Genomic DNA, 72089 nt, shown 5'->3' on the forward strand with positions numbered 1-72089 from the left:
CCGCTAAAGCGGAAACGCAAGGTATGACAACGATAACGGTTTCAATGCAAAAGATAAAGATACATCACCATAGCAGTATTTAAAAGTTTACAACCCATAGCTTCAAAAGAAACAAAATACAAGTTTTTCAAAATAACATTGTTCAAAATATAGCTTCATAATAGCTTCAACACGATGCAGCATGCTCTATGATGATGAATCTTTACATCCACTTACTAATTACTTCCTGAAAAAGCATGTAAAACGAGCGTCAACTATGAAAATAGTTGGTGAGTATCACAAGTTTATAAAAATCGAGCGTACAATAAGGCTTTTCGTAAATACAAGTACATTGCTTCAATGATAAACAAGTTGATTGCTATTAATGAATACAAGTTTATTGCTATAACGAGAAACGAGTTTGTATGTGTATGAGCAAACAATGAGTCTCAACCAAACCTATGACTGAAGCCCTATCGAGATCTATGCTTATCGTTCCATAGATGAATATGGTATCATGCACTCCAGCGATTCGGGCGAGTGAGGAGTTGTCAATTCCTAATAGCGCTATCCATAACGACCATTGGCTCAAAGAGTTAATGGTTAGAGATAAGGGAAAGGCCTTAGTACGATAAGTTCTCATGTTCCGTGTTGCATAGACATACATAAAGAAACATAGCAATACAATAACAATCATGTTTGATACAATTCAATTTAAATACAACATGCAAACAGTAGTTTTTCTGGACATGCTTTTCCACCCCAAAACATAAAAACCGAAAATAGGGGAGTGCGTGAATACTCACGATGTTTTGTGTAGACACGAGCGGTACTTCGGGATGCACCAACGTCTTACTACCGGGATCCTACGACATCAAACACACGCACTAGTGAGTTTCCATGTCGATATCTAATGCTAATATACTAAACTCTACATATAGGGAAAAGCCAATTTATGTTTTAGTATTGGATTTTATATCAATTAGTTACACTTTTTCTGAAGTAATGAAATTCTATATATCGGGCGATTAATTACAACCTTGCAATATAAACTTTCCAAATTTTTAAGTCCTTATTACAACATAAATTCACGAAAATAGCATTCGAGGGATAAAAATTCTCAAACTTTTTATTTAACTGTTATTACACAATACTAAGCTGGGAAAATTATAAAAATGGATTTCCAAGCTGTTTAATTATATTTTATGATTTTTGAGCATTTATTTCAATAAAAATTGAAATAAATAGAAAACAGTTTCCAAAATTACCCAAACTTTTTATTTAATTGTTATTATACATAAATAGGCTGGGAAAAATATAAACGATATTTTTCAGTGGGTATTTCTATTTTTCCTTGCTTTATTCCTTTAAATAGTCATTAATTAAAGAAATAATATTAAACAGTTAAAATAAATCACCATAAATTTTTGTAACATCATTTACAGTATAAATATCCTGGGAAAAATATCAAAAGTGGTTTTCATAATGTATAAACTGGTTTTGGGTATTTATGTATATTTAAGTGTATTTTAGTGCAATTAACTTTAGAAAATAAGAGAAAAATAGTTTACAGTAGAGAAAAATATTCAAAATTTTTATGTAACCTCCTACTCTATAATATTATATCCTGGTAAATGTTCATGAATTTTGGATAATCAGAACTATTTCTCCCAGTTTTAGACCATTATAATTACCAAAAATTGGGAAAAATAGTAAAACATGATGGAAAATCTTGAAGTTATTTTCTGGAGTCACCCATCACAGGTAAGGTATGCGAAAATTGTTAGATACAATTTTCACATCCTATAAAGTAGTTTTGTAATTTATCATGTCCTAAATAAAAGAAAATTAGAAATCATATGAAACAGTAACAAAAATTGCTGAAATTTGGTGAGGGGTCATTATTCCCCATAAGGATCATCCATGAATTTATTTAGGATTTATTGACCTCTGGAAGTATTTTATATGATTTATGCCCTTGGTTTTAGCATAATTCTAATAAATCAAAGAAATAACAAAAGCTCTTGAAATTTTCCAGATTATCTCATGCATGCAAGGGCTTTCAAAAGGAAAAATGTAAAAAAATGTATTCAGAAGAGAAATGAGGGTAATGATTTCAAACAATTTAAGAAAAGTTGCATGCAATAATGCATGAAGTGTAATATGGCTGAAGTTCATGAATTTGTGTAGCCCATTCAGTGAGGTTTTAAGCCACGAAATTTCAACCATAATTCACTAGATATGTTAAGTTTCTAAGGTATTTTTCCTCAGATTTATGGTTGGGTTTAAGGCCATTGTTTAAGCAAGATAAAAATAGTGATCACAGAAAAAGAGCTGTATGCGCAACCTTTTTGTAAAATCTGCTAAAAATCGGACATTTAATATTTTACGGTGAGACCAGTTGGGTTTGAAAGTTAACTCGTGGAGCTAACTAATACAAAAAGAATATCATGATTTGGTTAAGAAATGACGTTATGACTGTTCAAAGTCGAACAAAGTAATCTGGCAGATTGCATGTTTGCTTGTGTGCATTATTAGGGTATTTCAACAAGAACATCATGCATGTATTTGGTAAGGCCCGATTTCTAACACATGCATGGAATGAATGAGCATCCAAGATGTACTAGAAATGGTTTAAATGCTTTTGTTCATGCATGAACATAAAAGAAATGGAGAAGAACATGAAATATTAGGTTTTGATGTCACATGATCATATGTGCATCTTTTCCACTCCTTGCATGGGTTTGATCCTGGATTTTCACCATCTCTAACACATGCATTGTGTTATGGTGAGAATCTACAAACCACAAGGGGAGAATAAAGATTTCTAGCCATGGAAAGGCATAGAATCCGAAAAGTAGAGAAGACTAAGAAGAAAAAGAGGTTTAACCATGAAACTATGGAAGAAGATGTTGTTGTTTACCTTGGTTTTGACCTTGAGAGAAGTAAGAACACTTCAAGGGCTTCACAATCTCGAAATTTTTCAGAGAAATGAGAGGATTTTCGTGAGTTTAGAGAGAGGGAAGAAGAGAGTGAAGTGTGTGAAGAGAGTGAAGTGAGAGAGTGAAGAGGGAAGAGGTGGAGTAAGGGTTTAAGCTTAATGATTGTGTTTTGGGGAAGAGAAAGGGCATGGGGAGAGGTGATGGCTGGTTTTTGCATGCATTTTGGCATCATGTCTCCTAAATTTTAAACTTTATAAACTTCCCTCCTATATTTTATATAAAAACATTCATTTTTATAAAATGTTTATTAAGCAATTTGATTTATTTAAAAATCTTGTTTTCAACAAATAATTTATGATTAATACTTGTAATTTATATTTCTAGTTCATTGGTATAATCCATAATTTGATTAATAAAATTTGATATTAGGAAGTTTATAGCCAAATTTTATAAAGTTTTTAAGCTTTATAATTTATAACTTTGGATTTTTGGCTCTTTAGGGTTTTTGGAATATTGTTTGATATTCAACAACATGTTGAAGTATAATTAGAATGTTTTAATTTATTTTTAGAGTTTTATACCCTATTTCAATTATAACAAAGCTTGAAGCTTTATTCTAATTATAGTATTGGCATTTCCTATTGTAGCTAAGCAACTTACTAGAATTGTAAGTATCAAGTATATTAGTCCTAGACCTTAGTTGGATCCTAGTTTATGCAAGATTTTTGACCTAATTTATACTACTAGGTCATGGCATGTTGTGCATGAATGGTTATTATAAAGATGCATGAGTCCAAGAATGACCTGAATTGGCAGTTGTCACATCTTCTATTTTCATAACCTATGAGACTTAATGACACTTTAAAAGGAAAAACTCTTCACTTTCCATAACTTGATGACAAGTATGGAGTTCATAAAAACCATTAAGATCAAATATTCCAATTAACACAATAATCAAATAATTTTTCTATGATCTAGATTAAACTCATAAGTAAAGATAATTCACATCAACAGTTTTCAAGAAATTAGATAATCTTATAAACAAATACAAATCTTGAAACTTTGACAATTATCCTTTGAAGACTCTTGGACTTCATAACCTAAAGAGTTAATAAATGAGACATTTAACATCCATAACTTATGGAAGTTTCAAAACTCTTAAGATCATAACTTTAAAAAAAAACTTTTGAGTTCCAAAATTTTATGACAAAATTTGTAACTCCTTAAAACCACTTAGATCAAACTTTTAAAGAGAATAAAATAATCATATCATTCTATCTTTTAATAAATTGACCTAATTCAACTCTTGAAGTAAAGTGACTCAAATTTTACAAATAATTAGTTTTTCATAAAATCAAGTAATTATCATAAAATTTGACAAACTTCATGTTTTTTTTTCTTTTTTCTTTTTTCATCAACTTGGAAAAAAAATACATTTGCATCAAATATAGTAGAAAACAACCCATGGCTCTGATACCACTGTTGGGTTATGGTATAATACAACATCCTATGGTGCACATACAACCCTAAATACCTTGGATCTATGTTTTCACTAATTATACATGCAAATGGTTTCCAAGGCATTTAACCTATAACTAGCATGCATTTGACATAAAACATATAATATACTAGTTAGGGAAACATACCTTTTATGTGGCTTGAAGTCTCGATGTATTTGGCCTTAAGAGCTTAGCACGAATAGTATGAAATGCCTCAAATGGAATCACAACACACCTAGGACAAAGGTGGCTCTTGAGAGATAATTCCATGCACCAAAACACCTCCATATTTCTCTAAGAAAAGAAGTGGTGATTTTGGCTATGGAGTAACCTATTTATATATAGGATTCGAAGGGTCATGGGTATCACCCATAATCCATACCCATGGGTTTTATGATCCATGGTTCATGTGGCCTAACTCTTTATGTATCCATACATAAACTTGGTCCAACATGGATCATAAGCCCAACACATATAAATATAAATAATTATCATAATTAGTCCCCATAGATTTAATTAGTCTCTTTTGATCACTAAATTAATTCCAAATTAATTCTTGATCGATACTAATGAAAACATATGATTTCATATTAATATATTATAACTTATAATATATTAATAAACCATAAATAACCTTCTCTCAAAAGTCCATCCTAACAAATTGTCCAGATGATATGCAACCCAAATGGACAATGCTACTCTCGGGTCAAGTACATACCAATAATAGTTATGGGCTTAGACATCTAATCCAACAACAACATCATCCATTGCATTAATAATGTAACTTGATACAAGTGTGTTTTGTGTATAGTTTATAAGACACCAAAAATGAATGCTCAACATAAAGATGAGTCTTGAAAGCTCCGTCTTCTCAAAGCCTGGCATTGGTACCTGTCTACTGATGACTTGAGAATACAAGTTATTTTGAAAGAGAGGATCAACATTTAAGCTGGTGAGTTCATAAGCATTTTAGTGTCATTGTTTGTGTGAATATGTTTGATGTAAAAGTTTGTAAATGTTTGTAGTAAATGTTTGTATCTCCTAGAAAATCCTATATTTTCTACTAAAAAGTAGCCTTCTACCACGACCCAAATGTCCTGAGTGTTTGTTTCTTGTAAAAGTGTGTATTTTTCCCAAGTGTGGCTATCATTAACAAAATATAGTTTTTACATTACCGATTATGTGAGAAGATCACAATGTGAATGCAATAGGAAAATAATAAAGTACTGTAGTGTTGTATATAGTAACTACGGTTGTACTAACTACCTTAAACCAATTGTTAATTAAGGTATAATGTAATATGATTGTAACCATACTTGATCAAATAGAAAAATACGATGCTTGAAGACATCGAAATGGTATGACATTCATCACCCGTAGACCTGCAGGTCCTACTGTAGCTAGCATCAAGGTGTAGGACGGTCAGTCCCGTATAGATCTATACACAATTCACGCTCTCCCTTAGGAGACTTTGGTTACAAAACAAGACACAACAGTGATGTCATGCCCCGAAGTAGTGGCTCACATTTATGTTATAGTATTATTTTATATGTATAGTATGCTCTGTCTGTATAGTGTATAGTATGTTCTCTTTGTATAGTGTATAGTATGTTCTCTTAGTTTCTCATCATAGTATGTTCTTTCTGTTTCTCATAATAGTAAGTTCTTTCTATTTCTCATAATAGTATGTTTGTATTGACTCATGAATGAACTGACTGTTGTATGTTTCATTTTACTAGAAATAGTGAGTTGTAATCTCCTACATTATACCTATTATAGTTTACTAGTAATGTTGTTTGAATGACTGGGTGTGATTTATACACCTTTGCTACACAATGGTGTTGAACTTGAGGTAAAATCTTTTATATCTATATACATATACACAATATATAAATAAGGTTCAAACGACATTCGGACAAACAACCTGATACTCTAAGTCCACAACCAAACAAGGAACATGAAATAAAGCGAGTTATCAGTACTAAGTCCTTTCAATCTTACTTATATAACTCTATATATATAGACATGTTTCTGACAACATATAAGTTAAAAGTGTTTGATAAATAGTGTTAACACAAAAGAGTTTGATAAAGATGTTTTGAAATAGATGTTTGATAACACAGTTTGAAAGTATAAGAAATCTATCTGTTTGTTCTAGTTATTAGTCACATGCGATTGATATAATAACTACAATGATTCAACTTGTATTCCCCCCATAAAATCATTTAAAATAATTTAAAAGGTAGATTAAGGGGTATGAACTCACCTGTAGTGAGTGATACGCAAGTGTGTTCAGTATAGGATGCGAAGTGTCAGGTGAAGCCTTGAGCACAAATGGATCCTATTAAGTATATAATGATATGTATATGTACATAATTAGTGTATAAACAACTAATCATGAAAGGTAACACCCTTTTAGACTAGGAAACCCTAAGATTGAAGTGCTACAATCACATATGATTGCATACTAAGGGTGTACGGCCACACTAAGGAGTTTACGGCTAAAATGGTATGTCCAAGGGAGTTCACGGCCCTAACTGTTTACGGCCGTAAAACTCATGCTATTTTGTGGATATGGGTGTTTTAAAGCTCTTTCAAGCATTGAGGAAGGATTCTAGGTTCCGTGAAGGTCACAAATGCACCCTTATCAAGGGTTTACGGCCAAGGGAGATGCTCTTGGCCATAAACTCTTGTTGTTCTTTGGAAAAGCTTGTTTTCAAGGTGTAAATCAAGAGTCTCAACTAGAGAGCAAGTATATAAGAGGATACTTACGATTTTGAAGCTTAGAAGAATTGATTTCGACCCAAAGAACTAATGTGTTCTTGATGTTCTTGAGGATCTTAAAGATCTAGACCCAAAAGATGAAATGCATGGATGAATTCAAAGCTAATTCAAGAATAAGAGATGTATTAACACATAGAAGGAAGAAATCACCTACATTTTTGAGGATTTGAAGTAGGATCCTATGATACTTGAGAGATATTTCGAGTTTCTAGACTTGAAAAGGTAAGAATAAGGGAAAAGTGAAGGAATACCACTCATAAAGCCAAGAGTTTACGGCCACCATGAGTTTACAGCCATAAACTCATGTGCCTTGGCTGTAAATTCCCTATAAATGGGTTTATGGCTTGATGGTTGGCTTTGAACTTCAGCAGAACCTTTGTAACACTCATTCCTTGGATGTACTAGGTTTAGAATGCTCAAAAAAAACTCTAAATAGTGCTAAAAGTTAGCAGAAACAATTCTGAATTCGACTGAATTGAATGGTTATACAACATAGAAAGTTCAGGTTGTCACAAGTTCGGAAGGCTGTTTTGGGAACATCTTCCTCTAACACTCGCAACTGGTGGTACCAGGATCTCAGATCAATTTTTGAAAAGTAGCTCGCTCCTTGGAGTTGGTCGAACAAGTCATCTATGTGAGGCAGAGTGTAGCGATTTTTGACAGTAAGCTTGTTCAGTTCTCTGTAGCCGATACACATACGGAACGATCTGTCTTTCTTCTTCATGAACAAGACTGATGCTACCCATGGTGAGAAGCTTGGCCTAATAAAGCCCTTGCTGAGAAGTTCGATAAGTTGACTGGATAGCTCCTTCTTCTCAGCTTGTGCTAGGCGATATGGCGATTTGGCTACTGGGGTAGCCCCTGGAACTAAGTCTATTATGACTTGACTTGACGTTGAGGTGGCAATCCTGGTAGTTCTTCTGGAAAGATGTTGGGAAAGTCACGTACTACTGGAATGTCCTTTATGTCTTTCATCTCTAGGCTCACATCAACTATATGAGCAAGGAATGCATGATATTCCTTTCGTAGATAATTCTACGCTTGCATACTTGAGATGATACGAAGGGTCGCACCTGGTTTGTCATTGTATATTAGTAGGGTTACACTACTCGGTAGATTTAGACGGACGAATTTCTCCAAACACAGAATATCGGCATAATGGAGACTCAACCAATCCATGCCAACAATAACGTCAAAACTCTTGATTGACACACGCATGAGGTGGATTGGAAATGAATAGTTATCTAGCATGAGGGTACAACCTAGGTAAATCTCGTTAGAGGTCTTAATCTTTCCATTAGCCATTTTTATGATGAATGTTTCTTTTAGTTGTTGTGGTGCTTGATTAAGTAAGTGTTTAAATTTTTGGTTCACGAAACGCCTCTCCGCTCCACTATCAAATAGGATGCATGCATATGAGTTATCGAGGAGAAACATACCCGTGACCACCGTAGGGTCTGCCATGGCTTCATTGTCACACCCCAAAACCGAGAACGGCAGAAATGTTCTGGGGCGGAGGACGTCATGTACAGTATCACAACACTGAAAAGTAGTAAACAAGCAAAAACATCATCCATTGCATTAATAATATAATTATTATACAAGTGTTCTGTCAAATTCTGATAAACACTAAAGCATAAATCAAAATGAAAGATGAGTCTTGAACGAGCTCCATCTTCCTTTCTCCTTGCATCGGTACCTGTCTATAATGACCTGAGGATACAAGTAATTTTGAAAGAGAGTATCAGCTTTAAAGCTGGTGAGATCATAAGTATTTAGTGTCTTAATTTGTACGTAAGTATTTGTATCTAAGAATTTGTATATTAACTGTAAGTATGAAGAGGTTTGTAAAACAACTGTAAACGTTTGAAAACCCTAGAAATCCCTATGATTCCTATTAGTAACAAAATGAGTCTTCTACCAAGACTTAACTGTTCTCATGTAGTCTTCTACCAAGACCTAACTGTTCTGAATGTAGTCTTCTACCAAGACCTAACTGTTCTGAATGTAGTCTTCTACCAAGACCTAACTGTTCAGAATGTAGTCTTATACCAAGACCTAACTGTTATGAATGTAGTCTTCTACCAAGACCTAACTATTCTGAATGTAGTCTTCTACCAAGACCTAACTGTTCTGAATGTAGTCTTCTACCAAGACCTAACTGTAATAGTATCACCCTTTGGTACTAGGGAAAATAACAATGTTAACTGAAGACATCCGTAGATGTACATTTACCTCTGTTGCTAACAACTGGGTATAGGAATAGTCAGTCCCCAAAAGTATACCTGTAATGGTATCAACCGTTGACATCTGTGGATGTGCTTTTACCTTTGTAGCTAGCAGAGATTTTAGGAATGGTCAGTCCCGCAATGTATCCTTGGGTACTAGGATATTAAATCCAATCTATGTCGTCGATTATGTGATTCAATCACAAGGTAAAGATAAGAATGAGGATTATATAACAGAATCTATATATATAAAATGTACTAGTAATTCCTGTAAGTGTATTCATGTACATGTGATCATGTGACCATATCTATGTAATAGTATGGTAAGGTACTGTAATGTTCTAGCTGTAGTGTACGTACTCTCTATCTAGCAAGTATAGTAATATACTATAATGTTCTAGCTGTAGTGTACGTGCTCTCTATCTAGTAAGTATAGTAATGTACTGTAATGTTATAGCTGTAGTGTACGTTCTCTCTATCTAGCAAGTATAGTAATGTACTGTAATGTTCTAGAAAGTAAGACTCATGAATGAACTGACTCATTGTATAGTATTGTGTTCTAGTAATAGTTCTAGTATCTTCCTAAACTACCCATATGGTAGCTTACTAGTAATATAACTGGTACGTATAAACATGGATGTATACCCTTGCTACCCAAGGGCATTGGATGAACTGGAAGGGCCTTTATGACTATATATGTACATATGATATATAACTAATATTTAAATGATCTTCGGACGGATACCCGATATCCCACCAGACCACATCTCAAGCGCGAAAAGGAAATAGGGTGGATAGCCTTCCTAAGTCTTTTAAACATTTCTCATATAACTGTACATATATAGGCATGCAATTTATAATATAAAAGCATAAAGTAAGTTTTGTAAAACCTTTTAACATAATTATTATCGTAAGAAAAGATCGACTTGATGTCAATCTATAAAACAATTTGAAGTAAAAACAGTTTGAAGTAAGACAGTTTGAAGTAAAAGCAGTTTGAAATAAAACATTTTGATAACAGCTTGGAGTAAAACAGATCGGAGTAAAATGGTTTGAAATAGGATCTTACAGTGTGTACCGAACCGACTGAGGAGGTTTGAATAATATGTTATACCAAACAAAATTATTCTGGAAGTCGAAACATGCAAAAGAAATATAGTAAACGATTGACAAGAGATAGCAACACTTTACTCATAAATAAAACACCTTTTATTCATCATCTAATGTCAATTACACTTTACAAATTTTGAGGTTATCTTACTACTAAATCTAATATCATCCTTCAGCCCTATACTCCGAGCATGCTGGAGATGCTTAACCCGAGTCAGTCCCTTCGTGAGGGGATCTGCTAGGTTCTCATCCGATGATACCCTCTTTGCCACGAGGAGTCATTCTTCTATTCAATGTCTAATAAAATGGTATTTTCTGTCGATGTGTCTAGATCTCCTGTGATCCCTTGGTTCCTTGGCTAAGGCAACAGCGCTTTCACTATCACATAAATTTCCATTGGCTCTTTAATAGCTGGTACAACTCCAAGGTCTCCGATGAAGTTCTTTAGCCATATAGCCTCTTTTGCCGCCTCGCTCGCTGCAATATACTCTGATTCGTAAGTTGAATCAGCCACTGTCTCTTGCTTGAAACTCTTCCAAGAAATTGCTCCTCCGTTTAGGGTAAAGACCCAACCCGACTGAGAGCAGAAATTATTCCTATCAGTCTGGAAGCTAGCATCACTATACCCTACAACTCTCAAGTCATCACTCCCACCGAGGGTAAGGACCCAGTCCTTAGTCCTTCGTAGGTACTTGAGAATATTCTTTACCGCAGTCCAGTGTGCCTTGCCAAGGTTCCCCTGAAACCTGCTAACCATGCTCAGGGCAAAGGCTACATCAGGTCGAGTACACGTCATAGCATACATGATCGATCCTATAGCCAAAGCATAAGGTATTCGACTCATTTCTGCTATCTCAGCCTTAGTGCTAGGGCTTTGTGTCTTACTCAATTTGGCGTTACTCTGGATGGGTAACTCTCCTTTCTTGGAGTCCTGCATGATGAATCTCTTTAGCACCTTATCCAAGTAGGTACTCTGACTAAGTCCAATTAGTCTTTTACTCCGATCTCTCAAGATCCTTATCCCTAAAATATAGGCAGCTTCAACAAGGTCCTTCATAGCGAAACACTTCCCAAGCCAGGACTTTACTTCTTGCAGGGTTGGAATGTCGTTTCATATGAGTAGTATCTCATCCACATACAATACCATAAAGGTAACTATACTCCCACTAGCCTTGACATACACACAAGATTCATCTTCACTCCTAGGAAAGCCAAATTCCTTGACCTTTTCATCAAAGCAAAGATTCCATCTGCGAGGTGCTTGCTTTAATCCATAGATGGATTTCTCAAGCTTACACACTCTATTAGGGTACTCGTTGCTGACAAAACCTTCTGGCTAACTCATGTAAACATCTTCAGCCAACTTTCCATTAAGGAAAGCAGTTTTGACATCCATTTGCCAAATTTCATAGTCATGAAATGCGGTTATGGCTAACATAACCCAAATAGACTTAATCTTGGCTACCGGAGAAAAGGTCTCATCATAATCCACTCCAGGAATTTGAGAGAAGCCCTTTGCGACCAATCGAGCCTTATAAGTGTGTACATTACCATCCATGTCGGTCTTCTTCTTGAAGATCCATTTGCACCCTACTGTCTTACGACCTGGTACATTCTCAACCAAGTTCCAAACTTGATTGTCATACATGGATTGTATCTCGCTATCCATAGCCTCTTTCCATTTAGCAGACTCGGGGCCTGCCATGGCTTCCTCGTAGCTGTTAGGGTGATCTTGACTTACTAGTTTCCTATCACTAATGAGGGTCTCACCTTCTGCAGTAATATGGAATCCATAGTAATGCTCAGGTGCACTCCTAACTCTCGTGGAACGCCTCAGAGGTACAGATTCGTCAATTGGCTCAACAGGAGTTTCCTCCTCAAGTTGAGGGCTAGAGTTTGAAGTTCCTTCACCACTTGACTCTTGAATTTCTTCAAGATCAATTTGCCTCCCACTATCTCCTTGGCTTATAAACTCTCTTTCTCGAAAGACTACTCTTCTTGCTACAAAGACCACATTATCACTAGGTCTGTAGAAGAGGTAACCAAAGGATTGTTGTGGGTAGCCGATGAAAACACACCTCTCGCTTCGAGGTTCGAGCTTATCATGAGTCTCGCGTCTCACGAAAGCCTCGCAACCCCAAATCTTGATGTGGTCTAGTTTGGGTACTTTACCAGTCCACATCTCGTGAGGAGTTTTGGCAACTTTCTTTGTAGGGACTAGATTAAGGATATGGGAGGTAGTCTCTAAGGCATACCCCCAGAATGAAATTGGTAGCGAAGCTCGACTCATCATGGAACGAACCATGTCTAACAAGGTTCGATTACGCCTCTCAGCCACACCATTCAACTACGGTGTCCTGGGAGGTGTCAACTGTGAGACAATCCCACATTCCCTTAGATAGTCGAGGAACTCTGAACTAAGATACTCACCACCTCGATCGTATCGAAGCATATTAATGTTCCTGTCCAATTGATTCTCGACTTCCTGCTTAAATTCCTTAAACCTTCGAAAGTGTCTGACTTATGCTTGATTAAGTAGACATATCCATATCTACTGTAATCATCAGTAAAAGTCAAATAATAACGATTAGCATCCCTTGTGGCATGTTTGAATGGTCCACACACATCCGTGTGTACAAGGTCCAACAAACCTTCACCCCTCTCACACGAGCCTATGAAGGGTGACTTCGTCATTTTTCCAAGTAAGCATGATTCGCAACTATCATTTGACTTTAGGTCAAACGACTCCAAGACTCCATCCTTTTGGAGTTGGCCTATGCGTTTCTTGCTTATATGTCCAAGACGACAATGCCATAATGATGCTTTATCCAAGTTATTATTCTTAAGAGAATCAATACACAAAACATAATTTCCTAAGTTATCTACAACAGATACAGATTCGTACACACCAGCACAAGGTAATGCTTTAAAATAAAGAACATTATTAAAGAAAGCATTAATCGAACCAACTTCATTATCAAATGAAAAGGTGAAACCTTGTTTATACAATGCATGAAAGGAAATAATATTTCTTGCCATTTCTAGCGAATAACAACATTTATTCAAATCTAAATATAAACTCCAATCTTGGTGATAGGTGTAACTTTCCTATTCCCCATGATTAAGTTTATTCTTCCTTGCTCCACATTCTCACTTCTTCTTAGTCCCTGCAAGTCACAACAAATGTGAATACCACAACCGGTATCAAGGACCCAAGATTTAGAATGGGGTGAGTTATTAGAAATGATAGTGTAAATACCTGCATGGTTGGGTTTAACTTTCCCATCCTTCACATCTTGCTTGTATTTTGGGCGGTTCCGCTTCCAATGTGATTTTTCATGGCAATAGAAGCATTCATCCTCTTTTGGGTCAGAAGAAGGAGTGACGAAACCTTTCTTGGTTCCACTTGAAGAAGATCCATCAAGGGTCCTAACCTTGGTACCCTTCGAAGAACTGTTTCTCTTCTTCCGTCAACTTTTCCCGATTGACAAAACCGGAGTGGAGTTTGGAGTAGGAGTGTTAGCAACCAACTTCCCCTTAAGACCTGATTCTGCGGTCTTGAGAAGTCCTTGAAGTTTGCTGAGTGTGACCTCTTCCTTATTCCTGTGATATGTCATGCGGAATTGATCATAGCACGATGGTAAGGAGTGCAAAATTATATCTATTGCTAGCTCCTCAGAGAAGTTCACATTAAGCTTCAGCAATCGATCCACATACCTTTGCATTTTCTGCATGTGGCTCATAACAGAATCCCCGTGCTTCATCATGGTTGTTATCATGGAGCAGATGATTTCGTACCTCTCTTGTTGTGCACTTTGATGGTATCTTTCCATCAAATCTTGGTGCATTTCATAAGGGTAGAAATCCTCATAGGACTTTTGGAGTTCCGCTGTCATCGTGACCATCATGATGCATGCTACTTTCGTAGCATCCCTTTCATGTGCCTGAAAGTCAGCGATCTCCTGAGGAGTTGCAGTGGTCTCATCAATCTCCTTAAGCTCCTTGTCAAGGACATATTCTTTGTCCTCGTAGCGGGTAATCATCCTGATGTTTCTGATCCACTCATTGAAGTTGGATCCATCAAAAGTGACTTTCCCACACAAGTTCATAAGGGTAAAGGAGCCATTAGGATTAGATCCAGAAGCAGCATTGTTTGAAGACATCTGAAGGAAGAGGACAAGATTAGTTTAGATATTAAGAGAGTCCTTAATAAAACACCCAAATGTAATATTAAGGCTAGGATCCAATCACAATATATTATAACTTAGAAGAGGTATGCCGTAATCCAAGCTATAACACATTTGAAAGGTAGGTGAATGACGATTCACCAATTTCCACCACGAAAACCGAAATATTAGATATTAGGTTTTTGATTGGTTTTTAGAAATTCCTAGATTCTTTGAGATTCAATGAACTTTTCAAAGGCATGTTTCAATCTCGAGTGTGCCCTCCAAGTTTTGTGACTGGGATACCAAGGATCACAAAACGAGGTGTGAAGTAACCATGCAAATCACTTGGTACCCTTAAAGTTTATTACTCAATCGATGTGCCGGTAAACCACACACGCTCCACCGATACTATAATAAACCTTAAGTCACCCTTTACCTACCTTGTCAAGTCCAAGTTAGTGTGCGGTTAACCACACACGCTCCACCAACGACTTAGACAAAGTGTAAAGTGTAATTTCATGGATTAGCACCTTATTCACATTTTCCTAAAGTAACTAAGATTGGGAATTTAATAAAACATTTAGTTACTTTACAATATTCATCATACTTTTAATGAGAATTTATAAGTCCTTGTCCTACCCGTTCGGCTAACGACCCTCCACCAGTCAAGCGAGCGGTGGATGAGAATGGACACACATTAAGTTGCCATTTTATAGGCAATAACCTTTTACCCACCTTATAGACCGGCTTCAGGAATGAGGCGTACTAGCGGTAAGACGACTTTGTTCTTATACATACATATATATATATATATATATATATATATATATATATATATATATATATATATATAGATATATATATATATATATACATATACATATATATATATATATATATACATATATATATATATATAATTATTAAATTATAATAATATAAGTATAAGGGTTGAATTTGAACTTTTATAATTCTAAGGGTTGGAACTAAAGTTTTAATAAGACTTTACTTGTTCCAAAACATGAGGGAAAGTTTTGTAACTTTCAAAACTTTTCATTTCTTGTAACTTATGAGTTTAATAGAGTAATAAAATGAAGACTCTTCATTTTTCTAACTCTTGTGTTCTTTTAATGGTTTTAATTTAAGTGTGACTCTTGGTTTTCTATAACTTGAGGACAAGTTATGGACTCCACTAAAACACATTATGATCAAGAATTAATCTACCACATATGTTACAAATAATTCCTATGATCATCTAAAACATCATAAGAACAAGAACATGAATATGATCACATTCATAAATCAAAATTACACTTAAAACTTTGTAATTTTGATAACTAGTTGTTGTAAATGAATTAGCAAAGACATTACACCATCTAAAACAAGTTTGCAAGTACCAAAACAGTTTAGGGTAATGTTTCTAATCCATTTCCAGTAACTAAAGTCGAAAACCTGCACTCTGTCGACCCTACTCGCCGAGTTCATTAACCTACTCGATGAGTAGGTTGAAGATACAAGTGAACTCGATGAGACCCCCATGGACTCGACGAGTCCAGCAGTCAGACAACAACTTTTTCGACTTTCTTCAACTTTTTAGCATAAATAACAAACAAACAAACCTGGCTCTGATACCACTGTTGGGTTTTTGAGCATTCTAACACTTCCTAAGTGTACATGCAACCCTAATAACCTTGGATCTATGTTTGTCTAATTATCATGCAAAGTTGAATTCCAAGGCTATATTCCTATCTAGCATACATGGGGAACAATTTAAACTTGAATGATAGATAGAATAACTTACCTTGTTGTTGCTTATGTTCCTTGAAACCTTATGAGCCTAGCACCCCAAGTGTGATGCCTCAAATGCTTCACACAACACCAAATGCTCTTGGAAAGACTTTTGAGAGAATACACACTTCTTGAAATCGGCCTAGCCCTCTTGTTTCCTTAGTGTAACCGATTTTGGTGGAGAATATGATTCTTATATAGTGTTGACACATCTAGGGTTACACCATGTAAACCCTAATGTGTCATGACTCTTCATTTCTATAACCCATGGGTTTGTAACTCCCATGGAGAATCCATGGAGCATCCTATGGGTGGAACCCAACTTGATAATCCATGGAGCCTCTTAGCCCACTATACAAGATAGGGATGATTTACATAATCAATCCATATATTTAATTAGTTATCTTTTGATCACTTAATTAATTCTTGATCAAACTAATCAAATAATATTATTAATATATTAGAACTTATAATATATTAATAATCTCCAAGTGTTATTTCTCTCATTTAGTCTATCCAATTGCATGGTGCCATGCAACCCAAATGGACCATTCCGGGTCGGGTCAAGTACATACCAGAAATAGTTATGGACTTAGACACCTTATCCAACACTAATAACATATAAGGATATATGTATATACTCAATTAGTCTTTAAACAACTAATAAACAAAGTTAAAACACTCTAAGACATGCTAAACACTTTATACAAATGTTAAAAGTCTCAAGGGTCGCATCTAAGTGTTGTAGGGAAAGGCTAGTGTGTTTGGGGTTCAAGGGTAACTCTTAAAATGAGTTTACTCCCTAAGGATCAACACCCCTTGAGTTTACGGTCGTAAACTCTTGAGTTTACGGCCGTAAACTCCAAATCTTTTGACCATTTGGTGATTTGAAGTCTTCTTGGCTATTCCAAGCATTCCTACTTCACGAATTAGCCTTAGGAAGTGTTGTGTGGCATCAAAACACTCCTCACTGGAGTTTACAGTCTAAGGACCATTTCTCATGAGTTTACTACCTTAAACTCATGAGTTTACTACCTTAAACTCCTAAGTATATGGTATTTGGGGTTTTCAAGTCCTTAGTTCAATCATGGCACTAGTCTAGGTTAGATTTAGACATAAGAAGCAACTATGGGACTTTAAATGGACATTTACCCACTTTTTGGGGTGTTTACGGTTTTGGAACATCCCTAAACCGTAAACACATAAAATTGGGGGTTTTAGTGCCTTTTCAAGGCTTAAACACAAGAAGGAAGTGTAACATCCCGGAATAGCAAGAGTAGAGTTGAAGGACTAAAAGTGTAAATTTTGAAGGGCAACTCGGCGAGTCCATGGATGGACTCGGCGAGTAGGGTCGCAACTTTGGTCGCGAGTCAAGTGGCCTACTCGGCGAGTCCAAAGATGGACTCGGTGAGTAGGTGCTTAGTGGAGAAAACCCTAAATCCGGGGAATGAGTCCTATTTAAAGAACATTATATCCTCTCCCCAGCCTCTTTGATCCCCCTTGAAGTCCAGAAACCCTAGAAAGCGTTATTGAAGAAGTTTAGAGTGCATTTGGAGCTTGGGGAGGTGTTTGTTGAAGAAATCTTGAAGGAGAAGAGGCTTAGATCAAAGGGCTTTGCTTGGATTCGAGTTTCTTTGCAGTTGGGGCATTCTTTTGAGGTAACATCTCGTTCTTAGGCTATCACTCTTATGGATTCATCATTTTGGGGTTTATGGGGAGCTTATTTTGGTATGTTTTGGAGTTTAGAGGTCAGATCTAAGGTTGCTACCTCAGATCTGGAGTATTGAAGGCCTTGTGTGCATTAAAGTTCCTGGTTTGAGTGCTTAGTGAAGCCATCATGTCCCAAACCCTAGCTCTAAAGTGAATAAGGCCTAGATCTCTTTGGATTCACGTAAACTTTGCCACTTTACGTGATGAATGGATTGTAGGAGGCTAGATCTATGTTTTGGATCAATTGCATGGCCTGGAATGCTTCTGTTTGGATTCAGATCGGTTGTACTCGGCGAGTCACAAGGGTGGACTCGATGAGTTTCTTGAAGATGAGCTGGAACTCGACGAGTTGGATGAATAACTCGGCGAGTAGGTTGAAGATAGCCTTGGACTCGGAGAGTCTGTTCTTGGACTCGGTGAGTCTTGTCGAAGAGTCCCAATATTTTCATGTTGAGTCGAGAATCAGAGAGGCAAGGGATGACTCGGTGAGTTGGGAGAGAGTTGACTCAAAGTTGTTGGATTCGGCGAGTCTCGGGGTGACTCGGCAAGTTAGGTCGCGGAGTGAGGGAAGTTCTGAGCATAGGGACTCGGTGGGTCATCGGGTTGACTCGTCGAGTAGAGTCAGTCAGGGGTTGACTTTGACATTGTCCAAGGTTGACCAGTTGCCCCCCGGAGGTATTTTGGTAATTAAGAATATATATATATATATATATATATATATATATATATATATATATATATATATTGAGTTGAGTGTTTTCGTGTTCAGTGGAGGAGTTCGTGTTGGAGTTCGGAGCAGCGGGATCTTATCCTTTCAGCCGGCAGTTTCGAGGTGAGTTATCCTCACTATATCAACAGGGTCTAAGGCACCAAGGCCGACCTTTTATTGGATTGAGATTCAGATATGGTTATTATGTTATTGTTTGATATGTCTGCATCCTGGTAGCCAGGATGGTATATGTTGAAGACCTAGTTAAGGTTAGTTTCCCGGTATGTAGAGTGATGCTATGCTAGTGACCGGTTAGGTCGGTAACCTGGTTAGGGTAATGATATGGTATGTGATCTGCTTGATCGGTTTGTTGACTATGACTGTTATATGATTGTATGTTATGTGCACATGGTTGTTTGGACTGGAGAGGGTTTGAGGCGGGTCCTGCTTTGTGCTGTAGGCCAAGATACCCAGGGCAGATCGGTTGTTCCGAAGGCCCAGCGAGCGGTCCGGATAGGCTGTAGGCCCCACGAGGGCGGACCAGACGTGCCGAGGATCGGAGAGTGGACCAGGCCGACTGTTGGCCCGATGCGGGCGGACCAGTCATACTGTAGACTCAGAGAGTGGACCAGGTAGGTTGAAGGCCCGGTGTGGGTGGACCAACCACACTGTAGACTCGATATATATGGTTGTTCTATGTTCGGTTATCTTATGTATGCTTTTTATGCTATCGGCCGGAAGGCAATATGTTTTGGACCGGAAGGTCGTAGCCTGGAAGGGCGTATTTGTGGTTGGTATTTTGGGGGTATCTCACTAAGCTTTCGGGCTTACAGTTGTGGTTTAATGTTTTTCAGGTTCTTCAGGAGATTGTGGCAAGGCAAAGGCGTGATCGTACCATTCCTCGCATTTATGTTTTATGAAATGGACCTGGGAATATTCTGATAAATAATGTATTGAAAACCTTTTTGTAATAATTTAATGAAATCAGATTGTTTTTGAAAACTTTAAATTAGTTGGATTTTTCAGTTGTTACAAGTTGGTATCAGAGCCCTGGTTTGAGTGAATTGGAGGAACACTTGTGTGACTCTAGTCTCAAATCGAGGAGGGTTTTCAAAGGAGAATTTAAAATGGTTTTCAAAATAAGTAAAGGAGGACGCGGAGGTACGATCAGCCAGAGCGAGTAAGTAACCCCAAATTACCATTCATGACATTTGTTTAGTTGAGTTTTAATAGAACAACATGCTAGTGATAGGCTAGGGATCTTCAGGATTTCATGATAATGTTGCCTGTTATGTGATGCCTGCTAGCCTAGGGTTCCTCTATTGAGAGTTCCAGTGTTCCTCTAGGAGTGAGGATCGAGCGCTTGCTATGTATATTTGTCACTAGGGTGTTGTGGTAGTACTTCATACAAATATGGGTAGGTGTGGAAGGTAGTATGGGCCCGTACTACTGAAAGCATAGGACCCATACGCGTATCAGGGAAACCATGACCTCTAGGGTTGGGTTGAGAGTTGGTTCCCGGGATAGTGGGAGGTGTCTGAGATTTTGCTGATTTATTTTCTGTATGGAGATTTCAGGGCATGCTGGGAGTGGATCCGGGTCAGGATCAGGAGCAGGAGAGGGAATTCCGGGTGGGTCCGTACCGCCCCAGGTTGTCGGTCAGATGAGTACGCACGAGTTGGATGTGAGGATTCGTGAGATCCTCCATGATGAGGTTTCTGCATTGTTCCGAGCTGAGCTGCCGGAACTGTTTGGGTCGATCAAGACCGCCATGGTGGAGTATTTTGATGAGCGCTATGTGGCTTTCACGGAGACGGCTTCCGCGGCGGCGACAACGGATGTAGCAGCGGCAGGGGGAGGAGCTAGTAGAGGTTTTCAGTATCGGTAGTTCGATAATACGAAGCCTCCCACCTTCAATGGAGTTCAGGATCCGATCATTGCTATGAGATGGTTATCAGACGTGGAGGGGTGTTTCTTCACGTGTTCATGCCCTGCTGATCAGAGGGTAAGGTGTGCTCTGAACCTGTTAAGGCTCGGGGCAAAGGATTGGTGGAGATTGACGACGGGGTCATACTCGGATGCACAGAGGGCTGCGATTTCATGGGATCAGTTCAGAGAGATGTTCAGCACTCGCTATGTTCTGCAGGTCGAGAGGGAGAGGTTGGCTCAGGAGTTCCTTGAGCTGAAGCAGGATACAGAGTCGGTGACGGAAATCACCAGGATGTTTACTGAGAGGGTGATGTTTTTCCCTGAGTTCGCTTCGGAGCAGGCTCAGATGTCCCGATATCTGAGTATGCTAAAGAGGGACATCAGGCAGTTTGTGTCCGTGCGGAGGTGCAAGACCTTGTTGGAGTTGCAGGAGGCCGCCAGGTGGCTTGAGTTAGAGATTGAGTTGCAGATGCGTGAGCTGAGGCAAGCTCCAGTTCAGTCGCAACCAGCGACGAAACGGTCTAAGACCGATGATTCCATGATGGGAGATCAGGGCAACCATGTTTGTGTAAAGGGTGGGAGGGGTCACATCGGAGTTTGTCAGTCCGGTGGTACATGCCGCAAGTGCGGAAAGGAGGGACACTATGCGCAGGATTGTCGGCAGTCAGTGCCGGTTCGGGATTTGAGAATATGTTATCATTGTCATCAGGTTGGATACTTGAGGGTCAACTGTCCACAGCTTGCTGCAGGACCGGTGCAGGCTCCAGCACCGGCCACATTGAGGATCACAGGTGGAGGTCAGAGTGGAGCGGAGCCCCCAAGGACTTAGGGTCGTGCTTTTCAGCTTGCAGCGGCGGAGGTTCGAGCAGTGTCGGATGCAGCTGCGGGTATGTTTCTTTCTTGTTGTCTTGTTGATTATGATTATTGTGGAGTATCATTTATCTGCTAGTCTCATTGGGTGGTTTTCGTTTTGGTATCCGTTGTTCCTTTAGGGTTTGGCATGGGTATGGGTTAGTATTTCGGGTTTTCGTTGGTTATCTTTTGTGAGGATTATTGGTGGATGCAGCGTTGGTTGAATGTCGGGTAGCATCTGCAGTCTGAGGAACGAATATTTGAAGATCGGGTTCCTTTCGAGCGGGATGATTGGTGTGGAAATCTGTTTTGCGAAGGTTGCTAGTGCTAGTGGGAATCAGTCTGAGTGTAAATGTGGGTTTTGTGCAAGGTTATCTTGGGAGGTCAGTGATAGCGACCGGGGGTTGGTAGTTAGTGCCTTAAGTGGGGGAGAATTGGAGAGTTCTCCGGAGGATCGATGCGTATGAAAGGTTGTTTACCTGCATGGAATTCAGTAGTGTCTCGGTCAGCTGAGGACATTGGTTGGTATGGGTAAATGGCAGGCGTGCGGGGCGGGATACAGACCAAGAGCTTGATTGTGCAGGGCCGGGATCAAGTATGTATGATGGAGATAGAGTTTGGAACCCCTGGGGGGGGGGGGGGGGGCTAGAATAGTATGCATGGGAGGTTTTCCCGGAGAGGTAACTCGGAATGTTGATTGCTAGTTGAGCGGTCCAGATAGACTGAAGGCCAATGGGCGTACCAGTCAGTCCGAAGGCTCGGTGAACGGTCCAGCAAGACTAAAGGCCCTGGAGGGCAGTCCAGGTCTGCTGAAGGTTATGAGAATGGTCCAGTTTGACTGAAGGCCTGGTAAGGCGGTCAACTCATGCCGAAGACTCTGCATGTGTCGTTAGATCGGTGCGAGGTAATGGATTGAGTATGTCGCGATATGTTAGTGTTGCAAGGTCTGGCCCCGGAGATTGATCGCAATCAGTGAAGGTAGTGCATGGACTTGAGTGTCTTCTCGGGTGGATTCAGAGTATGTATGGTGTATGGGATAGCAGTTACGCTATAAAGAGGTGGTGTAGCGTTGGGTGAGCACCGTAGTACTTGTCGTGGTGACAAGGCGGTCGAGTGGTTTTCCTTGGTAAGGAAAAAGGGAGGAATGTAATTCTGAAGGGGAGTGCAAATTCACGGAAGTGAAAGTGGCAGTGTAGAGTTATGAACGGAGTGGTCCGACGGTGGTCATTGAGCAGCATGTGCGGCGGGGGTTTGGGATGACATCATGAGGGGATGTCTGCTGAGGTCACGGAAGGGAATTCCGAGGCTGTAAAGTCAAGAGGCTCGTAAGGGATGCAGACATGGGGTTTTGGATTCCCAGCTTGATTTCGGGAAAGGATTTGTGTATCAGTGGTTCATCCTGAGGGATGTTTTGAGGGTCGTCAGAGGGATAAGTTTCCTAACTTGAGGGTGCTAGAGCTAGTTCAGCATGTGCATGCGATTGCAAGAAGAGAACTCATGGGAGTTGCTCTGAAGAGTGTGACTTTCAGTCAGCATGGTATGGATAGAGTTGGATTCAGATCGGGAATCGAGTGGTGCATAGTTATTTATAGCTCACATGAGTCGAGTAATGGTTGTGATTTGGAGCAGTGTTGCATCATGAGTGGTACTCAGTTGTTGTGTGTGGTTATCGGAGGGTAAAGCCGGTGCCCGGTTTGAGATGGTGGTCAGGACACCACAAGGAAGGAGAAAGTGAGTCCGAGTTTCGATGTGTATGCCTTGAGGGACCTGGTCCGGTTAAGGCCAGGTGGCGTGTTATGGAAGTATTTTTGGAAATAAGTTATCGTAGGCTTCGAGGACGAAGCCTAATTTAAGTGGGAGAGAATTTAACATCCCGGAATAGCAAGAGTAGAGTTGAAGGACTAAAAGTGTAAATTTTGAAGGGCAACTCGGCGAGTCCATCGATGGACTCGGCAAGTAGGGTCGCGACTTTGGTCACGAGTCAAGTGGCCTACTCGTCGAGTCCAAAGATGGACTCGGCGAGTAGGTGCTGAGTGGAGAAAACCCTAAATCTGGGGAATGAGTCCTATTTAAAGAACATTATATCCTCTCCCCAGCCTCTTTGATCGCCCTTGAAGTCCAGAAACCCTAGAAAGCGTGATTGAAGAAGATTAGAGTGCATTTGGAGCTTGGGGAGGTGTTTGTTGAAGAAATCTTGAAGTAGAAGAGGCTTGGATCAAAGGGATTTGCTTGGCTTCGAGTTTCTTTGCAGTTGGGGCATTATTTTGAGGTAACATCTTGTTCTTGGGCTATCACTTTTATGGATTCATCATTTTGGGGTTTGTGGGGAGTTTATTTTGGTATGTTTTGGAGTTTGGAGGTCAGATCTGAGGTTGCTACCTCAGATCTGGAATATTGAAGGCCTTGAGTGCATTAAAGTTCCTGTGCTTGAGTGCTTAGTGAAGCCATCATGTCCCAAACCCTAGCTCTAAAGTGAATAAGGCCTAGATCTCTTTAAATTCACGTAAAGTTTGCCACTTTACGTGATGAATGGATTGTAGGAGGCTAGATCTATGTTTTGGATCAATTGTATGGCCTGGAATGCTTCTGTTTGGATTCAGATCGGTTGTACTCGGCGAGTCACAAGGGTGGACTCGACGAGTTGCTTGAAGATGAGCTGGAACTCGACGAGTTGGATGAACAACTCGGCGAGTGGGTTGAAGATAGCCTTGGACTCGGCGAGTCTGTTCCTGGACTCAGCGAGTCTTGTCGAAGAGTCCCAATATTTTTTTGTTGAGTCGAGACTCGAAGAGTCAAGGGATGACTCGGTGAGTTGGGAGCGAGTGGACTCAAAGTTGTTGGATTCGGCGAGTCTCAGGGTGACTCGGCGAGTTAGGTCACGGATTGAGGGAAGTTCTTAGCATAGGGACTCGGCGGGTCATCAGGTTGACCCGGCGAGTAGAGTCAGTCAGGGGTTGATTTTGAATTTATCCAAGGTTGACCAGTTGCCTTCCGGAGGTATTTTGGTAATTAAGAATATATATATATATATATATATATATATATATATATATATATATATATATATATATATATATATATATATATATTGAGTTGAGTGTTTTCGTGTTCAGTGGAGGAGTTCGTGTTGGAGTTCGAAGCAGCGGGATCTTATCCTTTTAGCCAACAGTTTCGAGGTGAGTTATCCTCACTATATCAACAGGGTCTAAGGCACCAAGGCCGGCCTTTTATTGGATTGAGATTCGGATATGGTTATTATGTTATTGTTTGATATGTCTGCATCCTGGTAGCTAGGATGGTATATGTTGAAGACCTAGTTAAGGTCAGTTTCCCGGTATGTAGAGTGATGCTATGCTAGTGACCGGTTAGGTCGGTAACCTGGTTAGGGTAATGATATGCTATGTGATCTGCTTTATCGGTTTGTTGACTATGACTGTTATATGATTGTATGTTATGTGCACATGGTTGTTTGGACTGGAGAGGGTTTGAGGCAGGTCCTGCTTTGTGCTGTAGGCCAAGATACCCAGGGCAGACCGGTTGTTCCGAAGGCCGAGCGAGCGGTCCGGATAGGCTGTAGGCCCCACGAGGGCGGACAAGACGTGCCGAGGATCGGAGAGTAGACCAGGCCGACTGTTGGCCCGATGCGGGCGGACCAGTCATACTGTAGACTCAGAGAGTGGACCAGGTGGGTTGAAGGCCCGGTGTGGGCGGACCAACCACACTGTAGACTCGATATATATGGTTGTTCTATGTTCTGTTATCTTATGTATGCTTTTTATGCTATGGGTCGGAAGGCAATATGTTTTGGACCGGAAGGTCGTAGCCTGGAAGGGCGTATTTGTGGTTGGTATTTTGGGGGTATCTCACTAAGCTTTCGGGCTTACAGTTGTGGTTTAATGTTTTTCAGGTTCTTCAGGAGATTGTGGCAAGGCAAAGGCGTGATCGTACCGTTCCTCGCGTTTATGTTTTATGAAATGGACCTGGGAATATTCTGATAAATAATGTATTGAAAACCTTTTTGTAATAATTTAATGAAATCGGATTGTTTTTGAAAAATTTAAATTAGGTTGATTTTTCGGTTGTTACAGGAAGGGTTTAAACATGTCAAGGATGTTCTAAACATCAACTAGGGCTTAGATTTGGGACTTATGCACACTTTGGTGCATTTTAGGGTGTTTACGGCCCAAGAACATTCTTGGACCATGAGCACCTCCAACCTTGTGTTCTTGACATTATTTCTTGATATTCAAATGTAATACTAGCTTAAAATCACTCAAGGATGGAAGTACTTACATAAGGAAGCTTGAATTGAGCTAAAAGGCCAAGAACACTTAGTGTGTGTTCTTGGTATTCTTGGTGTTTTGGAAAATCTAAACAAAAACCGGAAATGAATGGATGAATAGATGTACAAACACTAGATTAAGTGTTTTACTAACTTGAAAGGGTTAAAACACTTACAAGATTGAAGATTTGGAATTAAATCTTGGATGATACTTGAGAGAATATTTTTGGAGTTTACTCTTTTGATAAATTGGGAGTAAACACAAATGGGGAGTAAACTCATGTATAAGCATGAGTTTACGGCTTTTTGGATGATTTTTCGACCCAAACATAAAAGTTTGGTCGGGTGTTTCTAATACGCGAAGTGTTTGCGGTTTTCAAAAATCAAAACCCGAGACGACACTTTCTTACACCCGTTCGTTTAAAAATAATATTAAAATAATCAAACAAACTTTATATTTCTTAAAAATAAGAAATAATGACATTGACTTACGATACGAAGGGGTTGACTTATAGGGTTTGACCGAATGGAAATTTCGGGTTGTCACATCATCCCCCTGTTAAAGGGAATTTCTTCCTGAAATTAGAATTTAGATAAGGAAGTAGGTATGAATGATCGAGTCGAGATGAGGGAACATCCTAATCGATTGGTTCTAGCGCTCCTAAGTGAAATCGGGTCCTCGGTTGGTATCCCAACGAACCTTCACTAACGGGAGACTGCGTTGCTTCGTCCGCTTGACCTCTCGGTCGAGGGTCACTGCGTTTCAAATACGAAGGCGAGGATCTCTACGAGTGGACTTACAAGATTCCTAATGGAAAGGTATGGTTTCACGATCGAGACACGAAGAGTAAAATGTACGTTGCTGAGTTCTCGGAGTAGGTCTAGTTTGTGCGAGGTATAGGATCGATCCTGGTAAGAATCTCGGAGGTCCTATCTATCTTGGATTTAGCTTTCCACTCTTTACGAAGCGTATTAAGCCGTTCCCAGAGTGAGACTTCCTAAAGAACTTGGTCTCTCACTTGGAATCTCCAAGGTTTCCTTTTCTTGTTTAACTTCCCAGTCAAGGGTCACTCCTTGCTGGGTCAAGGTCGTACGGTTTCCGGTGATTTGCGAGGGGTTCTGGATGAACTATGACAGTAGGTCTGTAAGACCTAGGATTTGGCGAATGTTTGTCGGCGTCTCTGGTGTCGAAAAATTCTCAACGGTTTTGACAAATTGTAAGAGTACTCAAAATTTCTCACATCACTAATAGTGTGTCATAGAAATTTTACTTTTCAATTTCCAAAACTCGTGCCTAGAGAACTTCACTAAAAGTTCCTCTGTAGGAAATGTTTCCATTGGTTTTCTTCTTACTATGAGGGTAGATAAGTAAGTCATTACATGGAGAAATGACGAACTGATCCAAGAAAGAAAGACGTAACCCTATTCATTCAGCTCATGAAAACTATTGGTGTATTGGTCCTATCCGAAAGGTATCATACGGACTCAAAGTGTCCGCATCGAGTTCAGGAGATAGTCTTCCGGACATCTTTCCCTAACACTCGAACTGGTGATATTCAGATCTCAGATCCATTCCTGGAAGTAATTCTTTCCTTACGTTTGCTCAACCATTTCATCTATGCGAGGTAGAGATAACGATTTCTATGAAAATCTTGACGGAGTCCTCGATATCCGAGGCACATACGATGCAATCCGTCGATCTCTGGGAGAATATGACTAGGGTTCTCTAGGATGAGAAACCTAGTCTTCTAATTCTATTTATGTGTAGTTCGCTAAGTTTTCCGGACTGTTCTTGTATCTTCGTAGGTGTTTGGACTATAGGATGATCTGTTTACGGGAGTCGTACTGGGTTCTAAGTTTGTTCGTATGACGATGCGATTACTCGTAGGCTTAAGCAGTTCTCTGTCCTGAAGTTCATATTAGAATTCATACGTGGTTTCACAATCACAACTTCGGGTATACGAGTCATATATAATTAAGATTGAAAAGGTAGTCGAATAACTGATTCTTCCTTAAGCTCACATCCCATCGGGGAAAAGAAGTTAAAGTGGAATCATCAATTCTAAACCTGTAGAAGCTTGATTATATATCACTCTTATGTATACCTTCCTCAGTGATAGTTTCAATCGCATGAATCCTTGGATTAAATTTGACGTACTACACGAGTGGTACTTTGGGGTTTCTTCTATAAGAAGTGAACTATGAGGTACTCCTTGCATGAGTACTTCGGTGTTCTGGTATGACGGTTTCGCTAAAAGACATCTACTGAAAAGGAGACGTATGTATGAAGCTGTTTTTGTGAGGATCAAATTGAATCGAGTTGTATGATAATGTCGGAATCATATTGAAACTTAAAGACATTAGATTTGAACATAAGACGTTTACAGACAAAACACAACCGTGCAACCATGAACAAAGTTACAGTACTTTAGATTTACTACAAGACTATTGCTGCGAATAATGTATACTACAAAAGACAAGTATACGCAGCACGAGCATCCCTATACAGACAGGATCTCACAAAAGATAAGACTCTAGTTGCACTAGTTCTGGATAGTTTATAAGTCTGTTACAACGAAACGCCTAAATTACATTAACGTGGGTTCCAGAGTAGGTTCTCCCGTAGCTGTGATCCTGAGATTGCTACCGTCTGCACCAGAGTTCTTTGCTATTGGATAATCGATCTTTCTTGAAGTGCCCTATCTCACTGCATTGGTGGCATGATTGGCTAGTACTAACATTGGTGACGGGAGTGCGGTGTTTAGCCAGTGTTATGTGGACACGAGTGCCTTCCTCATTACTCCACCTTGGGAACTGCTTCCTAAAGCATTCGGCTTTATCACTAGTTTTGTGCATAGGGTCCGTCCCGGTGATAGGAACTTGAGTGATGGGTCGTGCCGGTTCTCCACAGCTACGAGCATGGTGTCCTATTTTTAGGCAATTGTAACATTGCATCTCATGGCAAGCCCCATGATGATGGAAACTACACTTGTCACACTTCGGGAGTTTTCCCTCGTATGGCCTGCTCGGTACGGGAATGGCAGGGGTTTCCACTTGCTGTTGTTGCATAACCAGCCCTTGGGATTTCTTGCGTTCTTTCTGGGCTTGATGCTTTCATTTCTTGTTCTTTGTTTTTCGGCCTTGCGAGCCTGTGACTGTTACTGTTTGATGACTTCCTGGATTGATACTACGATCGGAATCTTCAATTCCATCATCAACATTGATTGTGCTGATAGTGCTATGGTGCGCAAGGACAGCGGTCACGGCAACCACCACAGCAGCTGTAATTGTGGTTTGAAGGGTAGCGGCGTCCATAGGAAAGGTAGGGGTTTCGCTGCTCGACTGATTGTTTCTGGATGACAACATGATTCTATAACACGAAAGATAAGGATTTTGTGAGAGATTCTGGTTGACCCTTGATGTACTTAGATTGTTCGTGTAAAGAGTACGACTATGTTCTCGAAAGTTTGACCTACATCCCTATGATGCAGTCCTAGTACAGAATGGAAGTATGTTCATGAAGGTTTGACCTACATCTCTATGATGCAGTCTTAGTACTGAGTGGAGGTGTGTTTATGAAGGGTTGACCTACATCCCTATGATGCAGTCCTAGTGATGAGTGAAAGTAAGTTCGTAGAATGGTCTCAAAACGTTTGTCGTTCAAGCCGAGGTATCGATGGTTGGTGAATAACAAGATCCAACCACTGAAAGAGACTTGGAAATGTCTCCGGAGATAAATCACTATAGTCCAATGACTTGACTAAAGCATGTTTCAGATAGGCTCCAATGAAAGTATGATATGAGTACTTGAGTGAAGGAATGACATAGAAGTTAGCCGACTGTCAATATCTTTGATATTCACGATGCAAAGATTCAGGAAAATGACCTTGTAAAGGTCTTACATCAAATCCAGAGACGATAGTTCTTGACAGCACAAAGACCTCACTAAAGTACTTACGGTACAAGAAAATTTCATAGAAAATGCCACTTCGGGCATAGACAGAAAAACATTCATTTTTAACAAGTAAAATAAAGTAAAACATTTATTATTGGCGACGGTAATCCCTATGGTGAACTCTTAGTTCAGCCAGTTGACATTCTACATCGAGTAGGTGTCTTTCGTACACCCCCTGTCGTACTCAGAGTTCTATGACTTCGGCTCGGGATTCAACTAGTGCCTGTAGCAGGGTTTCATGGTTTCTCTCAGATCTCTCGTGAGCATCTTCTAGACGAATGGTGCGGAGTGTATGCACTCTCGCATTGGCGATAACTTTAGTGATCTGATGTAGGGTTGTCCTGCCTTGAATCTCGTTTTGGGCCACTCTGCGGACTAGGATTGGCAAGCTTCTGTCTGTCGAGCCCCCATTGCTTAGGTCATAAAAGTTTCAATCACCATCAAATGGCATGGGCTGATCTTGTCCTTGGCTCCATGTTTCCAAACATTCCACCCATGGAGGCGTCGGGCCATGAAAATCCAGATGAGGGTTAGGAATTCGAACGGGAGCTACCTGGGGTAGATCTTCAACCTCGGGTTCGGAATTAGCATCATTCGAAAGGTCTTCATCATGGTGATCATTCACAGGGATAGGATGATCATTTTCTGGCACTTCTTCAAACCACCCAACAGTAACTTCGTTCGGAAGGAACAGGTTGTTGTGGGGATAGAGTCCAGCCATGTTATCTACGCGAGATTTGGGGTAAGAGAATAATTATTAGACGAACTATCTAGATAATTATTTAGAAAATCTTCATCAGTTACATCGCTATTTGTGAAGTGCATACCGGTTATATGTAATCTAAATAGGATAGACCTTCGAATAAGTGACCTTAATTCCAAATTCACACAGAATAGGGGTAAGGCAAAATTTTCACAGATTCTAAGTCTATAACATCCTAATTACATATAGCCTTAGTGTATCTACTTAGCAACTATCAACTTAGTAATGAAGATCCGTTTTAATTCTCAAGTATAAAGTACTTATAGTAACACCAAATACTCCTATAGTATTTTAAGTTTAATGTTATGTTCTATTGTTCTCATTGTGGTAGGGTTGGTAAGATTTTAGCATTGTTGCAACCACACAATTAAACTTAGGCACATGCTAGTCAACTCTCGGATAATATAGGTGATTAGGCTATATCTTCCCAGTTTTGACCATATGTCTCTAAGCCCACTTGTGTTGCCCAACAATCGTAATTCTTTTGTACTGTCCTAGTAACACTGATTTTAGTATGAATGCAGCACATATACTTACTTAAATATTTTATTATTTAAAGCATAAACTCCGGGTCAGAGTATTTTTAATCCCTTATGTATTTATAGTTAGTATATCTTTTATGAGTTGATATACTTAATTCACTATAAACAATGCTTTGATACCAATCTGTCACACCCCAAAACCGAGAACGACGGAAACGTTCTGGGGCGGAGGACGTCATGTACAGTATCACAACAATGAAAAGTAGTAAACAAGCAACAACATCATCCATTGCATTAATAATATAATTATTATACAAGTGTTCTGTCAAATTCTGATAAACACTAAAGCATAAATCAAAATGAAAGATGAGTCTTGAATGAGCTCCATCTTCCTTTCTCCTTGCATTGGTACCTGTCTATAATGACCTGAGGATACAAGTAATTTTGAAAGAGAGTATCAGCTTTAAAGCTAGTGAGATCATAAGTATTTAGTGTCTTAATTTGTAGGTAAGTATTTGTATGTAAGAATTTGTATATGAACTATAAGTATGAAGAGGTTTGTAAAACAACTGTAAACGTTTGAAAACCCTAGAAATACCTATGATTCCTATTAGTAATAAAAGGAGTCTTCTACCAAGATTTAACTGTTCTCATGTAGTCTTCTACCAAGACCTAACTGTTCTGAATGTAGTCTTCTATCAAGACCTAACTATTCTGAATGTAGTCTTCTACCAAGACCTAACTATTCAGAATGTAGTCTTCTACCAAGACCTAACTGTTCTGAATGTAGTCTTCTACCAAGACCTAACTGTTCTGAATGTAGTCTTCTACCAAGACCTAACTGTAATAGTATCACCCTTTCGTACTAGGGAAAATAACAATGTTAACTAAAGACATCCATAGATGTACATTTACCTCTGTTGCTAACAGCAGGGTATAGGAATAGTCAGTCCCCAAAAGTATACCTGTAATGGAATCAACCGTTGACATCCGTGGATGTGCTTTTACCTCTGTAGCTAGCAGAGATTTTAGGAATGGTCAGTCCCGCAACGTATCCTTGGGTAATAGGATATTAAATCCAATCTATCTCATCGATTATGTGATTGAATCACAAGGTAAAGATAAGAATGAGGACTATATGACAGAATCTATACATAGAAAATGTACTAGTAATTCCTATAAGTGTACTCATATACATGTGATCATGTGACCATATCTATGTAATAGTATGGTAAGGTACTGTAATGTTCTAGCTGTAGTGTACGTGCTCTCTATCTAGCAAGTATAGTAATATATTGTAATGTTCTAGTTGTAGTGTACGTGCTCTCTATCTAGTAAGTATAGTAATGTACTGTAATGTTATAGCTGTAGTGTATGTGCTCTCTATCTAGCAAGTATAGTAATGTACTGTAATGTTCTAGAAAGTATGACTCATGAATGAACTGACTCATTGTATAGTATTGTGTTCTAGTAATAGTTCTAGTATCTTCCTAAACTACCCATATGGTAGCTTACTAGTAATATAACTGGTACGTATGAACATGGATGTATACCCTTGCTACCCAAGGGCATTGGATGAACTGGAAGGGACTTTATGACTATATATGTACATATGATATATAACTAATATTTAAACATCCTTCGGACGGATACCCGATATCCCACCAGACCACATCTCAAGCGCGAAAAGGAAATAGGGTGGATAGCCTTCCTAAGTCTTTTAAACATTTCTCATATAACTATACATATATAGGCATGCAATTTATAATATAAAAGCATAAAGTAAGTTTTGAAAAACTTTTGAACATAATTATTATCTTAAGAAAAGATCGACTTGATGTCAATCTATAAAACAATTTGAAGTAAGACAGTTTGAAGTAAAAGCAGTTTAAAGTAACACGTTTTCATAACCGCTTGGAGTAAAACAGATCGGAGTAAAATGGTTTGAAATAGGATCATACAGTGTGTAATGAACCGTTTAATAAGGATTTTTAGACATATAAAACATTTAAGAAAATCATTTGAGGAACCTGTTTGGTAAGAATGGTTAAAGTGAAGTGAATCATTTGAATGCTGCATATTAATCACATGTGATTGATATAATAACTAGCATAATTCTACTTATTAATCACTTGTGATTGATACAATAATTAGCATGATTCTACTTGTATCCCCCCCACCCATAAAACATTTAAATACATTTAAAACATTAGTTAAGGGGTATGAACTCACCTGTAGTAAGTGGATCGGAAAGAAGTGTCGGATAAGTGCTTGGTGTCAATTGAAGACTTAGACACGCACAAAGGTCCTAATTGTTGGGTTTTTGAGCATTCTAACACTTCCAAAGTGTACATGCAACCCTAATAACCTTGGATCTATGTTTGTCTAATTATCATGCAAAGTTGAATTCCAAGGCTATATTCCTATCTAGCATACATGGGGAACAATTTTAACTTGAATGATAGATAGAATAACTTACCTTGTTGTTGCTTATGTTCCTTGAAACCTTATGAGCCTAGCACCCCAAGTGTGATGCCTCAAATGCTTCACACAACACCAAATGCTCTTGGAAAGACTTTTGAGAGAATACACACTTCTTGAAATCGGCCTACCCCTCTTGTTTCCTTAGTGTAACCGAGTTTGGTGGAGAATATGATTCTGATATAGTGTTGACACATCTAGGGTTACACCATGTAAACGATAATGTGTCATGACTCTTCATTTCCATGACCCATGGGTTTGTAACTCCCATGGAGCATCCTATGGATGGAACCCAACTTGATAATCCATGGAGCCTCTTAGCCCACTATACAAGATATGGATGATTTACATAATCAACCCACATATTTAATTAGTTATCTTTTGATCACTTAATTAATTCTAAATTAATTCTTGATCAAACTAATCAAATAATATTATTAATATATTAGAACTTATAATATATTAATAATCTCTAAGTGTTATTTCTCCCATTTAGTCTATCCAATTGCATGGTGCCATGCAACCCAAATGGACCATGCCGGGTCGGGTCAAGTACATACCAGAAATAGTTATGGAATTAAACACCTTATCCAACAGTCTCCCACATGGATAAGTCTAATAACTATTACTGCAAGTATGACTTCAGGAACCGATCGGCAATCATAGCTCTTTTCAAGGTTTCTCGGAACTGAGAAGATGATGGTACGCCATTTAAGATAAGTGATCATATAATCCTCTGTTCTAGCTGTAGTGTACGTGCTCTCTATCTAGTAAGTATAGTAATGTACTTTAATGTTATAGCTGTAGTGTACGTGCTCTCTATCTAGCAAGTATAGTAATGTACTGTAATGTTCTAGAAAGTAAGACTCATGAATGAACTGACTCATTGTATAGTATTGTGTTCTAGTAATAGTTCTAGTATCTTCCTAAACTACCCATATGGTAGCTTACTAGTAATATAACTGTTACGTATGAACAACCCAAGGGCATTGGATGAACTGGAAGGGCCTTTATGACTATATATGTACATATGATATATAACTAATATTTAAACGACCTTTGGACGGATACCCAATATCCCACCAGACCACATCTCAAGCGCGAAAAGGAAATAGGGTGGATAGCCTTCCTAAGTCTTTTAAACATTTCTCATATAACTATACATATATAGGCATGCAATTTATAATATAAAAGCATAAAGTAAGTTTTGTAAAACCTTTTAACATAATTATTATCGTAAGAAAAGATCGACTTGATGTCAATCTATAAAACAATTTGAAGTAAAAACAGTTTGAAGTAAGACAGTTTGAAGTAAAAGCAGTTTGAAATAAAACATTTTGATAACAGCTTGGACTAAAACAGATCGGAGTAAAATGGTTTGAAATAGGATCATACAGTGTGTAATGAACCGAATGTGGAGGTTTGAATAATATGTTATACCAAACAACATTATTCTGGAAGTTGAAACATGCAAAAGAAATATAGTAAACGATTGACAAGAGATAGCAACACTTTACTCATAAATAAAACACCTTTTATTCATCATCTAATGTCAATTACACTTTACAAATCTCGAGGTTATCTAACTACTAAATCTAATATCATCCTTCAGCCCTATGCTCCGAGCATGCTGGAGATGCTTAACCCGAGTCAGTCCCTTCGAGAGGGGATCTGCTGGGTTCTCATCCGATGATACCCTCTTTGCCATGAGGAGTCCTTCTTCTATTCGATGTCTAATAAAATGGTATTTTTTGTCAATGTGTCTGGATCTCCCTTGATCCCTTGGTTCCTTGGCTAAGGCAACAGCGCTTTCACTATCACATAAATTTCCATTGGCTCTTTAATAGCTGGTACAACTCCAAGGTCTCCGATGAAGTTCTTTAGCCATATAGCCTCCTTTGCCGCCTCGCTCGCTGCAATATACACTGATTCGTAAGTTGAATCAGCCATTGTCTCTTGCTTGGAACTCTTCCAAGAAATTGCTACTCCGTTTAGGGTAAAGACCCAGCCCGACTGAGAGCAGAAATTATCCCTATCAGTCTGGAAGCTAGCATCACTATACCCTACAACTCTCAAGTCATCACTCCCACCGAGGGTAAGGACCCAGTCCTTAGTCCTTCGTCGGTACTTGAGAATATTCTTTACCGCAGTCCAGTGTGCCTTGCCAGGGTTCCCCTGAAATCTGCTAACCATGCTCAGGGCAAAGGCTACATCAGGTCGAGTACATGTCATAGCATACATGATCGATCCTACAGCCGAAGCATAAGGTATTCGACTCATTTCTGCTATCTCAGCCTCAGTGCTAGGGCTTTGTGTCTTACTCAATTTGGCGTTACTCTGGATGGGTAACTCTCCTTTCTTGGAGTCCTGCATGATGAATCTCTTTAGCACCTTATCCAAGTAGGTACTCTGACTAAGTCCAGTTAGTCTTTTACTCCGATCTCTCAAGATCCTTATCCCTAAAAGATAGGCAGCATCACCAAGGTCCTTCATAGAAAAACACTTCCCAAGCCAGGACTTTACTTCCTGCAGGGTTGGAATGTCGTTTCATATGAGTAGTATGTCATCCACATACAATACCATAAAGCTAACTATACTCCCACTAGCCTTGACATACACACAAGATTCATCTTCACTCCTAGAAAAGCCAAATTCCTTAACCTTTTCATCAAAGCAAAGAGTCCATCTGCGAGGTGCTTGCTTTAATCCATAGATGGATTTCTCAAGCTTACACACTCTATTAGGGTACTCGCTGCTGACAAAACCTTCTGGCTGACTCATGTAAACATCTTCAGCCAACTTTCCATTAAGGAAAGCGGTTTTGACATCCATTTTCCAAATTTCATAGTCATGAAATGCGGTTATGGCTAACATAACCCTAATAGACTTAATCTTGGCTACTGGAGAAAAGGTCTCATCATAATCCACTCCAGGAATTTGAGAGAAGCCCTTTGCGACCAGTCGAGCCTTATAAGTGTGTACATTACCATCCATGTCGGTCTTCTTCTTGAAGATCCATTTGCACCCTACTGTCTTACGACCTGGTACATTCTCAACCAAGTTCCAAACTTGATTGTCATACATGGATTGTATCTCGCTATCCATAGCCTCTTTCCATTTAGCAGACTCGGGGCCTGCCATGGCTTCCTCGTAGCTATTAGGGTCATCTTGACTTACTAGTTTCCCATCACTAATGAGGGTATCACCTTCTGCAGTAATATGGAATCCATAGTAATGCTCAGGTGCACTCCTAACTCTCGTGGAACGCCTCAGAGGTACAGATTCTTCAATTGGCTCAACAGGAGTTTCCTCCTCAAGTTGAGGGCTAGAGTTTGAAGTTCCTTCACCACTTGACTCTTGAATTTCTTCAAGATCAATTTGCCTCCCATTATCTCCTTGGCTTATAAACTCTCTTTCTCGAAAGACTCCTCTTCTTGCTACAAAGACCACATTATCACTAGGTCTGTAGAAGAGGTAACCAAAGGATTGTTGTGGGTAGCCGATGAAAACACACCTCTCGCTTCGAGGTTCGAGCTTATCATGAGTCTCGCGTCTCACGAAAGCCTCGCAACCCCAAATCTTGATGTGGTCTAGTTTGGGTACTTTACCAGTCCACCTCTCGTGAGGAGTTTTGGCAACTTTCTTTGTAGGGACTAGATTAAGGATATGGGATGCAGTCTCTAATGCATACCTCAGAATGAGATTGGTAGCGAAGCTCGACTCATCATGGAACGAACCATGTCTAACAAGGTTCGATTACGCCTCTCAGCCACACCATTCAACTACGGTGTCCTGGGAGGTGTCAACTGTGAGACAATCCCACATTCCCTTAGATAGTCGAGGAACTCTGAACTAAGATACTCACCACCTCGATCGTATCGAAGCATCTTAATGTTCCTGTCCAATTGATTCTCGACTTCCTGCTTAAATTCCTTAAACCTTCGAAAGTGTCTGACTTATGCTTGATTAAGTAGACATATCCATATCTACTGTAATCATCAGTAAAAGTCAAATAATAACGATTAGCATCCCTTGTGGCATGTTTGAATGGTCCACACACATTCGTGTGTACAAGGTCCAACAAACCTTCACCCCTCTCACACGAGCCTGTGAAGGGTGACTTCATCATTTTTCCAAGTAAGCATGATTCGCAACTATCATTTGACTTTAGGTCAAACGACTCCAAGACTCCATCCTTTTGGAGTTGGCCTATGCGTTTCTTGCTTATATGTCCAAGACGACAATGCCATAATGATGCTTTATCCAACTTATTATTATTAAGAGAATCAATACACAAAACATTATTTCCTAAGTTATCTACAACAGATACAGCTTCATACACACCATCACAAGGTAATGCTTTAAAATAAAGAACATTATTGAAGAAAGCATTAATCGAACCAACTTCATTATCAAATGAAAAGGTGAAACCTTGTTTATACAATGCATGAAAGGAAATAATATTTCTTGCCATTTCTGGCAAATAACAACATTTATTCAAATCTAAATTTAACCTACTACTTAGCAATAAAGTATAAACTCCAATGTTGGTGACAGGTGTAACTTTCCTATTCCCCATGATTAAGTTTATTCTTCCTTGCTCCACATTCTCACTTCTTCTTAGTCCCTGCAAGTCACAACAAATGTGAATACCACAACCGGTATCAAGGACCCAAGATTTAGAATGGGGTGAGTTATTAGAAATGATAGTGTAAATACCTGCATGGTTGGGTTTAACTTTCCCATCCTTCACATCTTGCTTGTATTTTGGGCGGTTCCGCTTCCAATGTGATTTTTCATGGCAATAGAAGCATTCAACCTCTTTTGGGTCAGAAGAAGGACTGACGAAACCTTTCTTGGTTCCACTTGAAGAAGATCCATCAAGGGTCCTAACCTTGGTACCCTTCGCATTTTCTGCATGTGGCTCGTGACGGAATCGATCCACATACCTTTGCATTTTCTGCATGTGGCTCGTGACGGAATCCCCGTCCTTCATCATGGTTGTTATCATGGAGCAGATGATTTCATACCTCTCTTGTCTTGCACTTTGATGGTATCTTTTCCATCAAATCTTGGTGCATTTCATAAGGGTAGAAATCCTCATAGGACTTTTGGAGTTCCGCTGTCATCGTGGCCATCATGATGCATGCTACTTCCGTAGCATCCCTTTCATGTGCCTGAAAGTCAGCGATCTCCTGAGGAGTTGCAGTGGTCTCATCAATCTCCTTAAGCTCCTTGTCAAGGACATATTCTTTGTCCTCATAGCGGGTAATCATCCTGATGTTTCTGATCCACTCACTGAAGTTGGATCCATCAAAAGTGACTTTCCCACACAAGTTCATAAGGGTAAAGGAGCCATTAGGATTAGAGCCAGAAGCAGCATTGTTTGAAGACATCTGAAGGAAGAGGACAGGATTAGTTTAGATATTAAGAGAGTCCTTAATAAAACACCCAAATGTAATATTAAGGCTAGGATCCAATCACAATATATTATAACTTAGAAGAGGTATGCCGTAATCCAAGCTATAACATATTTGAAAGGTAGGTGAATGACGATTCACCAATTTCCACCACGAAAACCGAAATATTACATATTAGGTTTTTGATTGGTTTTAGAAATTCCTAGATTCTTTGAGATTCAATGAACTTTTCAAAGGCATGTTTCAATCTCGAGTGTGCCCTCCAAGTTTTGTACTGGGATACCGAGGATCACAAAACGAGGTGTGAAGTAACCATGCAAATCACTTGGTACCCTTAAAGTTTATCACTCAATTGATGAGCCGGTAAACCACACATGCTCCACCGATACTATAATAAAACTTAAGTCACCCTTTACCTACCTTGTTAAGTCCAAGTTAGTGTGCCAGTTAACCACACACGCTCCACCAACGACTTAGATAAAGTGTAAAGTGTAATTTCATAGATTAGAACCTTATTCACATTTTCCTAAAGTAACTAAGATTGGGAATTTAATAAAACATTTAGTTACTTTACAATATTCATCATACTTTTAATGAGAATTATAAGTCCTTGTCCTACCTGTTCGGCTAACGACCCTCCACCAGTCAAGCAAGCAGTGGGTGAGAATGGACACCCACTAAGGGTTGGAACTAAAGTTTTAATAAGACTTTACTTGTTCCAAAACTTGAGGGCAAGTTTTGTAACTTTCAAAACTTTTCATTTCTTGTAACTTATGAGTTTAATAGAGTAATAAAATGAAGACTCTTCATTTTTCTAACTCTTGTGTTCTTTTAATGGTTTTAATTCAAGTGTGACTCTTGGTTTTCCATAACTTGAGGACAAGTTATGGACTCCATTAAAACACATTATGATCAAGAATTAATCTACCACATAGGTTACAAATAATTCCTATGATCATCTAAAACATCATAAGAACAAGAACAAGAATATGAACGCATTCATAAATCAAAATTACACTTAAAAGTTTGTAATTTTGATAACTAGTTGTTGTAAATGAATTAGCAAACACATTACACCATCTAAAACAAGTTTTCAAGTACCAAAACAGTTTAGGGTAATGTTTCTAATCCATTTCCAGCAACTAAAGTCGAAAATCTGCACTCTGTCGACCCTACTCGTCGAGTTCATTAACCTACTCGACGAGTAGGTTGAAGATACAAGTGAACTCGATGAGACCCCCATGGACTCGACGAGTCCAGCAGTCAGACAGCAAGTTTTTCGACTTTCTTCAACTTTTTAGCACAAATAACAAACAAAAAAACTTGGCTCTGATACCACTGTTGGGTTTTTGAGCATTCTAACACTTCCTAAGTGTACATGCAACCCTAATAACCTTGGATCTATGTTTGTCTAATTATCATGCAAAGTTGAATTCCAAGGCTATATTCCTATCTAGCATACATGGGGAACAATTTTAACTTGAATGATAGATAGAATAACTTACCTTGTTGTTGCTTATGTTCCTTGAAACCTTATGAGCCTAACACCCCAAGTGTGATGCCTCAAATGCTTCACACAACACCAAATGCTCTTGGAAAGACTTTTGAGAGAATACACACTTCTTGAAATCGGCCTAGCCCTCTTGTTTCCTTAGTGTAACTGATTTTGGTGGAGAATATGATTCTTATATAGTATTGATACATCTAGGGTTACACCATGTAAACCCTAATGTGTCATGACTCTTCATTTCCATGACCCATGGGTTTGTAACTCCCATGGAGAATCCATGGAGCATCCTATGGGTGGAACCCAACTTGATAATCCATGGAGCCTCTTAGCCCACTATACACGATATGGATGATTTACATAATCAACCCATATATTTAATTATTTATCTTTTGATCACTTAATTAATTCTTGATCAAACTAATCAAATAATATTATTAATATATTAGAACTTATAATATATTAATAATCTCCAAGTGTTATTTCTCTCATTTAGTCTATCCAATTGCATGGTGCCATGCAACCCAAATGGACCATTCCGGGTCGGGTCAAGTACATACCAGAAATAGTTATGGACTTAGACACCTTTTCCAACACTAATAACATATAAGGATATATGTATATACTCAATTAGTCTTTAAACAACTAATAAACAAAGTTAAAACACTCTAAGACATGCTAAACACTTTATACAAGTGTTAAATGTCTTAAGGGTTGCATCTAAGTGTTGTAGGGAAAGGCTAGTGTGTTTGGGGTTCAAGGGTAACTCTTAAAATGAGTTTACTCCCTAAGGATCAACACCCCTTGAGTTTACAGTCGTAAACTCTTGAGTTTACGGCCGTAAACTCCAAATCTTTTGACCATTTGGTGATTTGAAGTCTTCTAGGCTATTCCAAGCATTCCTACTTCACGAATTAGACTAGGAAGTGTTGTGTGGCATCAAAACATTCCTCAATGGAGTTTACGGTCTAAGGACCATTTCTCCTGAGTTTACTACCTTAAACTCATGAGTTTACTACCTTAAACTCCTAAGTATATGGTATTTGGGGTTTTCAAGTCCTTAGTTCAATCATGGCATTAGTCTAGGTTAGATTTAGACATAAGAACCAACTATGGGACTTTAAATGGACATTTACCCACTTTTTGGGGTGTTTACGGTTTTGGAACATCCCTAAACCGTAAACACATAAAATTGGGGGTTTTGGTGCTTTTTCAAGGCTTAAACACAAGAAGGAAGTGTAACATCCCGGAATAGCAAGAGTAGAGTTGAAGGACTAAAAGTGTAAATTTTGAAGGGCAACTCGGCGAGTCCATGGATGGACTCGGCGAGTAGGGTCGCGACTTTGGTCGCGAGTCAAGTGGCCTACTCGGCGAGTAGGTGCTGAGTGGAGAAAACCCTAAATTCGGGGAATAAGTCCTATTTAAAGAACATTATATCCTCTCCCCAGCCTCTTTGATCCCCCTTGAAGTCCAGAAACCCTAGAAAGCGTTATTGAAGAAGATTAGAGTGCATTTGGAGCTTGGGGAGGTGTTTGTTGAAGAAATCTTGAAGGAGAAGAAGCTTGGATCAAAGGTGTTTGCTTGGATTTGAGTTTCTTTGCAGTTGGGGCATTCTTTTGAGGTAACATCTCGTTCTTGGGCTATCACTCTTATGGATTCATCATTTTGGGGTTTGTGGGGAGTTTATTTTGGTATGTTTTGGAGTTTGGAGGTCAGATCTGAGTTTGCTACCTCAGATCTGGAATATTGAAGGCCTTGAGTGCATTAAAGTTCCTGTGTTTGAGTGCTTAGTGAAGCCATCATGTCCCAAACCCTAGCTCTAAAGTGAATAAGGCCTAGATCTCTTTAGATTCACGTAAAGTTTGCCACTTTACGTGATGAATGGATTGTAGGAGGCTAGATCTATGTTTTGGATCAATTGCATGGCCTGGAATGCTTCTGTTTGGATTCAGATCGGTTGTACTCGGCGAGTCACAAGGGTGGATATGACATCCCCAAAATCACGGCCAGAAAAGATCGATTTTGTTTATGCTTTATAAAAATCAGAGTACTTCATTTTATAAAAAGGGTGCGGAATTTGTTCCCAGAAAAAACACGATAAATACGTAATTAAAACATTTTCGAAGAAACGTATTTTTATTCATCTTAAAACGTTTGGGATGTCATCATTAATACAGAAACATAAGCATAAACAGAACTTACATTTATTTACACTAGTGATCTACATCTCTTTAAATCTCTCAGTGTGAAGTGACTTCATATCAACACCTGTGATATACATAAACTGAGTGGGTCAGGTTGGGAAACCTGGTGAGTACATAGGGTTTTCAACCCACAATAATATAATTGTTATGTTTAATCATCAAACAATTAACCCCATTACCCATCCCCATTATCTTCTTTACTCTTAAGGATTTAACCTAAGAGTCGTCTATCCTGCATTTGTTTATTCCGAAGTCCCTTACTTCCAGGGTTATAGGACTGGCACTAAATCCATAGCTGCCAATGTTCGTTCATAAAGCACTAATTCCATAGCTGCTATAGTCTATTCATCTGGTACTAAATCCATAGCTACCAGTCTTTATCTAATAGGTACTAATTCCATAGCTACCAATGTTCAACAGGTACTAAATCCATAGCTACCAACGTCTAACAGGTACTAAGTCCATAGCTACCGGTGTTTGTCCCATAGGCACTAAGTCTATAGCGGCCAATGTATACTCACATCATCTTCTATCTCTCATCATTTATCTACCCATCATCATACCCAACATATTCGTATATATAAAATACGTATACAGTTTAAATCCTTTAAAACATGTATAAAACGTTCATCCAGCATAGACAGCAAGTATTCAGATAATATGCACACATAGCATGTAGTTTATATAAAATACTTCATATCTTTGTGTAAGATGAAAGGGACTATGCACTCACCTGATTAGGTGGTGATTCCGAACTCAGACAGCACTTCGTTATCTCAAAACAATTTTCCTCGACAAAACCTAGTATCAATACCACTAGGGTTTAGTTTTTAACGTTAACCATGACTAATTAATACTCTAGCTATTATTACTATTATATAAGCGTTAAATAACACTCAATATAACTCATAATAATAGCCCAAATAATTATTTTAAGGTCCTAATAATGTTACTATAATTAAATAAAATCTCTATTAAATATAGTATAGGCGTAGCTCACTTACATCGAGTTTTTATTAAAAACCGGGCTTCGTTGGAGCAGCGTTTCCAAGCCGAAAGCTTTTCTTCTCGGAGCCGTCGGGCGCTCCGGGGTTTTCTTCTCGTGCTAGGGAGGTTCCGTAGACTTGGGAGGGGTTTAGGGAGGCTAGAGAGAAGTTAGAGAGAGAAAGAGAGGCTTATGGTGTGAAGAAAATATGAGGAGTTCACCCTTGTATTTATAGGAGTTTTATAGTAAAGTAGCCTCTAAGCTTCATCCGTAACTTTTGCATATGAGCTCCGTTTTTGTCTGTCTTTTTACCGTTGAGATCCTATTAATGAGATCTTCAACTTTCGTTTAGACCTTGTTAGCTAATTCTCATTCTATCTCGGATTTACAAAACTGTATCGAATTCGCCGCGCTCGAAAAGTAGAGACTAAGCTTCGTCCATAACTTTCGCATACGAGTTCCATTTTTGTCTGTCTTTTTACCGTTGAGTTCCTATTAATGAGATCTTCAACTCTCATTTAGACCTCGTTGGCTAATTCTCATTCTATCTCGAATTTACAAAACTGTATCGAATTCGCCGCGCTCGAAAAGTAGGGACTAAGTTTCGTCCATATCTTTCGCATACGAGCTCTATTATCGACGTTCTTTATATCTACGCGTTGGTATTTATGAGTACTACAACATTCATTTAGATCCCGTCGGCTAAAAATCGACCGATCTAAAATTCAGATTTCGGGCTGTGCACTGCTATGCTAAATCTTAGAAAAATCATAACTTCCTCATACGAAGTCAGATTTGGGCGTTCTTTTTACGGATTTTCTCATTTTAACATACTCTACGACTTTGGTTTAGATAACTAAGGCTAAAAAGTCTTCTATCATAAATTCACTTTTTATGCTTCCCGGTGTTGTGCCGGTTTTGCCGTAAAACTTCGACGGGCCATAACTTCTTCGTTATAGCTCAGATTTCGGCGTTCTTTATATGTATGGAAACCTTGTGACATATACTATAACTTGGTTAAAATTATTTATTCTAAATAATCTTTTGCCGAAAAGTCGTTTTCGACCCATATTGCCTCTAAATTGACTTGCCCGGATCTACGGGCGTTACAGTGGACTCGACGAGTTGCTTGAAGATGAGCTGGAACTCAACGAGTTGGATGAACAACTCGGAATGTAGGTTGAAGATAGCCTTGGACTCGGCGAGTCTGTTCTTGGACTCGGCGAGTCTTGTCGAAGAGTCCCAATATTTTGTGGTTGAGTCGAGAATCGGAGAGTCAAGGGATGACTCGGTGAGTTGGGAGCGAGTGGACTCAAAGTTGTTGGATTCGGCGAGTCTCGGGGTGACTCGGCGAGTTAGGTCACGGATTGAGGGAAGTTCTGAGCATAGGGACTCGGCGGGTCATCAGGTTGACCCGGCGAGTAGAGTCAGTCAGGGGTTGATTTTGAATTTGTCCAAGGTTGACCAGTTGCCTTCCGGAGGTATTTTGGTAATTAAGAATATATATATATATATATATATATATATATATATATATATATATATATATATATATATATATATATATATATAGATATATTGAGTTGAGTGTTTTCGTGTTCAGTGGAGGAGTTCGTGTTGGAGTTCGAAGCAGCGAGATCTTTTCCTTTCAGCCGGCAGTTTCGAGGTGAGTTATCCTCACTATATCAACAGGGTCTAAGGCACCAAGGCCGGCCTTTTATTGGATTGAGATTCGGATATGGTTATTATGTTGTTGTTTGATATGTCTGCATCCTGGTAGCCAGGATGGTATATGCTGAAGACCTAGTTAAGGTCAGTTTCCCGGTATGTAGAGTGATGCTATGCTAGTGACCGGTTAGGTCGGTAACCTGGTTAGGGTAATGATATGCTATGTGATCTGCTTGATCGGTTTGTTGACTATGACTGTTATATGATTGTATGTTATGCGCACATAGTTGTTTGGACTGGAGAGGGGTTGAGGCGGGTCCTGCTTTGTGCTGTAGGCCAAGATACCCAGGGCGGACCGGTTGTTCCGAAGGCCTAGCGAGCGGTCCGGATAGGCTGTAGGCCCCATGAGGGCGGACCAAACGTGCCGAGGCTCGGAGAGTCGACCAGGCCAACTGAAGGCCCGATGCGGGCGGACCAGTCATACTGCAGACTCAGAGAGTGGACCAGGTGGGTTGAAGGCCCGGTACGGGCGGACCAACCACACCGTAGACTCGATACGCATGGTTGTTCTATGTTCTGTTATGTTATGTATGCTTTTTATGCTATGGGCTGGAAGGCAATATGTTTTGGAACGGAAGGTCGTAGCCTGGAAGGGCTTATTTGTGGTTGGTATTTTGCGGGTATCTCACTAAGCTTTCGGGCTTACAGTTGTGATTTAATGTTTTTCAGGTTCTTCAGGAGACTGTGGCAAGGCAAAGGCGTGATCGTACCGTTCCTCGCGTTTATGTTTTATGAAATGGACCTGGGAATATTCTGATAAATAATGTATTGAAAACCTTTTTGTAATAATTTAATGAAATCGGATTGTTTTTGAAAAATTTAAATTAGTTGGATTTTTCGGTTGTTACAAGTTGGTATCAGAGCCTTGGTTTGAGTGAATTGGAGGAACACTTGTGTGACTCCAGTCTCTAATCGAGGAGGGTTTTCAAAGGAGAATTTAAAATGGTTTTCAAAATAAGTAAAGTAGGATGCGGAGGTACGATCAGCCGGAGCCAGTAAGTTACCCCAAATTACCATTCATGACATTTGTTTAGTTGAGTTTTAATAGAACAGCATGCTAGTGATAGGCTAGGGATCTTCAGGATTTCATGATAATGTTGCCTGTTATGTGATGCCTGCTAGCCTAGGGTTCCTCTATTGAGAGTTCCAGTGTTCCTCTAGGAGTGAGGATCGAGCGCTTGCTATGTATATTTGTCACTAGGGTGTTGTGGTAGTACTTCATACAAATATGGGTAGGTGTGGAAGGTAGTATGGGCCCGTACTACTGAAAGCACAGGACCCATACGCGTATCAGGGAAACCATGACCTCTAGGGTTGGGTTGAGAGTTGGTTCCCGGGATAGTGGGAGGTGTCTAAGATTTTGCTGATTTATTTTCTGTATGGAGATTTCAGGGCATGCTGGGAGTGGATCCGGGTCAGGATCAGGAGCAGGAGAGGGAATTCCGGGTGGGTCCGTACCACCCCAGGTTGTCGGTCAGATGAGTACGCACGAGTTGGATGTGAGGATTCGTGAGATCCTCCATGATGAGGTTTCTACATTGTTCTGGGCTGAGCTGCCGGAACTGTTTGGGTCGATCAAGACCGCCATGGTGGAGTATTTTGATGGGCGCTATGCGGCTTTCACGGAGACGGCTGCCGCGGTGGCTACAACAGATGTAGCAGCGGCAGGGGGAGGAGCTAGAAGAGGTTTTCAGTATCAGGACTTCGATAATACGAAGCCTCCCACCTTCGATGGAGTTCAGGATCCGATCGTTGCTATGAGATGGTTATCATACGTGGAGGGGTGTTTCTTCACGTGTTCATGCCCTGCTGATCAGAGGGTAAGGTGTGCTCTGAACCTGTTAAGGCTCGGGGCAAAGGATTGGTGGAGATTGACCACGGGGTCATACTTGGATGCGCAGAGGGCTGCGATTTCATGGGATCAGTTCAGAGAGATGTTCAGCACTCGCTATGTTCCGCGTGTCGAGAGGGAGAGGTTGGCTCAGGAGTTCCTTGAGCTGAAGCAGGATACGGAGCCGGTGACGGAAATCACCAGGATGTTTACTGAGAGGGCGATGTTTTTCCCTGAGTTCGCTTCGGAGCAGGCTCAGATGTCCCGATATCTGAGTATGCTAAAGAGGGACATCAGGCAGTTTGTGTCCGTGCGGAGGTGCGACACCTTGTTGGAGTTGCAGGAGGCCGCCAGGTGGCTTGAGTTAGAGATTGAGTTGCAGATGCGTGAGCTGAGGCAAGCTCCGGTTCAGTCACATCCGGCGACGAAATGGTCTAAGACCGCTGATTCCATGATGGGAGATCAGGGCAGCCATGTTTGTGTAAAGAGTGGGAGGGGTCACGTCGGAGTTTGTCAGTCCAGTGGTACATGCCGCAAGTGCGGAAAGGAGGGACACTATGCGCAGGATTTTCGGCATTCAGTGCCGGTTCGGGATTTGAGAATATGTTATCATTGTCATCAGGTTGGACACTTGAGGGTCAATTGTCCACAGCTTGCTGCAGAACCGGTGCAGGCTCCAGCACCGGCCACGTTGAGGATCACAGGTGGAGGTCAGGGTGGAGCGGAGCCCCCAAGGGCTTAGGGTCGTGCTTTTCAGCTTGCAGCGGAGGAGGTTCGAGCAGTGCTGGATGCAGCTGCGGGTATGTTTCTTTCTTGTTGTCTTGTTTATTATGATTATTGTGGAGTATCGTTTATCTGCTAGTCTCATTCGGTGGTTTTCGTTTTGGTATCCGTTGTTCCTTTAGGGTTTGGCATGGGTATGGGTTAGTATTTCGGGTTTTCGTTGGTTATATTTTCTGAGGATTATTGGTGGATGCGGCGTTGTTTGAATGTCAGGTAGCATCTGCAGTCTGAGGAACGAATATTTGAAGATCGGGTTCCTTTCGAGCGGGATGATCGGTGTGGAAATGTGTTTTGCGAAGGTTGCTAGTGCTAGTGGGAATCAATCTGAGTGTAAATGTGGGTTTTGTGCAAGGTTATCTTGGGAGGTCGGTGATAGCGACCAGGGGTTGGTAGTTAGTGCCTTAAGTGGGGGAGAATTGGAGAGTTCTCCGGAGGATCGACGCGTATGAAAGGTTGTTTACCTGCATGGAATTCAGTAGTGTCTCGGTCAGCCGAGGACATTGGTTGGTATGGGTAAATAGCAGGTGTGCGGGGCGGGATAAAGACCAAGAGCTTGATTGTGCAGGGCCGGGATCAAGTATGTATGATGGAGATAGAGTTCAGAACCCCTGGGGGGGGGGGGGGGGGTTGAACAGTATGCATGGGAGGTTTTCCCGGAGAGGTAACTCGGAATGTTGATTGCTAGTTGAGCGGCCTGGATAGACTGAAGGCCAATGGGCGTACCAGTCAGTCCGAAGGCTCGGTGAACGGTCCAGCTAGACTAAAGGCCCTGGAGGGCAGTCCAAGTCTGCTGAAGGTTATGAGAGTGGTCCAGTTTGACTGAAGGCCTGGTAAGGCGGTCCAGTCATGCCGAAGACTCTGCATGTGTCGTTAGATCGGTGCAAGGTAATGGATTGAGTATGTCGCGATATGTTAGTGTTGCAAGGTCTGGCCCCGGAGATTGATCGCAATCAGTGAAGGTAGTGCATGGACTTGAGAGTCTTCTCGAGTGGATTCAGAGTATGTATGGTGTATGGGATAGCAGTTACGCTATAAAGAGGTGGTGTAGCGTTGGGTGAGCACCGTAGTACTTATCGTGGTGACAAGGCGGTCGAGTGGTTTTCCTTGGTAAGGAAAAAGGGAGGAATGTAATAATGAAGGGGAGTGCAAATTCACGGAAGTGAAAGTGGCAGTGTAGAGTTATGATCGGAGTGGTCCGACGGTGGTCATTGAGCAGCGTGTGCGGCGGCAGTTTGGGATGACATCATGAGGGGATGTCTGCTGAGGTCGCGGAAGGGAATTCCGAGGCTGTAAAGTCAAGAGGCTCGTAAGGGATGCATACATGGGGTTTTGGATTCCCAGCTTGATTTCGAGAAAGGATTTGTGTATCAGTGGTTCATCCTGAGGGATGTTTTGAGGGTCGTTAGAGGGATTAGTCTCCTAACCTGAGGGTGCTAGAGCTAGTTCAGCATGTGCATGCGATTGCAAGAAGAGAACTCATGGGAGTTGCTCTGAAGAGTGTGACTTTCTGTCAGCTTGGTATGGATAGAGTTGGATTCGGATCGGGAATCGGGTGGTCCATAGTTATTTATAGCTCACATGAGTCGAGTAATGGTTGTGATTTGGAGCAGCGTTGCATCATGAGTGGTACTCAGTTGTTGTGTGTGGTTATCGGAGGGTAAAGCGGGTGCCCGGATTGAGATGGTGGTCAGGACACCACAAGGAAGGAGAAAGTGAGTCCGAGTTTCGATGGGTATGCCTTGAGGGACCTAGTCCGGTTAAGGCCAGGTGGCGTGTTGTGGAAGTATTTTTGGAAATAAGTTGTTGTAGGCTTCGAGGACGAAGCCTAATTTAAGTGGGGGAGAATTGTAACATCCCGGAATAGAAAGAGTAGAGTTGAAGGACTAAAAGTGTAAATTTTGAAGGGCAACTTGGCGAGTCCATGGATGGACTCGACGAGTAGGGTCGCGACTTTGGTCACGAGTCAAGTGGCCTACTCGACGAGTAGGTGCTGAGTGGAGAAAACCCTAAATCCGGGGAATAAGTCCTATTTAAAGAACATTATATCCTCTCCCCAGCCTCTTTGATCCCCCTTGAAGTCCAAAAACCCTAGAAAGCGTTATTGAAGAAGATTAGAGTGCATTTGGAGCTTGGGGAGGTGTTTGTTGAAGAAATCTTGAAGGAGAAGAGGCTTGGATCAAAGGGCTTTGCTTGGATTCGAGTTTCTTTGCAGTTGGGGCATTCTTTTGAGGTAACATCTCGTTCTTGGGCTATCACTCTTATGGATTCATCATTTTGGGGTTTGTGGGGAGTTTATTTTGGTATGTTTTGGAGTTTGGAGGTCAGATCTGAGGTTGCTACCTCAGATCTGGAATATTAAAGGCCTTAAGTGCATTAAAGTTCCTATGTTTGAGTGCTTAGTGAAGCCATCACGTCCCAAACCCTAGCTCTAAAGTGAATAAGGCCTAGATCTCTTTAGATTCACGTAAAGTTTGCCACTTTACGTGATGAATGGATTGTAGGAGGCTAGATCTATGTTTTGGATCAATTGCATGGTCTGGAATGCTTCTGTTTGGATTCAGATCGGTTGTACTCGACGAGTCACAAGGGTGGACTCGATGAGTTGCTTGAAGATGAGCTGCAACTCGACGAGTTGGATGAACAACTCGGCGAGTAGGTTGAAGATAGCCTTGGACTCGGCGAGTCTTGTCGAAGAGTCCCAATATTTTTCTGGTTGAGTCGAGACTCAGAGAGTCAAGGGATGACTCGGTGAGTTGGGAGCGAGTGGACTCAGAGTTGTTGGATTCGGCGAGTCTCGGGGTGACTCAGTGAGTTAGGTTGCGGATTGAGGGAAGTTCTGAGCATAGGGACTCGGCGGGTCATCAGGTTGACTCGGCGAGTAGAGTCAGTCAGGGGTTGACTTTGACTCTGTCCAAGGTTGACCAGTTGCCTTCCGGAGGTATTTTGGTAATTAAGAATATATATATATATATATATATATATATATATATATATATATATATATATATATATATATATATATATATATATATATATATATATATATATATATATAATGAGTTGAGTGTTTTCGTGTTCAGTGGAGGAGTTCGTGTTGGAGTTCGGAGCAGCGAGATCTTATCCTTTCAGCCGGCAGTTTCGAGGTGAGTTATCCTCACTATATCAACAGGGTCTAAGGCACCAAGGCCGGCCTTTTATTGGATTGAGATTCGGATATGGTTATTATGTTATTGTTTGATATGTCTGCATCCTGGTAGCTAGGATGGTATATGCTGAAGACCTAGTTAAGGTCAGTTTCCCGGTATGTAGAGGGATGCTATGCTAGTGACCGGTTAGGTCGGTAACCTGGTTAGGGTAATGATATGCTTGATCGGTTTGTTGAGTATGACTATTATATGATTGTATGTTATGTGCACATGGTTGTTTGGACTGGAGAGGGTTTGAGGCGGGTCCTGCTTTGTGCTGTAGGCCAAGATACCTAGGGCGGACCGGTTGTTCCGAAGGCCCAGCGAGAGTGCACCAGGCCGACTGATGGCCTGATGCGGGCAGACCAGTCATACTGTAGACTCAGAGAGTGGACCAGGTGCGTTGAAGGCCCGGAGTGGGCGGACCAACCACACCGTAGACTCGATATATATGGTTGTTCTATGTTCTGTTATGTTATGTATGCTTTTTATGCTATGGGCCGGAAGGCAATATGTTTTGGACCGGAAGGTCGTAGCCTGGAAGGGCGTATTTGTGGTTGGTATTTTGGGGGTATCTCACTAAGCTTTCGGGCTTACAGTTGTGGTTTAATGTTTTTCAGGTTCTTTAGGAGACTGTGGCAAGGCAAAGGCGTGATCGTACCGTTCCTCGCGTTTATGTTTTATGAAATGGACCTGGAAATATTCTGATAAATAATGTATTGAAAACCTTTTTGTAATAATTTAATGAAATCGGATTGTTTTTGAAAAATTTAAATTAGGTTGATTTTTCGGTTGTTGCAGGAAGAGTTTAAACATGTCAAGGATGTTCTAAACATCAATTAGGGCTTAGATTTGGGACTTATGCACACTTTGGTGCATTTTAGGGTGTTTACGGCCCAAGAACATTCTTGGACCATGAACACCTCCAACCTTGTGTTCTTGACATTATTTCTTGATATTCAAATGTAGTACTAGCTTAAAATCACTCAAGGATGGAAGTACTTACATAAGGAAGCTTGAATTGAGCTAAAAGGCCAAGAACACTTAGTGTGTGTTCTTGGTATTCTTGGTGTTTTGGAAAATCTAAACAAAAACCGGAAATGAATGGATGAATAGATGCACAAACACTAGATTAAGTGTTTTACTAACTTGAAAGGGTTAAAACACTTACAAGATTGAAGATTTGGAATTAAATCTTGGATGATACTTGAGAGAATATTTTTGGAGTTTACTCTTTTGATAAATGGGGAGTAAACACAAATGGGGAGTAAACTCACGTATAAGCATGAGTTTATGGCTTTTTGGATGATTTTTCGACCCAAACATAAAAGTTTGGTCGGGTGTTTCTAATACACGAAGTGTTTGCGGTTTTCAAAAATCAAAAACCGAGACGACACTTTCTTACACCCGTTCGTTTAAAAATAATATTAAAATAATCAATCGAACTTTATATTTCTTAAAAATAAGAAATAATGACATTGACTTACGATACGAAGGGGTTGACTTTTAGGGTTTGACCGAATGGAAATTTCGGGTTGTCACATTCATTGTGACCAATAACAAGTAGTCTTCCCGCTCCGCCTGCATTCCCAGCCTTGGGGTAGTTTCTTTTTTAAATGCCTCGTCTCGCCACACCCGTAGCAGGCCTGGCTTAAACCTGTGCCAGGGACCTGGGTGATTGGTCTAGGTGGTGGCTTGTAAAATCGGATAGTGTGGCCCTTCTTGTCGCAGTTGGTGCAGTGCATTTCCCGGAAGGGGCCATTGTGGTGGAAATTGTACTTTGTGCACTTGGGTAAACTTCCTGCATATTGCTTTGCTGGCTCAGGGGAAACAGGGGTCATTGCGACACAAACAGCCACAACTTGTTGGTTCTTGGAAGAAGGTTGAGATGATTTGTTCTTATTTCTATTCCACCGCTTCCTATTGTTGTCGGTCGCTCTGGTTGGTGCTGAGACAATAGTTGTAGTTGTTGTCGGTGGAGGGACCCCATTATCGATAAGCCTTTGGGCCAATTTCTTAGCACTATCAAAGGTTGCAGGGTTCAATGACAGAATGATTCCCTGATATGGGGGTACTAAGCCCCAGATGTATCGCTCGATCTTCTTGCTTTCGGTGGGGACCATATTGGGACATAGAGTCACCAGATCATTGAACCTGGTTGTATAAGCCACTATATTGGAACCTTTCATCTTAAGGCTCCACAGTTCTTCCTTGTGTTTTTAAACTTCACCCCTCGGGCAGTACTCCTTTTTCATCAGGTCCTTCAGTGTCTCCCAACCCATTGTGTTAGCTACTACTAGAATGAGTGACTTGACATGGCCATTCCACCATGTCAAGGCCCTTTCGAAGAAGGTGCAGGCAACAAACTTTACTTTGCTTCCTTCTAGGCAGGACCAGATCTCGAAGATCGACTCCGTTCTTTCGAACCACTGCGACAACGCAATGATTCCTCTGGTTCCATTGAAGAACACTGCTTTACAGTTGATGAAGTCCTTATAGGTACACTCCATGTACGCGTTTGGCTATCACCTTGGTTAGAGTTGGCACCTGTTCCAGCTCCACTGGTGCCACCAGAATTTATCTGCGACATGGTTGCGGTTACAGCCGTATTCACAGCAGCTTGAAACATTGTTGCATCGAATTGTATCGGAGGTGGTGGCGGCGGAGTTTGATTTACGGGAGGGTTTATGTTTGGATTTTTGTGAGGCGTCATATTTTAGCTATAAAATATAAAATGATGATAAGACTTCATTAGGTTTATCAAGAGGAATATATAGCCAGAATAGAGTTTGATAGAGATGAACTTAGCGGAAACTATATCTGTCATAATAGTTGGTATAGAAGTTACGTAGAGTTCAGAAATTTTGACCTAGGAGTAGGTCTACAACATACCAACAGAGGGAAAACTTGACAGCATATAGGTTTTAGTGGAACAGTACTTGCTAGACTGGAATATTTACATAAAAGAGTACTACTTAGAGCATAGATCAAAAGAGAGATGAGCAGAGCATCTTTTAGTGGCAGCGGTCGCCCCTCGGACGGAACCTCAAGTTAGCCAGCTAACGCTCCACATCAAGCAGGTGTCTTTCATACACAGTCAGACGGGATCAGTGCTCTAAGACTTCAGCTCGAGTTGCAGCTAGCTCTTGCTGCAGAGCTTCATTGTCTCTCATAGCCCTCGCATGAACAACTTCGAGATTGTGAATGCGGTTAGTGTTGGCGTCTGAATCTGCCTCAAGTTCCACAGATCGCTGAATGGCTGCCACATTAAGCTCGATGTTGTGGGCCACTTGGCGGACTATGATTAGAAGAGCTTTGTCTGTGGAGCCTCCTTCGTTCACATTGTAGAAGCTGCAATGTGACAACTGTCAATTCAGGTCATTCTCGGACTCATGCATCCTTATAAAAACCATTCATGCACAACATGCCATGACCTAGTAGTATAAATTAGGTCAAAATTCTTGCATAAACTAGGATCCAACTAAGATCTAGGACTAATATACTTGACACTTACAATTCTAGTAAGTTGCTTAGCTACAATAGGAAATGCCAATACTATAATTAGAATAAAGCTTCAAGCTTTGTTATAATTGAAATAGGGTATAAAACCCTAAAAATAAATTAAAATATTCTAATTATACTTCATTATGATGATGAATATCAAACAATATTCCAAAAACCCTAAAGAGCCAAAAATCCAAATTTATAAATCATAAAACTTAAAAAATTTATAAAATTTGGCTATAAACTTCCTAATATCAAATTTTTATTAATCAAATTATGGATTATACCAATGAAATAGAAATATAAATTATCATACATTAATCATATTTTATTAGTTAAAAACAAGATTTTTAAATAAATCAAAAATTGCTTAAAGAATCACTTTTATAAAAATTAGATTTTTTATAAAAATTAAGAAGGGATTTTTATAAAATTTGAATTGAGGAGAGAGGAGGCTTTAATGCCTCAAAAATCTGGCCATCTCCCCTCTCCCCATGTCCTCTCTCTTCCCAAAACTCAATCATTAAACTTAAACTTTCACACTCCACCCTCCTCACACACACAAACTCTCTTCCTCTCTCTCTCTAACTCATGAAATTTCCCTCATTCCTCTGCCAAATTTCGAGATTTTGAAGACTTTGAAGTGTTCTTACTTCCTTCAAGATCATAACCAAGGTAAACAACATCATCTTCTTCCATAGATTCATGATTCTACTTCCTTTTCCTTCTTAGTTTTCTCTTCTTTTCGGATTCTATGCCTTTCCATGGATAGAGATCTTTATTTTTCCCTTGTGGTTTGTAGATTCTCACCATAACACAATGCATCTGTTTGAAATGGTGAAAATCTGGGATCAAACCCATGCAAGGAGTGAAAATGATGCACATATGTTCATGTGACTTCAAAAACAAGTATTACATCTTCTTCTCCATTTCTTTTGTGTTATTGCATGATCAAAAGCATTTAAACCATTTCTAGTGCATCTTGGATGCTCATTCACTCCATTCATGTGCTAGAAATCGGACCTTACCAAAGGCATGCATGATCTTCTTGTCAAAATGTCCTAAGGATGCACTCAAAGCAAACATGCAATCTGCCAGATTACTTTATTCAGCTTTGAACGACCATATCTCGGTCATTTCTTAACCAAATCATGATATTCTTTTTGTATTGGATAATTCCATGAGTTATGTTTCAAACCCAACTGGTCTCACTGTAAAATATTAAATATCCGATTTTTGGCAATTTTTACAAAATGGTTGCGCAAACAGCTCTTTTTCTATGATCATCATTTTTGCCTTGCATGATCAATGGCCTTAAACCGAACCATAAATGTGGGTAAAAATGCTTTAGAAACTTAACATATCCAGTGAATGATGGTTGAAATTTTGTGGCTTAAAACCCCACTGAATGGACTACACAAATTCATGAACTTCAGCCACATTTATATCTCGTGCACCATTGCATGCAACATTTCTAAATTTGTTTGGGTTCAATACCCCTATTTACCTTCTGATTAAATTTTGAACATTTTTCTTTTTGAAAGCCCTCACATGCATGTGATAATCTGTAAAATACCAAAAGCTTTTATTATTTCTTTGATTTATTTAAATTATTGCTAGAAACCAAGGGCATAAATCACATAAAATACTTCCAAAGGTCAATAAATCCGCAACAAATTCATGGATGACCCTAATGATGGATAATGACCCCTCACTAAGTTTCATTAATTTTTGTTGCTGTTTGGTATGATTTCCGATTTTCTTTTTGTTAGGATATAATAAATCACAAAACCACTTTAGAGAATGTGAAAATTATATCTAACAATTTTCGCATACCTTAACTAAGAATGGTGACTCCAGAAAATAATTTCAAGATTTTTCATCATGTCTTACTATTTTTCCCAATTTTTGGTAATTATAATGGTCTAAAAATAGGAAAAATAGTTCTGATTATCCAAAATTCATGAAAAATTACCAGGATATCATATTGTACAGTAGGAGGTTACGAAAAAATTTTGAGGATTTTTCTCTACTGTAAACTATTTTTCTCTTATTTTCTAAAGTTAATTGCACTAAAATACACTTAAATACGCATAAATACCCAAAACCAGTTTATACATTATGAAAACCACTTTTGATATTTTTCCCAGGTTATTTATATTGTAAATGATGTTACAAAAATTTATGGTTGTTTATTTTAACTGTTTAATATTATTTCTTTTACGTTTTTATCAGCCTAGTTATGTATATTAACAATTAAATAAAAAGTTTGGATAATTTTGGAAACTGTTTTCTATTTATTTCAATTTTTATTGGAATAAATGCCCATAAATCATAAAATATAATTAAACAGCTTGGAAATCCATTTTTATATTTTTCCCAGCTTAGTATTGTGTAATAACAGTTAAATAAAAAGTTTGAGAATTCTTATCCCTCGAATGCAATTTTTCGTGAATTTATGTTGTTATAGAGACTTAAAATTTGGAAAATTAACCTTCCAAAGTTGTAATTAATCGCACGACTTGTAAAATTTCAATATTTCAGAAAAAGTGTAACGAATTGATATAAAATCCAATACTAAAACATAAATTGGCATTTCCCTATATGTAGAGTTTAGTATATTAGCATTAGATATCGACATGGAAACTCACTAGTGTGTGTTTGATGTCGTAGGATCCCAGTAATAAGACGTTGGTGCATTCTGAAGTACAACTTGTACCTACTCAAAACATTGTGAGTATTCACGCACTCCCCTATTTTCAGTTTTTATGTTTTGGGGTGGAAAAGCATATCCAGAAAAACTAATGTTTGCATGTTGTATTTAAATTGAATTGTATCAAACATGATTGCTATTGTATTGCTATGTTTCTTTATGTACGTCTATGCAACATGGAACATGAGAACTTATCGTACTAAGGCCCTTCCCTTATCTCTAACCATTAACTATTTGAGCCAGTGGTCATTATGGATAGCACTATTAGGAATTGACAACTCCTCACTCGCCCGAATCGCTGGAGTGCATGATACCATATTCATCTATGGAACGATAACCATAGATCTCGATAGGGCTTCAGTCATAGGTCTGGTTGAGACTCATTGTTTGCTCATACACATACAAACTCGTTTCTTGTTATAGCAATAAAATTGTATTCATTAATAGCAATCAACTTTGTTTATCATTAAAGCAATGCACTTGTAATTACGAAAAGCCTTATTTCAAGCTCGATTTTATAAACTTGTGAACTCACCAACTATTTTCATAGTTGACGCTCGTTTTACATGTTTTTTCAGGAAATAATTAGTAAGTGGATGTAAAGATTCATCATCATAGAGCATGATGCATCGTGTTGAAGCTATTATGAAGTTATATTTTGAACAATATTATTTTGGAAAAACTTGTATTTTGTTTCTTTTGAAGCTATGGGTTGTAAACTTTTAAATACTGCTATGGTGATGTATCTTTATCTTTTGCAATGAAACTGTTATCGCTGTCATATCTTGCGTTTGCGCTTTAGCGGGGTGTGACAGAAGTGGTATCAGTGCTAAAGTTATAGAGAACATCGGTTTTTCTTTAAGAAAACACAACCTATAACTAAAACTTACAAAGAAATTCTTTTTACATCAAACATATTACTAGTATAATTAGGTCGGGAGTTGTATTATTGGACCTCGATTAAACATAGCCTGATCACCTATGTTTAATTAAGGAAAGATTTATACAAAGCTTGAGCTAATTATAATGGGAATATGTTCAACAAAAATATTTGAGAAAACTTTATTTCAAAAATTCAAAAGGTTAATTTTGGTGTGTGTAAGCATTGCATATTATAGGCATACATTGTCATTTATTTCATATCTCATTGAAACTATGTCACAGTCCACTATGTCAATATCGTCATCTTCCCGCACTACCGCCTCAGCCGATGAGTCCGGCTACGTCACTGTTATCCCTACATGTAATCCCCCCGCCTCGGTAGAAGAAGACCCATCAGAGGACATGGAAGATACAGGGAACTCGGTGGAGATCAGCAATGACAATGCCTCGAGTCAATGACGCGAGGCATCGCCTTCATCGGTGTTGCCACAGCCACCGCTTTATGGGCTTCGCATTCGGAGGACGGCGAGGAAGAGTGTTCCCATTCCAGGAAGGATAGCCACCAGCATAGCAGGACTTGGCACGGCAGGACCTAGCAAGGTAGGACCCAGCGTTGCAGGACTGAGAGCACTGCCACCACAATGAGTCATATGGATACCTGTCAGGAAGCCAGGTATGACCCCGGAGGAGTCCCGGAGGATCCATTCGATGGCAGCGGATCTGCACCACAGCCTCGTTGTAATAGCTGGGCATCAGGAGGTGTTGAACGAAGTGATGACAGGAATGGAAATCTTGTTTCAGCATTCGATGGAAGCTGTTGATAGAGGAGTATTGTCCCATGGATGAACTTCAGAAGCTTGAGTCTGAATTCTGGAACCATTCTATGGTTGGAACACAAATAGAGAAGTACACAGTCCGATTTCATGAACTAGCAAAACTGGTACCTCACATGGTTACTCCTGAGGAGAAACGGATAGATCATTACATCTGGGTTCCGGCACCAGAGATTCAGGTAATGGTTACCTCAGCAAACCCAACTACTATTCAGAGTGCATTAACTCTAGCAAATCGACTAACCAATGATGTGATAAGGATGGGAGCATCAACAAAGGAAAGCTCTAGTAGCAAGAGGAAGCCAGCAGATCAGGGAGAGAAGAAGTATGGAGGCAAGTCAGGGAGGAAGCAGAAAGTCTCAAGAAACTTTATAGTAAGAGCCCATGAGCAAGAACTAGTGAAAACTCAAGAACAGGAAGTGTAGGAGCGAAAGCAGTACTTAGGACCGCTTCCGAAGTGCAATAAGTGTAACTTTCATCACAAGGGAGCTTGCCCAGTGTGCCAAAACTGTAAGCAATCAGGCCATTACTCAAAGTATTGTAAGCTGAATAAGGAGGGAAAAAGGACATGTTACGAGTGCGGGAGTACTGATCATCTCCGTATAGCATGTCCCAAACTGAACAAAGGGCCTGGTAACAATGCACAAGGCCAAGCCAGGCAAAACTTCCAAGGAAATCAAGTTGGACAACCAAGAGGTGTAGCCTTTGTGATTGGTGCAGAAGAAGCTCGTCAAAACCCTGAAGTGATAACAGATACGTTTCTCCTGAACAACCATTTTGCATCAGTAATATTCGATGCGGGAGCAGATAGGAGTTTTGTTTCTTTAGCATTTAGACCGTTAATTGGCTTGAAATCGAGAAAGATGAGGAATGCTTATGCTATTGAACTTGCTGATGGGTATGAAATTAGGGCTAGTGATATAATTCCTGGTTGTACTCTGAATTTAGCTGATAAACTCTTTAGCATTGACCTAATTCCTACAGAGCTAGGTAGTTTTGATGTGATAGTAGGGATGGATTGGTTATCCAAAAATAGAGCGGACATTGGTTGTTACGAGAAAGTCATTAGAGTACCTCTCCCTAATGGAGAAACCCTTATCATACACGGTGAGAAGCCAGGAAGAAGTTTAAACATAGTATCAAGCATGAAGATTCACAAATACCTGAAGAAGAATTGTATTGCATTCATGGCCCACGTGCTAGAAAGACAACCTGAAGCTAAGCAACTCAAGGAGATTCCAGTGGTTCAAAATTATCCCGAAGTATTTCCGGAAGAATTTCCCGGTCTACCCCCTTACAGACAGGTCGAATTTCGAATAGACTTAATTCCCGGAGCAGCGCCGGTAGCAAAAGCACCATATCGCCTTGCACCATCCGAGATGAAAGAACTATCCGGACAACTTCAAGAACTTTTAGACAAAGGGTTTATTCGACCAAGTTCTTCACCTTGGGCAGCCCCAATGTTATTCGTCAAAAAGAAAGATGGGTCGTTCCGAATGTGCATTGATTACAGAGAACTGAACAAGTTGACAATCAAGAATCGATATCCCCTCCCTAGAATAGATGACTTGTTTGATCAGTTGCAGGGCGCTTCCTACTTCTCAAAAATCGACCTTCAGTTAGGGTATCATCAACTAAGAATTCACGAAGAGGACATTCACAAAACAGCATTTAGAACCTGTTATGGACATTATGAGTTCTTAGTCATGCCTTTTGGACTAACGAACGCACCCGCTGTATTCATGGATTTCATGAATAGGGTCTGTAGACCATACCTAGACAAGTTTGTAATTGTATTTATCGATGACATACTTGCTTACTCGCAAACCAAAGAAGATCACAATAGACATCTAAGGCTAGTGTTGGAGTTGTTGAACGAGCAGAAATTGTATGCAAAGTTCACTAAGTGTGAATTTTGGATTCGGGAAGTACATTTTCTTGGTCATGTGATCAGCGAAAGAGGAATTCATGTAGATCCAGCTAAGATTGAGGCAATCAAGAAATGGGAAGCCCCCAAAACCCCGACAGAAATACGACAATTCCTAGGATTAGCTGGGTACGACAGATGCTTCATTGAGAATTTCTCTAGGATTGCCCAACCATTAACATCTTTGATCCAAAAGGACAGAAAAATTCTCTGGGAAGAGAAACACGAAGAGGCGTTTCAAATCCTGAAAAACAAGTTGTGCAATGCACCAATTCTGGCTTTTCCAGAAGGATCAGAGAACTTTGTGGTGTATTGTGATGCGTCTCATCAAGGATTAGGATGTGTGTTAATGCAAAAAGAGAAGGTCATTGTGTATGCTTCCAGACAACTCAAACCGCATGAGAAGAATTACACCACCCATGATCTAGAACTAGGAGCAATAGTTTTCGCTCTGAAGATATGGAGGCATTATTTGTACGGAACCAAGTGCACCATTTATAGCGATCACAAAAGCTTTCAGCATATCCTGGATCAGAAAATGTTAAACATGCGGCAGAGAAGATGGGTAGAGTTGTTTAGTGATTATAATTATGAGATACGATATCACCCAGGAAAGGCTAACGTAGTAGCCGATGCTCTTAGTAGGAAAGAAAGAGTGAAACCTTCCCGTGTGAGAGCTTTGGGAATGGTAATTCAGACAAGCTTGAAATCTCAAATCATTGATGCCCAGGAGAAAGCGTTATTCAAGGAAAATCTTCCAGGCGAGACCTTACATGGTTTGGAAGAGAGATTTGAAACCAAACCTGATGGAGTTCGTTATTTTAAGGACAGAGTCTGGATTCCAAGGGTTAACAATCTGAGAGACATGGTACTAGAGGAGTCTCATCGATCTAAATACTCGATCCACCCTCGAGCGGATAAGATGTACAAGGATCTTAAAGAGTACTATTGGTGGCCTGGAATGAAAAAGGATATTGCCTTGTATGTCGGGAAGTGTTTGACATGCTCAATAGTCAAAGCTGAACATCAAAAACCATTCGGGTTGTTGCAACAGCCTGAAATTCCCCAATGGAAATGGGAGCAAATATCTATGGATTTCGTTACCAAACTTCCTAGAACTGCTAAAGGTCACGACTTAATTTGGGTCATAGTGGATCAACTGACGAAATCTACTCATTTTATCCCCATTCGGGAAGATTTCAAGATGGAAAAATTGGCCCAAATCTACATCGACAAAATTGTTTCTCTGCATGGTGTACCCCTATCTATCATTTCTGATAGATATAGTCGTTTTACATCATGATTTTGGTGGATGTTACAGAAGGCACTAGGAACCAAGATAGATTTGAGCACAGCTTACCACCCTCAGACAGATGGGTAGACGGAGAGAACAATTCAAACATTGGAAGACATGCTACGAGCGTGTGTCATTGACTTCAAAGGAAATTGGGATACTCATTTGCCTCTAGTTGAGTTCTCCTACAATAACAGTTACCACACGAGTCCCCAATGTGCTCCATATGAAGCATTGGATGGACGCAAGTGTCGTTCGCCCTTCTGTTGGACAGAAATCAGAGACAGACAGTTGACTAGACTCGAACTTATCCAGGAAACATCTGACAAGATTTCTATCATCAAGGATAGGCTTAAAGCTGCCAGAGATCGTCAAAAAAGTTCTGCGGATAATCATCGAAAACCATTAGAATTCCAAGTAGGAGACAAGGTACTTTTAAAAGTGTCGCCTTGGAAAGGGCTTGTACGTTTTGGTAAGAAAGGAAAACTAAGCCCGAGATATGTTGGACCCTTTGAAATCCTTGAAAGGATTGGTCCGGTAGCGTATAAACTTCAATTGCCCCAAGAGTTAAGCGCCATTCACGACACATTCCACGTCTCCAATCTTAAGAAATGTCTAGCCGACGAAGCATTGATAGTACCCCTGAAGGAAATTAAGATCAATGATAAGCTAAAGTTTGTTGAAGAACCGATAGAAATCCTTGACATGGAGTTTAAACAACTTAAGCGGAGTAAGATCCTGATTGTGAAAGTTAGATGGAACTCAAAACGCCGGCCGGAATACACCTGGGAGCGCGAGGACTTCATGAAGGAAAAGTATCCACAACTTTTCCCTTGCGACGACAAACGATGACATAGAATGAGTTTCGGGACGAAATTCTTTTTAAGTGGGGGATACTGTGACAACTGTCAATTCAGGTCATTCTCGGACTCATGCATCCTTATAAAAACCATTCATGCACAACATGCCATGACCTAGTAGTATAAATTAGGTCAAAATTCTTGCATAAACTAGGATCCAACTAAGATCTAGGACTAATATACTTGACACTTACAATTCTAGTAAGTTGCTTAGCTACAATAGGAAATGCCAATACTATAATTAGAATAAAGCTTCAAGCTTTGTTATAATTGAAATAGGGTATAAAACCCTAAAAATAAATTAAAATATTCTAATTATACTTCATTATGATGATGAATATCAAACAATATTCCAAAAACCCTAAAGAGCCAAAAATCCAAATTTATAAATCATAAAACTTAAAAAATTTATAAAATTTGGCTATAAACTTCCTAATATCAAATTTTTATTAATCAAATTATGGATTATACCAATGAAATAGAAATATAAATTATCATACATTAATCATATTTTATTAGTTAAAAACAAGATTTTTAAATAAATCAAAAATTGCTTAAAGAATCACTTTTATAAAAATTAGATTTTTATAAAAATTAAGAAGGGATTTTTATAAAATTTGAATTGAGGAGAGAGGAGGCTTTAATGCCTCAAAAATCTGGCCATCTCCCCTCTCCCCATGTCCTCTCTCTTCCCAAAACTCAATCATTAAACTTAAACTTTCACACTCCACCCTCCTCACACACACAAACTCTCTTCCTCTCTCTCTCTAACTAATGAAATTTCCCTCATTCCTCTGCCAAATTTCGAGATTTTGAAGACTTTGAAGTGTTCTTACTTCCTTCAAGATCATAACCAAGGTAAACAACATCATCTTCTTCCATAGATTCATGATTCTACTTCCTTTTCCTTCTTAGTTTTCTCTTCTTTTCGGATTCTATGCCTTTCCATGGCTAGAGATCTTTATTTTTCCCTTGTGGTTTGTAGATTCTCACCATAACACAATGCATCTGTTTGAAATGGTGAAAATCCGGGATCAAACCCATGCAAGGAGTGAAAATGATGCACATATGTTCATGTGACTTCAAAAACAAGTATTACATCTTCTTCTCCATTTCTTTTGTGTTATTGCATGATCAAAAGCATTTAAACCATTTCTAGTGCATCTTGGATGCTCATTCACTCCATGCATGTGCTAGAAATCGGACCTTACCAAAGGCATGCATGATGTTCTTGTCAAAATGTCCTAAGGATGCACTCAAAGCAAACATGCAATCTGACAGATTACTTTATTCAGCTTTGAACGACCATATCTCGGTCATTTCTTAACCAAATCATGATATTCTTTTTGTATTGTATAATTCCATGAGTTATGTTTCAAACCCAACTGGTCTCACTGTAAAATATTAAATATCCGATTTTTGGCAATTTTTACAAAATGGTTGCGCAAACAGCTCTTTTTCTATGATCATCATTTTTGCCTTGCATGATCAATGGCCTTAAACCCAACCATAAATCTGGGGAAAAATGATTTAGAAACTTAACATATCCAGTGAATGATGGTTGAAATTTTGTGGCTTAAAACCCCACTGAATGGACTACACAAATTCATGAACTTCAGCCACATTTATATCTCGTGCACCATTGCATGCAACATTTCTAAATTTGTTTGGGTTCAATACCCCTATTTACCTTCTGATTAAATTTTGAACATTTTTCCTTTTGAAAGCCCTCACATGCATGTGATAATCTGTAAAATACCAAAAGATTTTATTATTTCTTTGATTTATTTAAATTATTGCTAGAAACCAAGGGCATAAATCACATAAAATACTTCCAGAGGTCAATAAATCCGCAACAAATTCATGGATGACCCTTACGATGGATAATGACCCCTCACTAAGTTTCATTAATTTTTGTTGCTGTTTGGTATGATTTCCGATTTTCTTTTTGTTAGGAAATAATAAATCACAAAACCACTTTAGAGAATGTGAAAATTATATCTAACAATTTTCACATACCTTAACTAAGAATGGTGACTCCAGAAAATAATTTCAAGATTTTTCATCATGTCTTACTATTTTTCCCAATTTTTGGTAATTATAATGGTCTAAAAATAGGAAAATAGTTCTGATTATCCAAAATTCATGAAAAATTACCAGGATATCATATTGTACAGTAGGAGGTTACGAAAAAATTTTGAGGATTTTTCTCTACTGTAAACTATTTTTCTCTTATTTTCTAAAGTTAATTGCACTAAAATACACTTAAATACGCATAAATACCCAAAACCAGTTTATACATTATGAAAACCACTTTTGATATTTTTCCCAGGTTATTTATATTGTAAATGATGTTACAAAAATTTATGGTGATTTATTTTAACTGTTTAATATTATTTCTTTAATTAATGACTATTATGGATAGCACTATTAGGAATTGACAACTTCTCACTCGCCCGAATCGCTGGAGTGCATGATACCATATTCATCTATGGAACGATAACCATAGATCTCGTTTGGGCTTCAGTCATAGGTTTGGTTGAGACTCATTGTTTGCTCATACACATACAAACTCGTTTCTTGTTATAGCAATAAAATTGTATTCATTAATAGCAATCAACTTTGTTTATCATTAAAGCAATGCACTTGTAATTACGAAAAGCCTTATTTCAAGCTCGATTTTTTAAACATGTGAACTCACCAACTATTTTCATAGTTGACGCTCGTTTTACATGCTTTTTCAGGAAATAATTAGTAAGTGGATGTAAAGATTCATCATCATAGAGCATGATGCATCGTGTTGAAACTATTATAAAGTTATATTTTGAACAATGTTATTTTGGAAAAACTTGTATTTTGTTTCTTTTGAAGCTATGGGTTGTAAACTTTTAAATACTGCTATGGTGACGTATCTTTATCTTTTGCAATGAAACCGTTATCGTTGTCAAATCTTGAGTTTCCGCTTTAGCAAGGTGTGACATGCGATCTTCATTGAACAGGCGGGGTTGGCCTTGCTCTTGGCTCCACCTATCCAGACTCCTGACCGACATAGGCGTTGGGCCTTGAAATTCAAGCTGGGGGTTAGGATTCGACATTGGGCCACTTGAGGTAGATTCTTGACTTCAGGCTTTGATTCGACCTCTTCAGGGAATTGTTCTATGAAGTCGTCGTCTATGGGAATCTCATGGTTTTCTTCACGCTCATTCTCTAACCATCCTATATTTACCTGATTGGGAAAGTACGGGTCTCCCGGAAGATGGAAACCAACCATGGAATCTATGCGAGAAAAGGGATAAAAGAGATAGTTAATAGACATCTTAATCTAATGATACTTATGGGGGAGTGATCCTTATTAGTTATGTCAATAACTAAGTAGTGCATACCAGCTATATATAATTTTTGAGATAAGATAGACCTTCGAATAAATGACCCAACTCTAAGTCCACAACCAAATAAGGAACAGGAAGTAAAGTGATAGCCACAGATTCTAAGTCTATAGAATCTTTAATTATATATAACTTTAGCGTATGCACTCCATACTTATAAACCTACTAATAAGAGTCTTCAGTTTTCACACAAGTTAACAGTAACACAAAATAATCCTATAATATTTTAAGTTTGTTTTATGTTCTCACTAATTCTTTGTGGATAGTTGGTAAGTTTTTAGACTTGCTGCAACATCACAACCATTCTTGGGCATATGCTAATCACTTCTCGGACTGACATAGTTGATCAGGCTATGTCATTCCCAGAACTGACCATACATCCCCAAGCCTATTTGTGCTATTCAACAATCGTAATACTTTTTTTCTGTTCTAGTATGATACTGATCCTAGTATGGATGCAGGTATGTATACTTTTAGTAAAATACTTGTATATTTTTAAAAGTATAACTCTTGGTCAGAGTGTTTTAATCCCAATGTATTTATAGTTTTATATCTTTTATGGATTGATATACTCAGTTCACTATAAAAAATACTCTGATACGAATCTGTCACACCCCCAAACGGATTTGGCGTAAATCGGGGGTGTAGGACGTCATGTACAGTATCATAACAATGCATAATAGTAAAACAAGCAACAACATCCAATGCATTAATAGCATAGTTAAATACATGTGTTTTGTTTTATAAAGTTTAAATGACACCGAAAATGTGTAAACAAAATAATGACGAGTCTTGAATCCACTTTATCCTTCAAAAGCTACGTGGGTGTACATGTCTATTGGTTTCCTGAGAATACAAGTTATTTTGAAAGAGAGTATCAGCAGAAATGCTGGTGAGTTCATAAGTGTTTAGTGTCGTTTGTGTGTATTTAAAACCTTGAAATGTTTGAATATGATCTACGCATTTGTTTGAAAAGTTTTCCAATAAAATCCTATATTTCCTGCTTATAATAAAATGTGGCCTTCTACCCAAGGCCTGACTGTTTGCATATTTGTTCTCATGTAAAAATGTAATATTTGTATATACACTTAAATAGTATAGAAAAATATAGTAGTACTTTATATATGTATAAAAGTATGTTTTCCCATTTACTACTATCTTTTATTAGGAAAATAGTATGTTTTAACCCAGCAGTACCACCGTTGTATAATGAAATGGAAAAATTAAGAATCATAGTCGTATTAAATGTACCATATAGTTTGGAGAGCCTTATTGCCTTTAAAACCGGTTTGGTTAATTGAGGATTAAAATGTGATGTGGTTGTAACCATGCTGATTGACGGATGTGAACACGATGACCTTCTGGCGTTGAAACGATGTGACATTTTGTCACCCCTTGGCCTTATCGGTTGGGACTGTAGCTAGCAGTCGGGGTGTGGGATGGTCTGTCCAGTATAGATCTATACACACAATGCCCGCTCTCCCTCTAGGAGAACCTGGTTAAAAAAATGTGATACAACAATGTATTGTTGTACCATGAAGTAGTATCTCACATTCAATTTATCATGTACATGCTATAGTATATATGTTCCTTTTGTACTTGTATTGTATATGTATATGTATATGTTCTTTCCTGTTTCTTGTATATGTATATGTATATGTATATGTGTCACACCCCAAAACCGATGGTGGAAATTTTCCGAGGTGGATGACGTCATGTAAAGTATCACAACCAATATACATAGTAAGCATATTAAACACAACCATTACATTACATAGAAGTATTTACATTTGTTTGAAAGTAAAGTTATACATGATTATAGATATATACATCCAAAATGAACAAAAGTAAAGACGAGACTACTAAAATGCTCCGTCTTCTCCAAAAGATCGCAGGGTACCTGTCTAATGTGGACCTGAGAATACAAGCAGTTTTAGAAATATCAGCATAAAGCTGGTGAGTTCATAAGCGATTTGTTTATGAAAATGAACAAGTTTCCTTTAGTTCTCTGAAAAAGTAGTTGTCCAAGAAAATCCCATATTTTCTTATAAGTAAAGTTTAGTTATTCGTTTGTTATACAATCTGGTTATGAACAGTTCAGTTATCCCAGGAAAAACCCTTATTTTCTTTAAAAGTTTGTAGTTGGTTATTGATTCGAAATAAAGTGTACAAGTATCTACCATACTTAATGTGTTTGTGTGAAGTTTCCTAAAAGCCTGGTATTCCTTGAAAAGTACATTAGTTTTAACATGTATATAAAACTAATAAGTAAGTAGAAGAGTTTTCATAATCTAAATTGCGAGTTCCATAACCATACAATAGACTAGATAAGGCTCGGAACGGGGCCAGTATCGATTTATGACTTTTGTCACCTTTGGACCTTTCGATCCGACTGTTGCTAGCAGCCAAGTGTGAGATAGTCAATCCCGTATAGATCTATACACTCAAGTCACGTTCTCCCTCCAAGAGATTCTGGTTACGGGGGTAGTCCTACACTCTCGTAACTAGGGGGGAGTGTTATAAGGACGTGTCTCCAATCTTAAGATTAATGAATTTAAAAGAAAATAAAACGGAAAATTCTGTTTTATTGGTCCTTCACTCTCGTATCTAGGGGGAATGTTATCAAGGACGTGTCTACAGTTCTAAATTTAATGTTATTAGTCCTTCATTCTCGTAACTAGGGGGTGTTATCAAGGATGTTTTTAAAGTTCTAAGGTTTAATGTTATTAGTCCTTCACTCTCGTAACTAGGGGGAGTGTTATTTAGGATGTTTTTAAAGTTCTAAGGTTCATGCTTTTAACAGTAATGATATGGAAAAACGATTGTGAAATATAAAATATAGCATTTTATAAAGAGTTTCACAAATAGTTTGACAATTTACTTTGCAAGTTAAACGGTTAGTTAATATGGTTTTCAGTGTTAAAAGCATACGAAATATGAAACATTTCAATTGAAATCATAAGTTTGATTACAAGATTTCCTTGTACTTTTGCTTGTATTGCCCCCTGAAAACATTGAAAAATACTGAAAAAGGTGTTGGCGTATGAACTCACCAGACGAGAAATGTGTCGGTTGGATTCTAAGTGTTAGTTCGGGGCTTGAATACACGTGAGGTTCCTACGTAATATGAAGAGATACATAATTGTATCTAATTAGACTTTGAACTATTAATTAGATACGAATATACACTCCGAGGCGCGAAAACACTTCATTTCAAGTGTTAGGAGTGATTCGGGTAGCATCTAAGGATGTGTATGGTCTAGATATGGAGTTTGCTCTTCAAGAGTAAACTCCTAATGGAGATTACGGCCCAATGACCATATACCCATGAGTTTACGGTTGTAAACTCATGGGTGGTGTGTTCTTGGTTGCTTAATGGTATTACAACACTTGTGGGATTATACTAGGTTCATTTCTAAGGCACTGGAAGGGATTAAACCGTCAAAGGGATCATTTTAAGGGGTTTACGGCTATAAACTAGGAGTTTATGGCCGTAAACTCACACATGCACTTTCCTTGTGTGTTTTGATGGTCCTAGGTTAAGCACAAGTGGTTTTAGTCCAAAGTACAAGCCATGGAAGGAAGTTAGGGTACCATTTGACCACTTTATAGGAGTTTACGGCCCATGAACCATTCCTTGGGTGGTTTACAGCCATAATCTCCTAAGGTGGTGGTTTCTTTCATGTTTAAGGTCCGTAACACAATGGTGGTTGATTCTAGACATTGTTCCAATGCATAGGAGGTGTTCAAGGGGCATTTTAACACCTTAATTGGTGTTTACGGCCTTATAAGGGGTGTTTACATTCCAAGCATGTTCGTGGGCCGTAAACTCATGTTTACTCCCCATATGTTAAGTTTTTGGTGTTCTAAGTCCATTCATGAAAGCCCCTAAGTCATATATAAGCTCCAGGAGTAGTGTGGAAGGGTTTTGGGGCTCCAAAACCCCTTTTAAGGGTTTTTACTGTTTGGGATAGTTACTGGGCCATAAACACATGTTCTTGGTCCTTTTGGATGATTTAGACATGGATTTGAAAGCTAAACATGCTAGACTATGAGCTAGGTTGGATTTGTTACCAAATTGGAGCTTGAAATGGGTGATTTTGGATCAAAACTTGGATTTGTATAGAGAGAGTAGTGAGAGAGAGTGAAAAAGCTTCTAATGAAGTCTACTCAACTTTATATATGGTTTGAGTTTGAGACCCCTTGGAAATCTACCCGATACTGACGTTAAACGAGGCTTATGGTCGTACCCGATTTAGTTGCCGTAACCCGACGTGGTCGAAACATAAAAATTTTCCAAATAAAAATTTGGGATGTTTTCACATGATTTCATTGTGTTCCGACACTTATGATGACAAAATAAGAAGTCCCAATTTAATTAATTTAAATCAAAATTTAACGGAAAAATTGGAATACAAACGGTTTTATTAACGGGAACGGGTTACAGTGACGGAAAGTTTTCGGGTTGTCACATTATCCCCCCGTTTGAGGGAATTTCGTCGCGAAATTTAGAATTAAGATACAAATCATGGATTTGGAAAGAGATGCGGATATTTCTTTGTCATCGAGTCTTCTCGCTCCCAAGTGAATTCGGGTCCCCGCTTGGCATTCCAGCGAACCTTCACTATCGTGATGCGACTTTGTCTCGTACGTTTGATCTCTCGATCCATGATTTCGATCGGTTCTTCCACAAAGTTCAGGGTTTTGTTGATCTCAATCTCGTCAAGAGGGAACACAAGGGTTTCGTCGGATAGGCACTTTTTAAGGTTAGAGACGTGGAAGACAGGATGGATGTTGCTAAGTTCTTGAGGTAGTCAGAGTTTATAGGCTAGAGGACCGATCCTAGAGAGGATCTCGAAAGGTCCTATGTACCTCGGGTTAAGTTTTCCACGCTTTCCAAAGCATATCATGCCTTTCCAGGGCGAGACCTTCAACAGGACATGATCTCCAACCTGGAATTCCAAGGGTTTCCGTCATTTATCCGCGTAACTCTTTTGTCTGTCTCGTGAAGCTTTCAGTCGCTCTCGGATTTGGATGATCTTCTTGGTGGTTTCGCGGATGATTTCTGGACTAGTGAGAGCACTGCTGGGGACTTGACTCTTGGCTAGCTACGTGTCCCCTACCTCGGGCCAACACAGAGGGGATCTGCACTTGTGACCGTAGAGGGCTTCGAATGGGGCAGCTTTGATGCTGGTGTGGTAGCTGTTGTTATACGAGTACTCGATCAAGGGTAAATGGGTGTCCCACGATTTTCCAAAATCAATGACACATGCTCTCAGCATGTCTTCCAGGGTCTGGATAGTTCTCTCACTCTGTCCGTCTGTCTGAGGATCGTAAGCCATAATCATGTCCAGCTTGATTCCAAGAGCTTTCTGAAAGGACTGC

The sequence above is a fragment of the Lactuca saligna genome, chromosome 7 (genome assembly GCF_052625555.1).
Source record: "Lactuca saligna cultivar CGN05327 chromosome 7, ASM5262555v1, whole genome shotgun sequence".
Taxonomy (NCBI): domain Eukaryota; kingdom Viridiplantae; phylum Streptophyta; class Magnoliopsida; order Asterales; family Asteraceae; genus Lactuca; species Lactuca saligna.